Below are 70,893 nucleotides of genomic sequence, written 5' to 3' on the forward strand. Positions count from 1 at the left end.
TCTTGGTGCTCTGTCACCCCCTTGTGCCCAGCCTCAGACCTGCATGGAAAAATATGTCTAGAAAGTTCTGGGAGAATAGTGCTGGTAATTCTCCACTGTGTACCCCAGGGTCACCCTCAGCCTTTCTCCTCCTGCTCTGGGCCCTGGGAGACTGCCCTGTGTGGGCTCCATCCACGGGAGTCCCTTGCCCTCTGCCTTCTGGTTGGCTTCTCCCCGTTACAGGCACTGACAAGGAATCTGAAGGTAAGTAGAGAGGGAGAGGTTGGAGTATTTATTTTCCGGGCCCCTCCCTGCATCCCTGCAGTTCTGGCAGTGGCTGTGTTCCTCTACCTAGAGCTACAGCTTCTATGGTCTCCACTCCAAACTTTAGCTTTCTGCCTGAAGGGTAGTAATGGCTTGGTTCTGGCTCCAGCTGGTTCCCTGGCGTCGCCCCACATTTTGTGGGTTATTTCACCCTGCCAACCCCTCTAAACCTTCCCTTCATAAATGTTCTCACTTAAATTTTTTTTTTTTTTGACCGCACTATGCACGTGGCTTGTGGGGATCTTAGTTCCCTGACCAGGAACTGAACCTGGGCCCTCGGCAGTGAAAGCGCTGAGTCCTAACCACTGGACCGCCAGGGAGTTTCCCCCCACTTAAACTCTTTGAATGGCTACCTGTTTCCTGCCAGGACCCTAACTGAATCACATAAACTTAGGGTGAGCCCAGGAGAGAAGGGGACCCTCGCCCACCAGTGCACTCCAGAATTTCTCTATAGGATGAGCTTGGGATGGCCAAGGGGCTGACAGGAGGGCTTGTCTTGAAGCTGATAAGATTTATATTGGGTTATTTGTGGGGAGGGGGCTAAAACCTTCGTGACACTTCCATTGGAGTGTCTCTGTCTGTCCCCTTGAAGGAGGGTGGAAGGAAAAAACTTTTATTCCTGTGTGTATTGCAGGTCCCTTGGGTCCTTGGTTAACTCTCTCACTTTCTGTTTCCCTCAAGAGCCCTGAGAGGAAGGTGGTAATATGGTTCAGAGAGGTGAAGTCATTTGTCCAAGGCCACATGGTGAATGTTTATAATAGCTACCTTAAACAAAACAGAAGTGTTTCATTACACTTCTGTGAAGCTCTGGAACAGGCAACACTAATTTCCAGTTAAAAAAAAAAAAAGGAAAAGAAAAACAGAAAGGCATGGAGTTGCCTCTGGGGGTGAAGTAGGGTGTGAGTATGCCCTGGAAAGGGGCAAAAAAACAATGTTCTCAGGTGATGGAAATGTTTATGTCTTAATCTGGGTGCTTAGTCACATGGGCGTATCTGTTTATCACAACTCGTTGTACTGCTCTCTTAAGGTCCAAGCATTTTAATTTTCAAAATAAATAAAAAAGAATTTGCAAGCCCATCTCTGAGTGCTACATCCCAGGTCGGTCCAAAGTACTTTGCCCAAGAATGAATTCTCACGACCAATTTATGAAGGACGTGATGATAATAATCAGCAAATATTTTTGAAGCACTTACCATTCGTGTATTTACTCTCTGAAAATAACGTGTATGGAACGCCTCTCTTGTAGTAAACTAACCAAACACAAAAATGACACTCCTCCTAGCGGGGAGGCAGATAATTAGAAAAAAAAAAAAAAAAAGTGGGGCTTCCCTGGTGGCGCAGTGGTTGAGAGTCCGCCTGCGGATGCAGAGGACACGGGTTAGTGCCCCGGTCCGGGAAGATCCCACGTGCTGCGGAGTGGCTGGGCCGGTGAGCCATGGCCGCTGAGCCTGCGCGTCCGGAGCCTGTGCTCCGCAACGGGAGAGGCCACAACAGTGAGAGGCCCGCGTACCGCAAAAAAAAAAAAAGTGAAATACATAGAATGTTGGATGGTGACAAGTTCTATGGGGAAAAGCAAATAAAGCAGGAGGTAGGGGATCAAGGCGATGGCGATGGCGGGGGCGGGGGCGGGGGCGGGGGCGGGTGGGTGGGTCATGTTTTATAGACTTGATGGTATGATATCCCCATGACAAAGGGACTGTGAGAGACCACGTTATCAGAAGAGGAAACTGAGGCACAGAGAGGTCACCAGCCTAAGTCTCGCCAAGAGGCAGGGCTGGAGCTGGAAACCCCAGGATTCCTTCCAGGGCTGGCGCTGACCATGGGCATGGGGAACTAACAGACCCCTCGTTCTCTCCCTTGGGGAAGGGGGCATGCAACGATCAGAAAGTTAATGACTTGGGACTGGGGTCTCCGAAAGGAGGAAATGGTTCAGGTCAATGAGGGACCCCCCCCTTCCCCCTCCCCACCCCCAGCTGAGGGCTTGATCTAGGAGCGCGGGACTGGAGGCACGGTAACCAAAGGGGTTAATGAGGTGGGGGTCTCCAGGATGGGGATGTTGAAGGACTGGGGGGTATTCCAGCGGCAGGTGAGATTTCCCCAGGGCTGGAAGACACAGCCCTCTCTCCATCTCTCCATCTCACAGCCCTCTCTCCATCTCTTTAGCGGGGTGAAGGCTCAAAGGAGTTAAGGGGGAGCGACAAAGGAGGGGTTAATGGGGGCGGGCCCGGCCGGGCCGGGGCGGGGCCTCGGCTGGCGGCTCTGGCCCGGGGGCCAGTAGAAGTCGCCGCCGGGTTCCTGCGCAGCCTTGGAGCCCGGCTCTCCCAGCCGCGGAGAGAGACGCGACCTGCCCCGTCCAGCCGTCACACGCAGGTAGCCGCCGGTCCCTCCCCTGCCCGCGCCGGTCCTGCGGCCGCCGGGGACTGCTCGTCCCCGCGTCCGTCCGCTGCCTAAGTCTCCCGCGCCGTCTCCGTCCCCGCCCCTCTCTGGGGCTGGCTCTTCCCGGCGTCTGACTTTGTCTCTGGGTGTGTCTCCATCTCTCCGTCTGTCTCTGATGTCTCTCTGGATCTGCGGTCCCTCTCCCTCTAGGTGTGTCTCTCCTTCTCCATCTCCGGATGTCTCTGTCGATTTCTTTATCTCTGCCTCTCCGTCGCTCTCCCACTCTGCCTCCATCCCTGTGTCTTGGTGAACTCTCAGTTTCTGTGGATCACTCTGCTTCCATCTCCCCGTCTCTGGGCATCTCTTTGCCCTTTCCCTTCCTGTCTCTGTCTCTCGGTATTCCTCTGTCGCTGTCTCTCTGTATCTTAGACCCGGTTCTGGCAACTTCACCCCGTCATCATCTCATTCCAAATCCTCGCAAATTCCAACTTTCACCTGGGCTGAGAAGCTGCTTGGGAGTGGGGTAGGGGGCAGTAGGGTAGCCACCTGGGGCAGGTGGACTCTGAGTGCCCCTGTGACCCTGCCTCCCCCTTAACAGTCACCCCACTGCTCTGGAGGTCGCACCCACCCCACCCTCCAATTTCAGGAATTCCTGGCTGGGGGGTAAACTTCCTCCCCCACTTCCTCCCTTCCAGGATTTGGCTGGGTCACCCGTTAACTCCTTCCTGCCTTGGCTTCATCCCCCCCTCCTTGAGCTGGACACCCCCCACCTCCAAGCACGCTGAAGGACAGCTCTGGAATTTCGGTTGTGGGACGTGTGTTGTGTACTCAGGCGGGACATGCGCTGGGGGAGTTTCTTGCGGGCACAGATGGAGTTGATGGGGGCCACATCCCCACCGCCCCCCACCAGGGCCCATCACCAGCCCCACTCTTTCTGAACTCACCAAGGGCCCCTCACAACTCTGACTCTGTGGTTGAGCTTGACTTCAGGTTTGGGGTGAGGTTGGGGAGGTTTTCCTTTCTGGTCGTGGGGCATCCAGTAGTAGAAAATGAGAGAGGCTGATGGGGGAGGGGCTCCAGAACTCTGGGAATCATAGAATCAAGAAGTCTTGCATGTGAAGTCTTTGAATGAAAGGACCCAAGTAAGTGAGAATGATCTGAGAGGGGGACCAGGAATGCTCAAACCTTCAAATTAAAGGTCCTTAGGGTATTTGAATCCTTCAATCCAAAAAGCTTGGTGTTGGAATCTTGGCAGTTTTCAGTGTTCGCACACAGCTGAGAGCTTGAAAGTGCTTGCAGAGCCAGCTAGACCAAGCCCCCTATTTTACAGATGGGGAAACTGAGGCCCCAGAGTAGAAGTCCCCACAGTGAGTCAGTTTCAGGCTAAGGTTGGGACTCCAGTTCCACTGAAGCCCCAATCCAAAGATCTGGCTTCTTTCGCTGCCACTAAGTCGGATTCCTGTGGGGCAGGAGGTCTTCATAGGCAGGAGGGAAGAATGCCAAGGTGAGTGTGAATGGCTGGAACCCAGGAAGGAGCCTTTTAGAGGCAGAGGAGAGAAAATATTTCTAAAACCACGGTGTTGGAGAAGGAGAGGGGACAAGAGTTGGTTTGGGTGGAAGGGGTGGAGTTTCAGAGAAGGAGGGAAGTGAGGGGAAGGGGAGGGGGGTAGTGCAGAGATTAACTCCCGCCTGATTCTGTCTCCTGACCCTCTCCATGAAGCCCACTGCTCCCACAGGACAGGGCCTATAATTTGGTTTGTGTCTAGACAAATAATAACTCAGCTGGTGTGAGCGAGCAGGGAGGGACCTGGCAAGGCTCCCTGGGAGGCAGCCTGGGCTCCGAATGTCCCCCCCAGGGGGGTGAGAATTTAGGGACCAGGTGAATGTGGTGACTGCCCCTCCCCCATTGAATCCTTAGTATCTTAGAATTCTGCATAATCTTAGAACTTTAGGCTGCTAGAATGTTAAAAAAAATAACGGATTAGTTAGGGAGGAAAAAGGAAGTGAGGTTTACGGTATGTAGAGTATGTTCCCATTTCTGTAAAAAAGAAAAGGGAAATACATATTAGTGTTTGTTCGGCAAAGATAGTAATCACTGAGAACTAATAATAGATTCTGAAAGTTATAGAATGTTAAAACAAATCATAGAGCGTTCTAACAATAGAACTTGAGAATCTTGGAATGTGAGACGCTGGGATATTGGCAACTTAGAAGGAGAAGGGCATGGAAAGCCACCATGATAATAATAATAGAATGGAAGAAAGGTAAAGCTCTAGAATGTTATAATAATAGAACAGTAAACCAGGAACTGGACTAACAATAGAACCTGAGGATTTGAGAACCTGGCATTCTAGAACATCAGAGGAGTAGAGTCAAGGACTCTGGTGTCCCTTTTGGATGGTGTGGGGGTGTGTGGAGGGACGGGGACCCCTTCGGTAGAACTGGGGAAACTGAGGCCCAGCGGAGCAGTCATGGTGGCGGGACTGTCCCCCAGTTTCCGCCGGCCAGCCGCCAGGACACCAGGTGGGGAGCGAGGCTTGGTGATCACATTTCGTCCCCTAATGAGCAGACCGGAGCTGGCTGGTCCCCCGGGGCTGTCAGGGGAGCAGGAACCCTCAGAGGAGGGAAGTGGGGGTTGAGAGAGGCGACCTGGAGGCTTCTAGGACAAGACTGGTGAGTGAGGGGCTGTGGGGCTCTATTACCTCTCCATCTTGTCCTTTCACCGCCCCCTACCCGCAGCCCTTTAGCCTTGCTGGACTTAGAGGTGGCTGCCAGGGCCCAGGGACTTATCTGGCTTGAGCAGCTGAGGTGCAAAGTGGGGGCAGTGGTCTGACAGTCCTTCCTGTCTCCCCACTATCGTTCTACATTCTCAGCTTATCTCTCTTCCCTGCCCCTCTGGGAGGGGCCCGCAGGGACCACGAGGGAGGCCTGTGGCACTGGGGAGCTTCTTGTGGGCACTGTGAGATTTGGGGATTGACTTCCCAGACACAAAGCCTGAGTAAGGGAGGCAACTTAGATCTCAGCCCAACAGGGTCTTGGCTCCAGGGGGCTGGGCAAGGGAGTCAGGTGATGGAGGGGCACCCAAGACGTTGAGGTCATTTGCTTTCTTGTGGTGAGAGTCCGTGGATCTTGCAGCAGATTTTTAAAAAATATTTATGTATTTGGTTGCATGGGGTGTTAGTTGCAGCAGGCGGGCTCCTTAGTTGCGGCTTGCTGGCTCCTTAGTTGTGGCACATGGGCTCCTTAGTTGCGGCATGCAAACTCTTAGTTGCGGCATGCATGTGGGATCTAGTTCCCCGACCAGGGATCGAACCTGGGCCCCCTGTGTTGGGAGCGCAGAGTCTTATCCGCTGCACCACCAGGGAAGTCCCTCAGCAGATTATTAACAGGGGCTGAGAACCCCGGAAAGACTTGAGAAGAATTACGGGAATGCAGGGGGTGAAGAGAGAAAACATTCAGGTAAGGGGAAGCTTTTTAGTTAAGAATGACAGATCTATGCAGTCTTGACACACCATGTGACTTAAGACAACTGCTTTGTGGCTCTAGGCCTCAGTTTCCCCATCTGTATCAGGCAAGGGTCAGAAATAGCCTCGTGCCCCTATATGTTGTGGCATATAGGCCTGTTGCACTGTGGAGTTCTAAGAGTCTGCCATTCCGCGCTGTCTTTCGGGGGTTTGGCGGTGGGCAGATCTCAGGTGGGGGAGAAGAGAGGGTTGAATGCCCCTCCCCCATGCCCAGCATCCCCCAAGAAACAGATGGGTTGAGGAGGAGGGATGGGAGGAGGGAGGGCTAGGCGGCCAACTGGTTCCCCCTCGAGGAAATTAGCAATGGGAAGTGTATTTCCTTTGGCTGCAGGAAATCAGTCTCATGCCTGTGTACCCACCCCAGCCTCAGCTGAACCCAGGGGTTCTTGAGAGGGTGGGGCAAAGGGAACTCCCAGCTCTCAGTGCCTCCTCCCATTATGAACTGGTTCATTCTTGTGTCAGCTCCCCAGTGCCTGTGGAACAGTAGTAATTGTTCAAATACTGTACAATTTATAGATGACATCACCTCTACCAAGGATTTTCTTTTTGTAAATTAATTTTGTTTTTTATTGAAGGATAGTTGATTTACAGTATTGTACCCATCTCTGCTGTACAGCAAACCGACTCAGTTATACACATACAGACATTCTTTTCTTTAAATATTGTTTTCCATTATGGTTTATCACAGGATATTGAATGTATCCATAGTTCCCTGTGAATAAATTCAGAGATGTTTCATCCTCCTCAGTTCTCTGGAGGAGTTTATATAGAATCGATATTTTCTTTTTTTCTTCTTCTTTTTTTTTTTTTTGGCCGAACCGCGCAGCATGCAGGATCCTAGGCACAGGGTCAAACCTGGGCCCCCTGCAGTGGAAGCGCGGAGTCTTAAGCACTGGACCGCCAGGGAAGTCCCAAGGATTTTCATATCTGGGATGTGACTAGTATAAAAGTTGTGCCCACCCCCCCCTTTCTATAGAAGGGGAAACTGAGGCTCCTGAAGAAGTAATTCCCTCAGTGTTACAGGAGGAAGGAGAGACTCAGGGCAGACAGAGGGGAGAGAGGTGTGTGGGTTTTTGTTTTGTTTTGTTTTTTAATATAAATTTATTTACTTATTTAGTTTTGGCCGCGTTGGGTCTTCGTTGCTGCGCGCGGGCTTTCTCTAGTTGCGTTGAGCGGGGGCTGCTCTTTGTTGCGGAGCTCGAGCTCTAGGCGCGCGGGCTTCAGTAGTTGTGGCTCGCGGGCTCTAGCGCTCAGGCTCAGTAGTTGTGGCGCATGGGCTTAGTTGCTCCGCTGCATGTGGGATCTTCCCGGACCAAGGCTCGAACCCATGTCCTCCACATTGGCAGGCGGATTCTTAACCATTGCGCCACCAGGGAAGCCCGAGAGAGGTGTTTTGAGTGATTTGCTCTGGGCGGGTGGTTTCAGTTCAAAGGTAGGGACCGGATTGCACTGTTCCAGCCAGGAGCAAGCCACCTCTGTCCCATCTCCACAGGATCCAGGAGTCTCTGTGAGTCTGAGGTGAGGGCAGCTCTTCCGTCATGGAGGACCCGACAGCGGGGAGGACTTACTAAGTGGGACTCAGCCCTGATCTTTCAAAGTGCAGCAGATAGATCCTACCCTTTTCACTTCTTCGCTCCACGCCTCTTTCTCTGGGTCCCTGCAGGGGCTCGCTTGAGCTTGAAGTCGGGGGTGGTGCCGCCTCAAGGTGAGCAGGAGCCTGTGTTGGAGGAGGGGCTGACCAATGCCTGTTCCCTCAGTCCAAAGACATTTCTTGAGTGCCTACTCTATGCCAGGCCTGTCCTGGGCGCTGGCGATACAGCAGTCAACACAAGGTCCCTGCCCTCCTGGAATGTCTGTTCTAGACAGACAGACAGACACAAACAAGATGCAAAGTGACGTGAGGAGAGAGCCCTGGGAATGGGTGGTCAGGACTCTGGGTACAGAGGGCTTCCCTGAGGAAGTGAAGGAGGTGAGGGAGCTAGTTGTAAGTCTGAAGGAAGAACAAAGGTTTTGTTTTGTTTTGTTTTGGCTGCGTTGGGTCTTCGTTGCTGCGCGTGGCCTTTCTCTCCTTGCGGTGCGCGGGCTTCTCATCGCGGTGGCTTCTCTTGTTGTGGAGCACGGGCTCTAGGCACGTGGGCTTCAGTAGTTGTGGCACGCTGGCTCAGTAGTTGTGGCACGCCGGCTCAGTAGTTGTGGCACACGGGCTTAGTTGCTCCGCGGCATGTGGGATCCTCCCGAACCAGGGCTCGAACCCGTGTCCCCTGCATTGGCAGGCGGGTTCCTAACCACTGCGGCACCAGGCAAGCCCAGAACAAAGGTTTTGACGCTGGAAAGAAGGTCGAGCCTTGAGGCTGCTGAGGTGGGAGAGGGGAGGTGGGCAAGAAAGTCAGCTAGGTTGCCCAGGCTGGTCAGGGAATGCCTTGTCACCTGGGATGAGGATTTGGGATTTCACCCCAAGTCCACTGGGAAGCTATTGGAGAGTTTCAAGCAGAGAAGTAACAAGAGCTGATTTATATGTTAGAGAGACCTTTCTGGCTGCCACGTGGGAAGTGAGTTGAGGGAAGTCAGAGTGGCCAGGAAAGCCGTGAGCAGGCTACTGCAAAGTCCAAGCCAGTGGTGATGGCTGAGCAGAGCGGGCAGAAGCAGGGATTTTAGAGACGTACATGGATTCAGGATTTAGTGTGGAGGTAGGGAGAGCCAAGTGGCCTTTCCCATGAGAAGATGCTCAGGTATCTGGGAGGTTCCCATGTACCTGCTGTGTACCTTTGGGCTCATTCCTTCCCCTCTCTGGGCCTTGGTTTCCTCATCTGTCCAATCGACTCAACCAGTGGTTTTCAAAGTGTGTCCTAGGGATGCTTCAGAGGTGGCCTTCTTCCCACCACCTCATTTTTTTCTAGAGCACAGAGCAGCTTCCTCTGTCGCGGTCTTAGATGGGGTTTCCAGCTGAGATGTCCCTCTCTCTCTCTTTTTTTAAAGTGGTTTCACAGCCCAAAAACTAAACTGATGCAAACCCTTGGATGGAGTGGCTTCTGAAGGTGCCTCTAATTCAGGACTTCGCTCCCCACCTCTCTGGGGGTTGACAGTGGTCCGGGGCTTGGTCCAAGATTGTCCTTTGCCCTGTCCTTAAAGGTCTCCGCAGGACCAGGAGAGTGGAGCCCAAGACTCTCACTTGGGAAATTCGGAGGGGAGTGGGGAGAGACAATGAAGGGGGCAGTCTCTGAGGGAGGGGACTGCTGGCACTGCCCGCAGGGCTCCCCCTTGCTCCCGACCTCAACCGAGTCCAGCATATCCTCCTCTTAGCCCTTCCCCGCCCCGCCTCCTGCAGCTATGCTTCCCTGGGCTGTCAGCCCAGGGCCCTCTTCTGTCCAGTTATTCTTGGGTGAAAACTGAAGTGCAGGCTGGAGAAAGCCGAGATTTCCCCTCTCCCGCTATCAGGACCTTGGACAGGTCTCTGAACCTCTCTGTGCCTCAGTTTGTCTAAAAGGGGGAATAACCCTATTCCTCATAGGATTCTTGAAATTTTAAAATTCATACCCATAAAAGTGCTTAAGACAGGGTCTGCTATGTAGTAGGACTTAATAAACTTTAGCTGTTATTATCACCACCGTCATCATTATAGTCAAAAATGGGGTGCCCTGGGTTAGGAGCAGGAGGGCTGGCTCTAGCCCGGTTCTGTCACTGCCTTGCTGTGCGTCCTTGAGAGGAGTGATGCAGCCTCTCCGGGCCCAGTCTCCCTGTCTATAACATGAGAGTTGAGACTAGTTCTCCATTTCCCACAGCATGATATGATACTTGTGCAAGTTTTACATGGTTTCTGGAAGAAAGTTTTAAAATCTGAGTTGGATCTTTATTTTTATTTTTATTTTTTTGCGGTACGCGGGCCTCTCACTGCTGTGGCCTCTCCCGTTGCGGAGCACAGGCTCTGGACGCGCAGGCTCAGCGGGCCCAGCCACTCTGCGGCATGTGGGATCTTCCCGGACCGGGGCACGAACCCGTGTCCCCTACACCGGCAGGCGGGCTCTCAACCACTGCGCCACCAGGGAAGCCCCTGGATCTTTATTTTAACATCTGTTAGGGAAAAAATATATCTGGCATCTCAAATCTGTGTTTTCAGAGATCCGTTGCTTAGAGTGGGGCTCAATTAGGCATCGTTAGGTTCCCCACCCTCTGCAGCCCACTGGAGTCAGGGCAAAAGGGGTGTGGGGAGAAGGGGGTGGTCTATGACTCCTCTCACTGCAGTCTTCTCTCCCCACAGGTGCTGCAAAGTCGGCTTTGAACTGTGAGGCGGGGCCACCTCATGTCAACTGCTCAGCTCCCACCAGGACCAAGCTGGAGCCCCGTCCTTGTCCCCTTTAAATTCCCTGTATTAGTAACCCTGCTCTGATCTAGCCCTTACTCACCTCCTTCCTGTTTCTTAAAAACCCTTCCCACATTCCCCAGACCAAGCCCTTCCTCTCTTTCATCCCTCACAAGACACCTCCTTTTCCGTAATCTTCTCCTCACTGTTTACCTTACTTATTTCCTTATTTCTTACTGGGGTCCTAGGAAATGCTAGCACCCCCATCCATCTTGCCTGGTCCTTTCAACACTCCCTAACCGTAGACTATCCTATCTCAACACTATCCCATACATTTCCACCCCACCGTTACTTCAGCATGGCCACGCTTACTTTCTACATCCTCCGCAAATCTCTCTCTCTCACCACTGCCCACTGATGCCTTCAGCTCCTCTATAAACAGCCCCCTCAGTCAATTTTGTGTGACCCCAGTACTCCGCCACTTATGCTCTGATTGGGTTCATAAAACCTCCTTGACAAAGACCTTTGTGAATCCTGCCATCCCCCAGACCTCCCTCTTGTCGTAATTCTATCCCTCCTCCAACTTTTCCCTCTCAAGCTCTATCCTTCCCCGCCCAGCCTGGCCCACGATTCGTGGTCAGCCTCATCTCTTCACTGTGGACTGCCTCCCACCATGTTCCCCTGAGCCTCCGAGGAGGGGGCTCAGGGGGCCTGATGGCCTCCCGCCACCCATGGCCCCACAGCCCCCGTGGGCCAGGGGAAGCATCTCGAAAGCCTCAGTGCCGAGGATGGGCAACCGCACGTGGGAGGGCTGCCACGTGGACTCCCTCGTGGACCACCTCTTCCCGCCCTCCCTCTACATCTTTGTCATCGGCGTGGGACTGCCCACCAACTGTCTGGCCCTGTGGGCCGCCTACCGCCAGGTGCGGCAACACAACGAGCTGGGTGTGTACTTGATGAACCTCAGCATCGCTGACCTGCTGTACATCTGCACGCTGCCGCTGTGGGTGGACTACTTCCTGCACCACGACAACTGGATCCACGGCCCCAGCTCCTGCAAGCTCTTTGGGTTCATCTTTTATACCAACATCTACATCAGCATCGCCTTCCTCTGCTGCATCTCCGTGGACCGCTACCTGGCCGTGGCCCACCCACTGCGGTTCACCCGCCTGCGGCGCGTCAAGACGGCCGTGGCCGTGAGCTCCGTGGTCTGGGCCACGGAGCTGGGAGCCAACTCGGCGCCCCTGTTCCACGATGAGCTCTTCCGCGACCGTTACAACCACACCTTCTGCTTCGAGAAGTTCCCCATGGAAAGCTGGGTGGCCTGGATGAACCTCTACCGGGTCTTCGTGGGCTTCCTGTTCCCGTGGGCCCTCATGCTGCTCTCCTACCGTGGCATCCTGCGGGCTGTGCGGGGCAGCGTGTCCACCGAGCGCCAGGAGAAGGCCAAGATCAAGAGGCTGGCTCTCAGCCTCATTGCCATCGTGCTGGTCTGCTTTGCGCCCTACCACGTGCTCCTGCTCTCCCGCAGCGCCGTCTACCTGCGCCACCCCTGGGACTGTGGCTTCGAGGAACGTGTGTTCTCGGCGTACCACAGCTCACTGGCCTTCACCAGCCTCAACTGTGTGGCTGACCCCATCCTCTACTGCCTCGTCAACGAGGGCGCCCGCAGTCACGTGGCCAAGGCCCTGCACAACCTGCTCCGCTTTCTGGCCAGTGACAAACCCCAGGAGATGGCCAACGTCTCGCTCACCCTGGAGACCCCACTCACTTCCAAGAGGAACAGCGTGGCCAAGGCCATGGCAGCCAGCTGGGTGGCCGCTCAGCCCTCCCAGAGGGACCAGGTGCAGCTGAAGGTGCTGCTGCCGGCACAGTGAACCCCGTGTCTGCAGAGCCCCCACTCCTCCATACTAACCCCACCTTCCCTTCCCTCCTGGTCCGGTGTATGCAAATTGTATGTAAATGAGGCTATGCTAATTTCCATACGCATGTAAGAAAATAGGAAAATAGTGAGGTTGATGTGTCACTGGTCAACCATCGTCCTCCACCATGACCCCCTAACAATTCAGTAGAACTGTGCCTAGCCCTGCGCTGGGTGGTGCTAGTGACCCAGCGGTGACAAATGACAGCGCTGGCCCTGCCCTCATGGCTCCCACTCCACTGGGGGAGACAGATCTGTCCCTGGATAGTGATGACCCAGAGTGGGCAGGGCTCAGACGGGGAGCCCAGGGGCTGGGGGAACCCAAGAAGGCATCAGACCCGGTCTGGGGGTCAGAAAGTGCCTCCTAGAGGAGGGGACCAGTAGATTAACTTTCCGGAAGGTAAAGACAAAAAAGTTAGGATTACTTTCAACAAGGGGGTAAAAGTCTGTGACTCACGGGGAAGGTGGAAGAAGAAACTCACCGAGTGCTGAGGGGTCACTTTTGCCTTTGGGAAGCCCCCGGTCATATAGGGGAGAGAGAGAGCAGGACAGAGCGTTTCAGAGTTTCAAGATAAACAGCATTCTCCAGGTCAGGACTGAGGAGGAGGGAGCAGAATCAAATGAAGGGCGATCAGCAAACGGGCTGGTGGAGCAGGGAGCAGGGCAGGCTTGGGAAGGGGGCTGGGGACAAGAGAAGGCTATTTATTCATTCATTCAAGGGAGATTTGTTTATACCTACTCTCTGCCCAGCCCTGTGCTGGCCGGCAGCTGGGGACAAAACGGTGACCAAGACAGCCCAGGCCCCACCCTCACGGAGCTCACAGTAAATGAATAAAGATAAACATAACATTTGGAATCGATAAGGGTAATGGGGAAAAATAAAGCTGACTGAGGGGACAGACAGTGATGTGGAGTCTGATCTAGATAAGGAGGTCGGGGAGGGCTCACGGAGAAGGGGGCATTTGAGAAACGACCTGAAGGAGGAAAGGAGTCAGATGGAAGAGCGCTGCAGGCCGAGGGAACAGCAAGCGCAAAACATGGAGTAAGAGACTGCCTGCATTTGAGGGCCAGCAAGCACACACAGCGGTGTGGCGGGAACCGGGGGCGGGAGGATGTGAGGAATGGAATTGAGACAGGCCAGGGACAGGGGCCCATATTATAGAGCTTTGTGAATCTACGTGAGGACTTTGCCTTTTATTCCAAGAGAAATGGGAGCTACAGAGGGGCTCTTAGCAGAGAAGGATTGGGATTTGGCTTAAATGTTAACAGGATTCCCTGGCTGCTGAGCAGGGAACAGAATATGCGAAGTAAGGGCAGAAGCCAGGAGCCCAGGCAGGAGATGCTGATGGCTGGACTGGGGTCGGGGGTGGGTGGTGGTGGAGTGGGGAAGGATCTGTGTCAGCTTTGGGATTTATCTTGAAGGAATTCGATGATGGAAGAAGCACAAGGGCCGGTGGGATTGTGTAACTCAAGCCCCTTGCCCACCCTGGGAAAAGGGTGACCAGGGGACCTGAACTGGAAGGACGTCTAGAAATGATCCCAGGCCCTACTCAAAGGCCGTCACCGAAGAGGCCAAGTGATTAGCCCAGGGTCACACAGCCAGTGAGTCAACGCCGGGGCCATCCTGGGCTCCCTCTCCCCTCCCTGTCTCTGCCTCTGTTCCCATGCCCCGGAGTGGCCACGGCTGCTGTCCTGGCTGATGGTGTTCCCCTCCCTCCCCTGGCCCTCAGGGGTCAACCAGGAATGGCTGTCCTTCTAGAACTAGGCTGGAGAGCAGGAGGAAACACACAGCTCTGGACAGGCCTCGCCCCTTCTGATAGCCCATCTCCCTCCCTTCCTCCCCACAGGTGTGTAACAGGCTCCAGGCTCCTGATGAGATGTGAAGATCTCCCTACACACACACACATACACACACACACACACACACACACACACACACACACACACACACACAGGCACAAATACACCATTGCCCCAGAAGTTCCCAGAAGAGGTTCCTGGAAACCCTTCTCAGAGAAAGAAAGGGGAGGGAGGAGGGGAGTGAGAAAAAAAATGAACTTAATGAGGAAAATGGTTTTGCAGGAGGAGGGATGGGTCACTGAGATGCAGGAAGTTGGGTCTTTGGTGTTGTGGGGAAGAGAAAAGAGGGAGGCCTGGGATTGGGCGGGGAGGGAGGGCTGGTAGTTTTCCCACCCTGTCTCACTGCTATAAAGCTACTGGGATGGAGATGTAGGGGAATAGAAGCTTTCTGAACACAGTCCCCTCAGGAAATCAGATGAAAGCCTGCATGCTACCCCTCCACCAAATGCTCATTCCCATTCATTCAATAAATATTTATTGAGCACCTACTATGTGCCAAACATTGTTCTAGGAGCTGAGGAAACAATAATGAATTATAAACAAAAAAGTCATGTACAAGTTTGGAAGCTTCCTAAACCCATCATGTGGAACCTCAGCGCCCCACCCCCACCCCGAGTAGGTCCTTAGGCCCCAGGCTAACACCCCCAGGGATCAGGAGAAGACTCTGGGCTGGGACTCAAGAAACCCCAACCTCAGTTCCATCTTGATTACCTCTGGAACTCTGGATAAATCCTTGTCATCCTCTGGCTCCAGTTGGTCAGTCAGTAAAATGGGGGGGGAGGTCCCTAGTGGATGATGGACCTTGAATGGTCCCAAGCTCCTTAACATCTTTAGCCCAGAAAGGGTCCTGGGGAGAAGTTGTTTTTATGGAGTCTTGGCATTCTTAGTAATTTAGAATATCGAGTTTCACACATGTCAGTATCATCATTACAGATGGAGAAATGGAAGTCCATCAGGGCCAGGAAAGTGACAAAGGACACTCAGGGAGTCCGAGAGGATGCCAAGTAAAGCCCTGGGTCCCCCAACTCTGTGTCCTAAATGTTTCCTCCTGTACACAGCTTCTCTGTTCCTTGCACTTCCCCTCTTCCTCTGCCTCTTCGAGAATCTCTCAATTACCCATCAGCACTCCACCATCCAGAAATTTCTCTCAACCTCTTCTTGACCTTGTTTATATGATTTTGCTCCCTGCTGGGTAAGGGATGACAGTCTGGGACACTTCCTTAAACTCCTTCCTGAGCCAGCTCCCTAGGGACCCTCGCCCCACAATGGAGGAAGTGGGGCTGCTTGAGAACGGTATAGTTTATTAGCCAAGATGCTGGGCTATCAACCTCTGCTGGCTGAGGAAACTTGTGCCACTCTCCTGGCCCCTCTTTGGGTCTCAGTTTGTCAGTTACTTGGGAAATGGTTGGATTAGCTGCTTCTGGAGATGAAATGCGCCCTCATGCTGGAGTTAGCAATAATAATGCTAATACCTGTATAGTAATAAGGGCTGTTTATTGGGTGATTGGCACCATTCTAAGCTCTTAACATAGTTCATTATGTTTTTATATTCAAAATTTGCATGCAAGGCTTACAACAACCCAATAAGGTAAGTGTTTTTTGTTTTTTTTTAGTAAATTTATTTATTTAGTTTTGGCTGTGCTGGGTCTTCGTTTCTGCGCAGGGGCTTTCTCTGCTTGCGGTGAGCAGGGCTACTCTTCCGTGCGGCGCCCGGGTTTCTCATTGCGGTGCCTTCTCTTGTGGAGCATGGGCCCTAGAGTGCGCGAGCTTCAGTAGTTGTGGCACACGGGCTCAGTAGTTGTGGCTCGCAGGGTCTAGAGCGCAGGCTCAGTAGTTGCGGCGCACGGGCTTAGCTGCTCCGCGGCATGTGGGATCTTCCCAGACCAGGGCTTGAACCCACATCCCCTACATTGGCAAACAGATTCTTAACCACTGCACCACCAGGAAAGTCCCGAGGTGTAAGTGTTCTTATGATTCCCATTTTGTAGATGGGAATACTGATGCCCAGAGAGGTTAAGTCACTCGTCACACAAAGCAAGTAAACAGTGGAGCTGGGTTCCCAATCCAGGTCTGTATGACTACCTGGACAGTTTTTTACGCCCAGGGAGAGCTCTAAACTGCGGGGGGGGGGGGGGGGGGGCGAAGGTGCATTTGGGACTCGTTAGCCCTAATTAGGACTAATTAAGACTCCTCCTTTGGAGATGCCACCCAGGTGTGTGACGTCACGGAGGAGGGCGGTGACGTTAGCCGAAGCGGGCGTGGGAACCCACGCAAGCTCCGCGAGCTGCCGTTTAACGGCACCACCCTCTGCCACTTACTTTCGCCGTATATTTGCATATTCATCGGAACGGACGTCGGAGCGTCAGCGTTGACGTGGTGTCGTCACGGAGCGCCCCTGCAGTTCACAATAGGGCGTACGCACGTACGTAGGCACGCACAGCGACGAGCGGGCGCGGGAGGAGGGAGAGATCGGAGGCGCCCCTCCCAGTCAGCAAGGTTGCGCATGCCCCTTGCAACCGCCAAGATGGTGGTGGGCGCGTTCCCTATGGCGAAGCTGCTATACCTGGGCATCCGGCAGGTCAGCAAGCCACTTGCCAACCGCATTAAGGAAGCCGCCCGCCGAAGCGAGTTCTTCAAGACCTATATCTGCCTCCCGCCAGCTCAGCGTGAGTCTGACCCCACGTCCCTCCAACCTTCCCATTCTCTAACCCCTTTCAGGTGGTTGCTCAGGAGGTGGACTTCTGTTCATGACCAATCACAGCCCGAACCGGCAAAGTCTTTCAGCCAGTAGGGATGGTCCCTGGGAGAGGGGCATGCGGGTAGCCCAATAGTAAGAAAGGGCATGGGGTTAAGGGCGGGGCAGGGCGCCCGCGCTTGAGTTGGGAATACTAGCCAATAGAGGAAAAGAGCGCGTGGAGACTGACGTCTAGACGGACCAATAACCTGGGGAATGGGAGTGATTTGGGCGGGGCATTCCAGGGCTGAGAGGAGCCGGGGGAGACCGGAGCTCCGGTCGTTTGACCAAATGGGCCCGTTTGCCAGACTATCCGTGGGAGGGTTCGCTCTGAAGACTACACCTCGTGCCTCAGTTTCCCTCCCGTCCTGGGAGTTGAGAGGTGCTTATGTATCATCCGTTTAGGACATTCATTGGTTTGCCCCAGTTATACTCCGGGAAATAGACCTGTGTAGAGGCGTGGCTCGGGGTCTAGGGGCGTGACCTGGGAATCCGGCTAAAGGAGTAATTTTAACTAGAGTGAACATTTGTCCATCTATTCATTAATCCACTCATACTCCGTATTTGTTCGTCCATTCATTCAGTAGACAGACCATGCTGGCTTTTTCTGGGCTGGGAGACACATTTATGACCCATCACTGTCACCCCAGAGTGGTCAGGACGGTGTGAACTCCAGAGCTCAGAAAGACCTCCTGACCCGGGGGCGTGGGGTCAGGAAGGCTGTCTAGACGAGGGCTGCCTGAGCTGAGATCTGAAGGGCATAGTAAACATTCAAACTATGAGCTACTGTCAAAAGGCGATCTATGTGCTGTGGGCCTGTGGGAGCACAAAGTATGGAAATTTAACGTAATTTGCTGGGTCAGGGAACCACCAGTAATCCATCTGTTACTTCATTTAGTTAGTGTTTACTGAGCGTCTGCTTTGTACCTGGCCTTGTGCTGGGCAGTGATGGTGAAACAGCAGGAATCAAGCTAGCCCCAGTCTCTGCCCCCAAGGAACTCACAGTCAGCTGGGGACAGACCCATCCTTCAAGGTGACGACCCAGAGTGGGCAGAGCTTGCGTGGGGGATCCCACTGGACGCCTGATCTGACATGGGGTTCAGGGAGGGCTTCCTGGCAGAGGAGACCTCTGGGCTGGGAACTGAAGGGTGAGGAGAGTCTCACCAGACAACACAGGGACAGGGATGATGTTGAGGGCGAGGGAGGAGCATGTGCAAAGGCCAGATGGTTACAGGGAGCACACTTTTTTTCCTTACAAGTTTGGATGCTTAAAATTTGCTTTCCAGGGCTTGGAATTCTTGGTCTTTTGGTGTTTGGTCGGTCCTCTGCCAGAGCTGCAGATCTTAGAACGGAGAAGTGTTGGATTACAGTTTCTGAAGTGCTTCCATATAAGCTCTCTCATTTGAGCCTCACACTCTTTTTTTGTCCCCATGTCAGGGAGGGGAAATGACTTCCCCCAGTTTATAGAAGAGAAAACTGAAGCCTGAGAGCAGAGGGGAATTGCTGAGGTCACACGTGGAGTTAGTGCCAGAGGCTGACTCAAATCCTGCGTTCGGGATTCCCAGAGCTGGTTCCTGTTTCCTGCGTCTGTCTTTCTCCCAAGCACTGTGATGTGTCTCAGCGTTGTGGTTTAGAAAGTGGCTGCTTGAGTCAGACTGACGTGGGTTCCAATCTGGCACACACACACACACACACACACACACACACGCACCCCGTCCCCTCCTCAGCCAGGTGATTTTGGGCAGGTCACTAACCCCTCTGAGCTTCAGTTTCCTCCTCTGTACAGTGAGTATTATATAATAGTGGCATTTAATGGGCACTCACTTTGTGCCAGGCAGTCTGCTGAGAACTTCACAGCATTAAGTCCCCACCAATTATTATGAGGTAGACATCGTTATTATTCCTATTTTGTGTATATGCTACATATGCATTTATGCTATAAATAATACTTACCTCATCAAGTTGTTGTGAGGAGTAATGGATGTAAAGTGATAGGTCAGTGCACGGCTGTTGATGTTATGGATACAGCTGAGAAGAAAAAGTAAAAAATTTTGTCTTCGGGGACCTTGCGTTCTTGGCGTGGGGGGAAGCCAGACAATAAAGAAAACAGTTAAAATGTAAAGTTAGATATTGGATAGCACTAATTGCTCTGGAGAAAACGTCAGGGATGCAGGAGGAGGAGTATTTGGGGGACGGTTGTGAAGTTTAGATAGGATTACCAGGGAGACCTCACTGAAAATATGAGAGGAGGGAGCACGCAGTGCGGGCATCTGGGGGAGGAGCTTTCTAGCCCAAAGTTTCCACAGGTGCGAAGACCCTGAGGTGAGTGTGCGCCTGGCCTGTTTGATGAGCATCGAGGAAGCCAGTGTGGCTGAACAGTGAGACTGAGTGGAGACTGAGGGCCGAGAAGGTGGTGGGAAGGGGGCAGATCGTGCAGGGCCTGTGGGCCACCACAGACGCTTTGGCTTTACTCTGAGTGGATGGGACTCATCTGGAGGGTCTGAGCAGAGGACGGATGGGATCTGAGTTCTATTTTAATAGGATCCTTTTAGCAATCATAGGGTGAGCGTGGATGCAGGGAAGACATGACTACAGTAGTCCAGGTGGGAGGTGAGTGGGGAGGAGGGGTCAGATCCCAGAGACAATTTTTTCCCCAACTACTTCTTTTTAAAATTTCAAACCTGGGGCCTCCCTGGTGGCGCAGTGGTTGAGAGTCCGCCTGCCGATGCAGGGGACACGGGTTCGTGCCCCGGTCTGGGAAGATCCCACATGCCGCGGAGCGGCTGGGCCCGTGGGCCATGGCCACTGAGCCTGCGCGTCCGGAGCCTGTGCTCCGCAACGGGAGAGGCCACAGCAGTGAGAGGCCCGAGTACCGCAAAAAAAAAAAAAAAAAGTTTCAAACCCTGAGAAAAGTTGAAAGAAAGAATGGTATGGTCATCAGGTATATGTCCTTCAACACCTAGTTCATCTCTTATTAGTCTTTAGCAGATCTGCTTTGTCTTCACCACCATATATGTATGCGTGTATGAATGTATACACACAATCTTTTTTTTTTCTGAACAATTTGAAAATAAGTTTTGGACAGGCTTCTAAACTCCTAAATACTTCAGTCTGTATCTTCTAAGAACAAAGACATTCTATATGACACAGAACCAATGTCACACCTGAGAAATTTAACATTGATAATAATATTGATGACAGTATTGTTTAATATACAGCTCATATCTAATATATAGCTCATATTCTGGTCCCCCAAATGTCCTTTTAGCTGTTTATTATTATTATTTTTAACCTAGGGTCAGCTCAAGGATCATGCACTGCATTTGATAATCATGCCTCTTTAGTATCCTTTAATCTACAGCAGGCTGGGCAATCTGGCTCACTGCCTGTCTTTGTAAATAAAGTTTTATTGGAACACAGCCCTGCCCATTCGTTGTACATTGTCTGTGGATGCAGAGTCGGGTTTCCATGGCCCACAAATCTAAAATACTTGCTCTGTAGCCCGTAGCAGAAAAAGGTTGCTGGCCCTCCTCTATAAAAGTTGTCCTTTCTTGTTTTTTGTGACATTGACATTGGAAAGGGTCCAAGCCAGTTGTCCCATAGTGTCCCGCAATCTGGGGTTTTCTGATTGCTTTCTCTGATTTGATTCACGTTGGGCATATTTGGCAGGAACACCACAGAACACCTAAGGACATCACCTCAGGGGGCTCCTGATGTCTATTTGGCAGGAACACCACAGAACACCTAAGGACATCACCTCAGGGGGCTCCTGATGTCTGTTTGTTCCGTCATTTGTGGCGGTACCTTGGATCCCTTGGTTAAGGTGGTGACTGCTAAAAGAACCTTTCCTTTTCCCCTTAGTAATGAATAAGCAGTAGATTTGTTTGAAAGGTAGTGGCGGCAGGATTTCCTGTGGATTGGGTGTGACAGGCCGACTGGAAGAGGGGCAGGCTGGACGGAAAGTACCAGGGGCTCAGTGGGGGACAGGTTTGGTTGGAGACGCTTTTCGACGTTGGTATGCCCTGACTTCTCATATTCACACTTTTTATTTTTAATTAATTAGTTTATTAAAAAATTTTTATTTTATTTTTGGCTGCGTTGGGTCTTTGTTGCTGTGTGTGGGCTTTCTCTAGTTGTGGCGAGCTGGGGCTACTCTTCGTTGTGGTGTGCGGGCTTCTCACTGCGGTGGCTTCTGTTGTTGCGGAGCACAGGCTCTAGGCACGTGGGCTCCAGAGCGCAGGCTCAGTAGTTGCAGTAGTTGTGGCGCACAGGCTTAGTTGCTCCGTGGCATGTGGGATCTTCCTGGACCAGGGCTCGAACCCGTGTCGCGTGCATTGGCAGGAGGATTCTTAACCACTGCGCCACCAGGGAAGTCCCTTCCGGGGCAAGTTATTTAACTTCTCTGGTTAAATTGTATCTGTAAATTATATCATTATAACTCATATTCCATGAGTTTATATATCCATAAAGCATTAGACAGTGCCTGGCTCTTAAGTGCTGCATAATTGTTTGTTGAATGTGTAGAGATTCAGGCACCATTATTATTTTGATCATCATCGTCATCTTAATACTAAACTTTCTAGTGCATTCCTTCTCTGGTGGCCTGTTGCAGCCAAGCAGTCAGTACTTCAGGCCTCTAGGTGGCGTTGGTCCCTCTTCCTCAGTTAGACCTCACAGGCTCACCACAAGCAGAAGGGTCTGGGCTCTCCCATGAACATTTCTAACTAGCTCGGGGCAATTATTATGTTTGTCTGGTCAGAAGCTGGGATTGGAGTAAAGAAAAGTGAGAAAGGCAAACAGAGAGGGCAATGTGGCTGAGTAGAGAGCCTCCTATGACGTAATGCTTCCTAAAATATTTAAAGCATCCTTTGAAATGCAGGGTTGTAACCTGCAATGAAGAAAAGCGACTCCTCCCAGAGCAAGGAGAAAGCGAGAGCAAAGAGCCAAGGAGCGGAGGGAGCGCTGAAGCCTCCTGGTGCTCTGGGGACATTGACAGATTCACATGGCCTTGGGGACAGAGGACCACCTTGTGAACAGCCAGGTCCTGGGGAAGGTACCCCTCAGGGGAAGTGTGAACTAAAAAAAAATCCCATCCTGCAAAGATACACAGCCTTACATCTAGGTAGAGATTGAAAAAGTTTTCCTCTGAGAATTGTCTGTCCCTCATGTGGGTTTGAGGCTTCAGTTATACTCTTTGGAAGGTCCTCGAAACAGTAGGCTGAGAATGAACCCGGATCTGTGTGCCCCTAAGTACCTGGCCAGGACAAACATAAACCCTCCCTGGAGGAGCCCCACCCTCTGCCTGGGCCTTGGAGAATTCCTTCAGGTAGAGTTCTGGCACATATGAGCTCATGATAAAAAAAATTATGTGCCGTACAGAGAAGCAGGCACCATGGTCGAGAGTCAGCAGACACAAAATAGGGCAGGTCAAGACCCGCAAACAAACAAACAGACAAACAAAAAAGACCCGCAAACATTGTGGATGTGGGAATGATCAGATATGGATATAAAATAGCTCTGTTTATATATGAAAAGGATAAAATAGGACAGATATAAAAACATGAATGAGTACAATCAAAAATCACCAGGAAGTTGCAAAAAGAGCTAAATAGAACTTCGAGAAGTGACAGATACAATTGAAGTTCAGAGCTCGACAGAACTAAAGAAACACCAGACTAAATATAGCTGCTAAGAGGATTGGTGAGCTGAAAGGTAGATGCCCTGTAGGGAAAAATGTGAGCTTTGTGGCATGCTCCCCTCAGCTGCCCAGGATCCTGATTGGTCCACCTGGGGAAGGAAGGGCTGGACACTTTATTTTTTTATCTATTTTTTGTTCTTTTGGCTGTGCCACTCAACATGAAGTGGCATCTTCCCCATCCAGGGATCAAACCCGTGCCCCCTGCGTTGGGAGCATGGAGTCTTAACAACGGGACCGCCAGGGAAGTCAGGGACTTTTTTTTTTTTTTTTAATTTATTCGGCTGTGTTGGGTCTTAGTTGTGGCACGCGGGCTCTTCATTGGGGTGCACGGGCTTCTCTCTAGTTGTGGTGTGCGGGCTCCAGAGTGCATGGGCTTAGTTGTACCGCGGCCTGTGGGATCTTAGTTCCCTGACCAGGAATAGAGCCCGTGTCCCCTGCATTGGAAGGCGGATTCTTTTTTTTTTTTTTTGCGGTACGCGGGCCTCTCACTGTTGTGGCCTCTCCCGTTGCGGAGCACAGGCTCCGACGCGCAGGCTCAGAGGCCATGGCTCACGGGCTTAGCCGCTGCGCGGCATGTGGGATCTTCCCGGACCGGGGCACGAACCCGTGTCCCCTGCATCGGCAGGCGGACTCTCAACCACTGCGCCACCAGGGAAGCCCTGGAAGGCGGATTCTTAACCACTGGACCACCAGGGACGTCCCCATTTTTATTTTCAGTATTTTCCAGACAGGATCCACGTGTGCATGAGCGCTTGAAAACCACTTCCCTGGAGTCTATTTATAATCTGCAGAGTACCACATCAGTTATGTTACATGACAGCGGGCTGCTGTTGGTGACCTCCAAACAGTTTTATTATGTTCTCCTATTAAGGAAACGTTCTGACAATTCTCCCCTAGTATGAATGTGTGTGTGTGTGTGTGTGTGTGTGTGATATGAATGTGTATACATAGTTATTTAGGAGTCATGAATAGTACTGACATATATTACTGTGAATATATTATGTGCATTTAAAAACATTCAAAAATTGGAAGGGATGAAATTTTTTATTTTTTGAAATTAATATTTTAATAATAAAATTTTTATTTTATATATTCATAGCCCTCCAAATGTTTTTGTTCTCACTAAAAATATTTTCTTATACAGGCATTGTTAATGCATTTGGAAACTCTCAGTGTAACCATCTTTTTTTTTTTGTGGTACGCGGGCCTCTCACTGCTGTGGCCTCTCCCGTTGCAGAGCACTGGCTCCGGACGCGCAGGCTCAGCGGCCATGGCTCACGGGCCCAGCCCCTCCGCAGCACGTGGGATCCTCCTGGACCGGGGCACGAACCCGTGTCCCCTGCATCTGCAGGGGGACTCTCAACCACTGCGCCACCAAGGAAGCCCTGTAACCATCTTTGAGAGTCGTTTTGACATTCTTTGTGCATGGCTGGCTGTCACAGCTGGCAAAGTCCTAACTGAGGTACAGACCAGATGAGAGAAGTGTGCCGTCAGCTGAATTTAATCCCCCTGCTCAGCTTTCATTCCCACCCTTCATATGCAGAGGCGTTTGTTGGAATTTTCTCGTACTGGCCTTGTTAAATCTTCCGTCTTTGGTTTCTGAGCAGGACTCTTTAAGAAGCCCTGCTGTGAGGACTTGATTTGCAACCTGAGAATGTCCCCGGGAATCAATTTGCCCAGGCTGCAATGCGCTGAATTGACAGGAGAGGGCGCCCGTGGCAGTCCTTTAGCCTTTAGGTCCAGCGCCATGAGGATGCTGGCACCTGCGGCTGAGGGGCACTAGAGGGCTTCTCTGTAGTCCACCTGGGTGTGTCTCTGGATGCCTAGTAAAGCTTAATCTCTTCTTATTTTCACTCTCTCCTTCCTTCCTCCTCTTCTTCTTTCCCTTCTCTTCTCTTTCTTCAAACCAAACATAACCGGAAGTTGATATTTTCTTCCTATGCTCCAGAGAAACACCTTGTTCACCCTTCTTTGTTCACCTGTCCTTGAGACTCCTTGGTCTACCCCAATGTTCTCGGCCTCCCAGGATGTGCTTCTGTCTCTAACTAGGGTCTTACCCCTTGTTTCTAATTTTTGGTTCCTCCTTTGTTCCTGCTGTCCTGGCTCCAGCTGACCCCACCTCAGACCCCTAAGCCTCCACATAGCTGGTGATTTCTTCAGAGCCCCCCACTCCCCCCTCTTTCCTCAGTGATCTTCCGGCTTCCAGACCCACCTCGGTCCTGCCTTTGATGAGCACACAGCCACAGCAGCTACCTTCTACTGAAGGCCTAGTGTGTGCTGAATTCTGTGCTGTGTGTGTTGCCATTTTTATCTCTTTTCTTTTTAAAACTGAATCAACTTTTAATTTTATTTTGGGGTTTTAGGAGTTTTTTCCTCTGAAGTTTTTTGGGGGGACTTACTAAATTTACAAAAGTAATATATGCTTCTTGTGAACGAAAGAACAAGACACAAATCAGTTTGTGCTCATCTGTGATTAATCGAAAACCCAGCCAATTAATCTTACCCAAATCTTAAGTCTAAGGGATGTTTATTGTTGGTGGAGGAAGGTGGCTTTGTGGTTGTTTGGTGGCTTGGTGATGTTATTAGGGACCTGAGGACTCTTTCTGTCTCTACCATCTTGGTGCTCAGGCAGTAACTCCCCTCAAGGCCTCAAAGAGGCTACTGGAGCTCCAGGCATCGTACCTTTATACTGCAGTGTCCAAAGGGAGAAAGTGTGTGTGTGTGTGTGTGTGTGTGTGTGTGTGTGTGTGTGTGCGTGTGCGCGTGCCACGCACACGTTTATATGTGGGACAGGGGTTCTAGGGAAATGAGAGAAAGCTCTTCAAGGAGAAAAATATTCTCCCAGAAGCCCCCAGGGGACTCCCCTCACTGCTAATTGGCCAGAATTTAGTTACATACCATCCCTTGCTATATGGGAGGGCAGGGTGGTGAATTAAAATAGCTTCTAGACTAATGGCAGGAGAGGATGGAGTTAATAAGACAGTACAGAATGATATAAAGTAGTATGAATAGTAATGAGCACTAAGGTTGTTGTAGTCTCTCTGTATATTAATTTATTCTCCCCACACCCTGTGAGGTAGATTGCCGTCCCTAACATACTTAAACAGATGAAGAAACTGGGCAGAGCTGTTAGGTAACCTGCCTGAGGGCACACAGGTGCTGAGTGGTAGAGCTAGGACCAGATCGTCTGGTTTTACTTTGCACTCCCCGTGCTCAACCCCATCCCCAGTCTCTGCAGTCAGCCATGCTGAATCTCCCACTAGATAGTTAATTCATGTACAAGCCTTGAATGCACCAACATCCCTGCCAGCCAGGGTTTATGATCCCCATTTTGAAATAGAGGAAGTGGGGGTGCGGAGAGGTTGAGAAGCTTCCCCAAGCTCACACAGCATGTAAGTAGCAGGGCCAGAACTTGAATCCAGGAACACCCGACTCTAGAGCGCACTAAGCTCTTAGCCTCGTTTGCTGCTTCCCTTGTGCCTCTTTTTTTTTTTTTTTATACTGGATGTTTATTTATTTATTTATTGGAGTATAGTCACTTTACAATGTTGTGTTTGTTTCTACTGTACAGCAAAGTGAATCAGCTATACGTATACATATATCCCCTCTTTTTTGGATTTCCTTCCCATTTAGGTCACCGTAGAGCATTGAGTAGAGTTCCCTGTGCTATACAGCAGGTTCTCATGAGTTGTCTCTTTTATACATAATATCAATAGTGTATATGTGTCAATTCCCATCTCCCAATTCATCCCACCCCCCGTTCCCCCTTGGTATCCATACGTTTGTTCTCTACATCTGTGTCTCTATTTCCACTTTGCAGATAAGATCATCTATACCCTTGTGCCTCTTAAATCCCCACAGATGCCTTCTGTACTAAGTTAAGTTGTACAGAGTCTCCAGATATGGGCAGGGAGTAGAAGTGGGATTATTTTCTGGGACAAGGACTTGCTTCAGTCCATTAAGCAGCTGTATAATTGACTCATTCAACAAATCTTAATTTAGTGCCTGCTGTCTGCTAGGAACTATCCTAGGAGGTATGACTAACAACACAAAAGACGCTCCTCTCATGGAGCTCACATTTGAAAGTATTAGTTACCTGTGTAGTGACTCCAGGGCACAGAGAGGTCCTTCTTCCCAGGGTGAATCTCAGTGGTCCAGCTTGGGTCACATCCCCATCCCCGAGCCAGTCACTATGGGCCGGGAATGCAGTGCTCTGATTGGTCAGTCTGAAGGATTGGGTTAATCCCTGCGAAATCCTTTGGACCCAGAGTGCGGGAGATGGGATTCCCGCACTGAGAGACAGAACCAATCATGTTTCCTCTGGTGACTGGTGGGCTGCTCATCACTGCTGTCTCTGGGCAGTCATGGAGGATGGGAGCAGGTTCACCAGAGGAGGCTCCCGCCCTGCTTGTAGCAGCGCAAGTCTGTTAACACCTGGAGCACTGTTGGGGCCAGCTTTCAACTGGCTGGAACCCATCCAGGAAAGGGCAGCCAGCACAGGGACTGGCTCGAAGCTGTGTTTACTCTGAATAGTAATTTCGTAACTGATGACAATAGTTTTTATTTATTATGCTTTCTGTGATCTCAACAAAATATATGAACCACCTTATCAGGGAGTTTATATGATCGTCCTGGTTGTATGAGTGGGGAAATAGCCCAGAGACCAGGAAGTTCCCTGAGGCAACACTGAACAAGAAATCAAACCTACTGGCTCCCAAGCTCCTCCTCTTACATTTAGTTGTTAATATTTGATTTTTTGCGTGTTATTTATTGAAGTACCGTATCTATACAGTATAATACTAAAGTTTAATAAAGATCTGTAGTTTAATGAGTATTAACAAATGCATATGCCCGTATAACCAACACTCAAGATATAAAACATTTCCATCACCCTGGGAGAAGTTCCTTCCTTTCCCGTTCTGTCATCCTGTATGACTTCTCTCACTATAGATTAGTTTTACCTGTTGTTAAACTTCGTATAAATGGAATCATGCAGTATGAACCTTATGTCTAGCTTTTGTTCACAAGATGCTTTTGAGATATTTCCTTGTTGCTGCATGTATCAGTGGTTCATTTCTTTTATTCCAATACATATATGAATATCCTACACTTTGTTTATCCATTCTCTTAATCATTTGGGTTTCCAGTTTTTTTGGTTATTACGAGTAAAACTGCTGTGAACACTCTTGTACAAGTCTTTTTTTTTTTTTTTTTTTGCGGCAAGTGGGCCTCTCACTGCCGTGGCCTCTCCCGTTGCGGAGCACAGGCTCCGGACGCGCAGGCTCAGCGGCCATGGCTCACGGGCCCAGCCGCTCCGCGGCATGTGGGATCCTCCCGGACCGGGGCACGAACCCGCGTCCCCTGCATCGGCAGGCGGACTCTCAACCGCTGCGCCACCAGGGAAGCCCTCTTGTACAAGTCTTTATGTAGACATATGCTTTTATTTCTCTTGGTTCAGTACATCGGAGTAAAATTTCTGAGTTATATGGTAAAGGTGTGTTTAATCTTACAAGAAACTAGCAACGAGTTTTACAAAGTGGTTCCAGTTACTCTGCATCCTTGCCAATATTTAATGTTTTCACGGTTAATTTTAGCTATTACAGTCGGTGTAAAATGGCAACTCATTTGCTTTTTTCCTGGGGAATGGTAATACTGAGTACTTTTTCGTGTGATAATAAATAAGCATTTGTTACCTCACACAGTTCCTGAGAATTAGGCATTTAGGAGTGGCCAAGTGAGTGGCTTTGGCTCAGAGTCTCTCAAAATGAAGGCTCACCTGGCACTGGAGGATCTGCTTCCAAGGTGACTCACTCACCTAGTTGTTGGTAGAAGAACTCAGTTCTTCACTGGCTGTTGACTCAGTTGCTTTCCACATGGACCTCTCCTTAGGGCTACCCGTGACCTAGCAGCTGGCTTCCCTCAAAGAGAGTAATCCAAAAGTGAAAGTGACCGAGACTGAAGAAGCAGTGTCTTTATAATGTAATTTTGGAATTGACATACTACCACTTCTGATCACATTGTGTTGATCGTACAGACCAACCCTGGTACACTGTGGGAAGGGACTATACAGAGGTGTAAGTACCAGGAGACAGGGGTTGTTGGGGGCCATCTTGGAGGTTGGCTACCATAATTCTACTACCTATCATGAGTTTAAATGATCGATTTTTTTCTTAAAGAATATTAAACCAATCTTATATTCTTGTATAAACCCCACTTGGTCATGGCGTAGTATCCTTTTAATATACGCTGACTTTGATTTGCTAATATTTTCCAAAAGATTTTTGTATCTGTAGTCACGAGTGATATAGTCTGTAATTTTTTTTCTCGTAATGCTTTTCCTCAGGTTTTAATATCACGGTTTGGCTGACCTCATAAAACAATTGGGAGAATGTTCCCTCATTTTCTATTTTCTATAAGATTTTGTGTAAAATTGGAATTATTTATTCCTCAAATATTTGATGTAAATGTCCAGCTTGGCTTGTAGTTTTTTTTGTGGGTTTTTTTTTTTTTTTTTTTTTGGCGTTATGCAGGCCTCTCACTGTTGTGGCCTCTCCCGTTGGGGAGCACAGGCTCCGGACGCGCAGGCTCAGCGGCCATGGCTCACGGGCCCAGCCGCTCCGCGGCATGTGGGATCCTCCCGGACCGGGTCACGAACCCACGTCCCCTGCATCGGCAGGCGGACTCTCAACCACTGCGCCACCAGGGAAGCCCGGCTGGTAGTTTTTTTAAGGGAAGATTTTTAATAACTGATACAATCTCTGTAGTAGTTATAGGACTCTTCAGATTTTCTGTTCCTTCTTGTGTCAGTTTCCATAAATTATGTTTTTCAAGATATATGTCACTTCATATAAGTTGTTGAATTTATTGGGATACAGTTGTGCATCGTGTTCCTTTGGTATCCTTGTAATATCTGTAGCATCTCTAGTGATGTCTCCTCTGTCATTCCTGATAGTGACAATTTATGTTTGCTTTTTTCTTTATTCTTGAATACTAATCCTGCTAGTGGTTTATCAAAGTATGTTTCAAAGAATCACCTTTTAGCTGTGTTATTTTCCTTTTATTTTTCTGTTTCCTATTTCATTGATTTCCACTCTTATCCTTATTATTTTTTTCTATTTACCTTGTGTTTAACTTGCTCTTTTTTTAGTTAGATAGAATCTTAGATTATTGCTTTTTCAGTCTTTCTTCTTTTCTTAATATAAGCACTTAAATATAAATTTCCCTCTAGCACTACTTTAGTTGTGTTCCATAAAATTTGACACATTGTGTCTTTTCTTAAAAATTATTTATTTATTTATTTTTAGCTGTGTTGGGCCTTCGTTGCTGTGTGCGGGCTTTCTCTAGTTGTTGTGAGCGGGGCTACTCTTTGTTGTAGTGCGCGGGCTTCTCATGGCAGTGGCTTCTCGTTGTGGAGCATGGGCTCTAGGTACACGGGCTTCAGTAGTTGTGGCACGCGGGCTCAGTAGTTGTGGCGCACGGGCTTAGTCGCTCCGCGGCATGTGGGATCTTCCTGGACCAGGGCTAAAACCCACGTCTCCTGCATTGGCAGGCAGATTCTTACCACTGTGCCACCAGGGAAGTCCCACATTATGTCTTTATTGTCATTCAGTTCTGTATATTTTTTAGTTTCTCTTGTGATGTCTTCTTTGACCCCTGGGTTATTTAGAAGTGAGTTGTTTAGTTTCCAAATATTGGGGCCTTTTTAGATTTCTCACTGTTATGATTTCCAATTTAGTTCCATCATGGTCAGTAATAATGAGTGTGGTAGAAAAATTCAGGTGGTACGAGAGGAAATACGATGAAAAGTACATACCTTCTTATCCCTATCAGCCTGCCTGTCTTCCTTCTTTTCTTTGTTCATTAAGAAAGGTTTATCAAATGCCTACTACTTGCCAAGCGCTGGGGATACAGCTGTTTAAAAAGAGACCCATGTCTCTGCTGCCCTTTAGAGTTGAGTTCTCCTGATAAGAGACAGATAGTAAATAAGAAAGTAAATGGACTTCCCTGGTGGCGCAGTGGTTAAGAATCCGCCTGCCAATGCAGGGGACACGGGTTCGAGCCCTGGTCCAGGAAGATCCCACATGCCTCGGAGCAACTAAGCCCATGCGCCACAACTGCTGAGCCTGTGCTCTAGAGCCCACAAGCAACAACTACTGAGCCCGCGAGCCACAACTGCTGAAGCTCGCACGCCTAGAGCCCATGCTCCGCAACAAGGGAAGCCACTGCAATGAGAAGCCCGCACACTGCAACGAAGAGTAGCCCCTGCTCACCGCAACTAGAGAAAGTCCACACACAGCAACGAAGACCCAACACAGCCCAAAATAAATAAATAAATTTATTTAAAAAAAGAAAAAAGAAAGTAAATATGTTACATGTTAAGTGGTACTAAGGGAAAAAGGAAGCAGGAAAGAAGCATTAGGTGTAATGGGAGAAGGTATTCGCTCTATTAGAGTGGGTTTAGGAAGCCTTCTCTGAGGAGGTGATTACAGAGACTTGAGTAAAATGAGGAAGTATGGATGTTTGGAGAGTAGTGTTTCAGGCATAAGGTACAGTAAGTGCAAAGGCCCTGAGGCTAGAGCATGCCTGCTGGGTTCCAGGAACAGTGAGGAGGCCTGTGTGGCTGGGGCAGAGGGTGATGGGAAGAGTAGAAGGTCAGAGGTTAGAAAGGAAACCACCACAGGTCACTCCCCAGATACCCTCCAGAGGTGTTCTGTGCATACAAGAACATGCATATGTGTAACTCACAGAAAAGGTTGTGTGCTGTTCACCTCACTTTGTGCCCTATTGTTTTCCTCTTTAACTACATAACCTTGAAAATTCATCCCACATTCTTTTTCATAGCACTTGGTACTTAGTGTGATCGTACCAGGCCCCTGTTGGTGGACGTTTAGGTTATTTCTGGGTTATGCTCTCCCAAAGAATGCTGCCTTCAGTATTCCAGTCTATGTGGCACTTGGCAGGCAGCCTTCATGCTGTTGTACGTGAATCCACCCCAACTCCCCGTACTCCTGCAAGGAGAGTTTTAAGGGAATCCTTTCCAGAGCTCTAGCTTCACCTGACTTGCCTGAGGAATCTGCTGGGTTTCCTCCCTCCCTCCCTCCGTCCTCCTTTCTTTCCTTCCTTCCTTCCTTCCCTCCCTCCCTTTCCGATGGTTCTGCTCCCAAGAAAAGAAATTATGGGAGAAGTATGAAAAGAAAGGCAAATCGCCTCTCCCTTCTTGGTGATGCATTGCCCCAGGTATAAAAACAACCAGCAGGGCTTCCCTGGTGGCGCAGTGGTTGAGAGTCCGCCTGCTGATGCAGGGGACACGTGTTCGTGTCCTGGTCCGGGAAGATCCCACATGTCGCGGAGTGGCTGGGCCTGTGAGCCATGGCCACTGAGCCTGGGCGTCCGGAGCCTGTGCTCCACAACAGGAGAGGCCACAGCAGTGAGAGGCCCGCATACCGCAAAAAAATAAATAAATAAAAATTAAGGTTTGATTAAATATATTATCTTTAAAAAAAAAATCAAGGACAGCGAGGAATTAATTTGCTGTATTATTTTTCAAAGAAAGTTGATTTCTGCTTATAAAAGTAACACCTGTTCAGTGCAGAAGACCTATCTTGCCTCTTTTCTGTGATGTTGGCGTGCTGTTGTATATACACATTCATGGGTGTACACTTCTAGGAATTTCCCCCTCAGTGCTCCTTGAAACTCCTGTCTCTCAATATTTGTCAAGAAGGGGTGATGGGGCTTCCCTGGTGGCGCAGTGGTTGGGAGTCTGCCTGCCGATGCAGGGGACATGGGTTCGTGTCCCGGTCTGGGAAGATTCCACATGCCGTGGAGCGGCTGGGCCCGTGAGCCATGGCCGCTGAGCCTGCGTGTCCGGAGCCTGTGCTCTGCAACGGGAGAGGCCACAACAGTGAGAGGCCCGCGTACCGAAAACAAAAACAAAAACAAAAACAAAAACATTACAAGGGCAGTAACCGTTCTACCAAAAAGAGCTGACTCAAAACTTGGCAGGGAAAGGAGAAGGGAGATGCATGCAAGGCTGAGAATTCCAAAAAAGTTGAAATGATGAGGGGAGAGATCTCCCAAAAGACCCTGGAGTACACGGGAGGTCTGCACTACCACAGCAGTGTTTTCCCTTGGAGAGGATGGGGGAGGAGTCCTCACTTGGCTGCAAACTCTGGAGACTCAGTGCTGGGGCTCGGGATCAGGGCTCCCCAGAGAGCATCACGGGGAGGCATCGCACCACTCCCCCAGGCACCCGAAGCAGTCCCGGGACTGCGTGGCGTTGGCGCCGCGTGTGTCCTTCAGCCATTCCCGGAAGAGGTCTTCATCTTTCTTTAGCACCAGAAACTAGCCAAGAACCACGTGGGCCTTGTCAAAGCCCCTTTCCTCCAGCTTCTTGCCCAGGACTTTGCCAGCGCCGGCTAGGCTTCCCACTGGCTTTTTCCCCATGGGCTCTGCCACGAAATCTCAGTGCTTTTGGGAAGTTGTCATCTTTTAAATATTCTTTTTTTTTTTAATTTTATTTTATTTGGCCATACCACAAAGCATACGGGCTCTTAGTTCCCTGACCAAGGATCGAACCCGTGTGCCCTGCCTTGGGAGCGTGGAGTCTTAACCACTGGACCACCAGGGAAGTCCTGGGAAGTTGTCATCTTGTTCAGGCTTAATCCACAGCTCCAGTCCCCGTAACAGCTTCTTCCGCCACCCGACTCTCCCACCGATACCTCAACCCACTCCGGATCCATCTTATTTTCTTTCCTAGTTGTCCAGTTGTCCCAACAGCACTGATTGAATAAAGCGTCTTTTTATCACCAAGCTGATACGATTTTATACCTCAGACTTTTCATTTTTGGTCTCATTCTTTCAACATGTCTCCTATGAGTATCTTCTCTATACCTGTGCTGAGTGCTGGGGACACAGGGCTGAAACAAACCCTGTCCCTGCCTTGTTTTATTCATCCCCGTCTCATCCATGCATCCAGGACTCCCCAGAATCTTCTCTGCGCTGGGTCCTGTGCTGAGCAGCGGTGGGGACACAGCCCTGCCCTCATGGGTCTCACAATTCAGAGGGGAGACAGGCCCTTCTCCAGACGATCCAGAGAGGCCAGTGGGTCAGTGCTGGGCTGGGAAAGCCTGGAGGGGAGCTTAGCCAGTCTGTGGGTTTGGGGAGGGCTTTTGGGAGAAGGGGATATAGCAGAGCTCAAGGAGAAGTGAGCCAAAGTGGAAAGACAGAGGCACAGGTAACAGCATGTGCAAGGGTCAAGGTGTGAACGAGGGGAATCAGAAGAGGCTGGTGGGGCTGAAATGTAGACGGTGGGGCTGAAAGTGGCAAGAAGAGAGACTGGATGGCCATCCAAGGACAGACCACACAGGGCCATGTTAATACATTTGGACTTGATTCTGAAGGCAGCAGGGACAATATGTCATGATGACAAAAGAAATCAAGAACAGGGCTTCCCTGGTGGCGCAGTGGTTGAGAGTCCGCCTGCCGATGCAGGGGACACAGGTTCGTGTCCCGGTCCGGGAAGATCCCACGTGCCGCGGAGCGGCTGGGCCCGTGAGCCACGGCTGCTGAGCCTGCGCGTCCGGAGCCTGTGCTCCGCAACGGGAGAGGCCACAACAGTGAGAGGCCTGCGTACCGCAAAAAATAAATAAATAATAAAAATTAAGGTTTGATTAAATATATTATCTTTAAAAAAAAAAAAGGACAGCGAGGAATTAATTTGCTGTATTATTTTTCAAAGAAAGTTGATTTCTGCTTATAAAAGTAACACCTGTTCAGTGCAGGAGACCTATCTAGCCTCTTTTCTGTGATGTTGGCGTCCTGTTGTATATACACATTCATGGGTACACACTTCTTCCAGGAATTTCTCCCTCAGTGCTCCTTGAAACTCCTGTCTCTCAATATTTGTCAAGAAGGGGTGATGACCTCACTCTGAACTCCTCCCTCAACTCTTTACAAGTGACAGAATTCTAAGCTAATGGTCAGATGCATAAAAGCTCCGGAAGTATATAGCTTCAGCCTCAGCTAGATTCAGGAACTCAGACAATTCCTGGAAGGCACAGTCCGATCCCTGGGCCCTGTGTTTCTCTGTGCTGTCTTTCTTTCTCAGGTAGTCTCACCCTTTGGGGATCAGATGGCCTCAGTAGCTCCAGGTTCACAGCCCACTCACTAAGCAACACCAGAAGAAGGAAAGGGCCTCGTTCCTGAAATTCCAGGAAAAATCCCAGGGCTAAATGCCAGCATCTAAACATGAGGGTAGGATCGGTTTTACCTGAACAACATGAGGGAACATTGAGGGGAGGGCCCTCCTCAAAGGAGAGTCAGGGGAGGTTTCCAGAAAAAGAGAAGTGGTTGCTGGGCAGATACCCACTTCACCAGGGCTTTAGAGGGAGAGAGAGGAGGGGTCTCTGTGTTCCTGAAGAGAGGAGAGGGGGCCTGGGAGCCACGGGGATGTCCTTGGCCTAGATCTTTCCCTTCTCCCTGGATTACCAAGGTCACAGCTGAGCAGAGCCCCTTTCTGTACCTCAGTGGAAGGTGTGACTTCACTCTCATCAACTCCACCTAGGGCTGCTGGGGTTGGCTCTTGACCTCTGTGCATTGGCCACCAGCCCCAGGCAAGAGGGTCAGGCGTGTTTCCCGCATGGCGCCCGCCCGCCCCCTGGGCTGTTCCTGGAGTCCCCCTGGTTCACCCTCTGCAGCTTCCTGTCAGGTTGGGGAGGAGTTCTGGATATCCTCAGCTTATCCCCGCTCTCAGAGGGACTGGTGCATGCCATCCTAGTCTGTCCTAGTTCAGCTGCCTGCACCCTGTCCCCCCACCCCCCCGACACACCCACCCATGGGTGCCTAGGTCTCCTTCTTGCTGGCTCTGTCAGTTGCCTCTCAGCCATCTGCTTCCGGCCTCTGGGCCTGCCCTGGCTTGCTCCCCTCCAGGCCACCCCTCCCTCTTCCCTCTGTTCTTGTGGCTTCTGGCTTCTTCCTACCTGAATGCCATCTTAGTGGGGCTTGAGGGAAGAGCAGAGTATTTCATCTAAACAGGTTTGACCACATATCCTGGGTCCAGGATTATTTGTTGAATTTTTGGAAAAAAATTTTAATTATCTGTCTCATTTTTGGTTTTGTTTTTAAGTTCACATGGTTTCAGGTTCACAAGAGTATGTAGGAGAAATTCTCCCTCTACTTCTGTTCCCCAGGCACCCTGTTCTCCACAGAGGCAACCACTGTTATCTTGAGTATTTTCCAGAAAAAACAAAAAACAACTATGCATTTCCAAGCAGATGCTGATATGCAACGCGCCCCGCCCCCCCCCACCCCCCCCCCCCCGCCCTTTTTTTTTCCATGAATACAGCAAACAGTATACACTGTGCTGGTCCTCACTGCTTTTCACTGACCATGTTACATGTTATCCTGGAGAGAATTATCTATCAGCACATGAAAAACTTGTAATTTATGAGACCGTAGATAGTCCTGTAGGGTCTTTCCTGGCGTTTTTATTGTTGTCATAAACGATGCTGCAGGACTAACGTGGCAGGCACGCCTTTCACACCTGCGTGACTGAAATCCCTCATCCATCCCCAGAAGCAGAATTGCTGACTCAGGGGTGTGCAGAAGATTTCCACTGGCAGCCACGAATGTTCGCGAGGGTCCGTTTCCTCCCAGTCTTGCCACCTGGAGGCTATTTCTTTTTTTTACCTTTTTACTTTGAGCTCAGTGTAGATTTACAGAAAAGTTGTAAAAATGGTACAGAGCTTCTGTAGACCTTTCCCTCAGCTTCCTTCCATGATAGCATCTTATGTAAACACAGTACAGGGAGCAAACCCAGGGAATGAACGTGAGTGCAGTGCTGGTAACATAACCACGCACGTCATTCGCATTTCACCAGTTCTTCCACCAAAGTCCCTATTCTGTCCCAGGATCTCATCCTGTATCCTGAATTAGTTGTCATGTCTTTGTAGTCCCCTTTAACCTATGATAGTTTCTCGGTCTGTCTTTGTCTTTCATGACCTTGACCCTTTTTTTTTTAAAATAAATTTCTTTATTTATTTTTGGCTGCGTTGGGACTTCATTGCTGCGTGCGGGCTTTCTTTAGCTGCGGTGAGTGGGGACTACTCTTTGTTGCGGTGCGCGGGCTTCTCTTGCTGCAGAGCACGGGCTCTAGCCACGCGGGCTTCAGTAGTTGTGGCGCACGGGCTTAGTTGCTCCGCAGCATGTGGGATCTTCCCAGACCAGGGCTTGAACCCGTGTCCCCTGCATTGGCCCGCGGACTCCTAACCACTGCGCCACCAGGGAAGCCTGACCTTGACCCTTTTGAAGAAAACTGGTTAATTTTGTAGGCTGTCCTTTGGTCTGAGTTTGTCTGATGCTTTCTCATGATTGGAAAGAAGTTCCACATTGTTGGCAAACATACCGCAGAACCAATGTTGTGTGCTTCTCCGTGCACCACATCAGGGGGTTCATGATATCAGCCTGTCTGATTTGTGGTCATATTGACCTTGGTCACGTGGTCGAGGTGGTGTCTGCTAAGTTTGTCCAATATAAACTTAGTATCTTTCCCTTTGCAGTTCATCTAATTTTGAAATGTATACAAATACCAAATCATTAGGTTGTACACCTGAAACTAATGTAATGCTGTATGTTAATTATACCTCAATAAAACATAAAATGAAATAAATCTCTTGGGGAAGACATTTTGAGACTATACAGATAGGCTGTTGCTCCTCAAACTTCTGCCCACTGATTTTATTTTATTAACGTCTTTATTGGAGTATAATTGCTTTACAATGGTGTGTTAGTTTCTGCTTTATATGCCCACTAATTTTAGCATCATCTGTGGATCTTATCTGCAACAGTTATTATTGTGGTATTTGTCCAGTGTTGATTTTCTCTTTCCCTCTTTCCTTCTCCATGTATTAATTGGAAATCTACTGTAGGAAGAACCGTCCCTTCTTCTTGGGGGCTGTTTTTACCAGTCATTCTGCAGTGAGGGAAAAGGGGGTTCACGGAGGATGTGGAGATTGATTCCAGGCCTGGCGTGTCTCCAATCCTGTGGTCTTGGCATTCGCAGGAGGAAAGAGGACCTGCTGGGCATTGCTAACGGTGACCTCCTCTCCCAGGCCTGGAGGAGCACACCCCACTGTATTTTCTGTCAGCTCCCCTGTACCACACCAGGTGACAGCTTTTCAATTTTGAGATTCAGCAGCCCCAGCCCAGGGCTAATTATAACAATGACAATGGATGCCCTGTGTGGAAACCTTCTTGATGGATGTCACACACCCTATGAGTAAGGATTATTATTAAACCTTTTTATAAAGGAGGAAACTGAGGCTTGTACAGGGAGTGTCGCTGGGCCTCCAGCCTTGGAACCCCTGAATCCCAGCACTAACTCTTTTTTAAAATAAATTTATTTATTTATTTTTGGCTGCATTGTGTCTTTGTTGCTTTGCGCGGGCTTTCTCTAGTTGTGGTGAGCAGGGGCTACTCTTTGTTGCGGCTTCTCATTGCGGTGGCTCCTCTTATTGCAGAACATGGGCTCTAGGCACACAGGCTCCAGTAGTTGTGGCTCATGAGCTCTAGATCGCAGGCTCAGTAGTTGTGGCGCATGGGCCTAGCTGCTCCGTGGCATGTGGGATCTTCCTGGACCAGGGCTCAAACCCCTGTCTCCTGCATTGGCAGGTGGATTCTTAACTACAGTGCCACCAGGGAAGCCCCTCCTCCTTCATTTCTGATTTTATTTGATTCCTCTCTCTTTTTTTGTTGTTGGTGAGTCTAGCTAAAGGTTTATCAATTTTGTTTATATTTTCAAAGAACCAGCTCTTGGTTTCATTGACCTTTTATATTGTCTTTTTAGTTTCTATTTGATTTATTTCTACTCTGATCTTTGTTATTTCCTTCCTTCTACTAACTTTGGGCTTCATTTGTCCTTTTTCTGGAAGTTAGATTGTTTATTTGAGATTTTTTTTGTTTCTTGAGGTAGGTGTTTATCATGATGAACTTCCCTCTTAGAACTGCTTTTGCCGCATCCCATGAGGTTTGGTATGTTGTTATTTCATTTTCATTCATCTCATACTATTTTTAAAAATTTCTCTTCTGATCTCTTCATTGACCCATTGGCTGTGCAATACATGGTGTTTAATGTCCACGTATTTGTGAATTTTCCAGTTTTCTTATAATTGATTTCTAGCTTCATATCAGTGGGGTCAGAAAAGATGCTTGACATGATTTCAGTCTTCTTAAATTTGTTAAGGCTTGTTTTGTGGCCTAACTTATAATCTATACCAGAGAACATTCCATGTGCACTTGAGAAGAATGTCTATTCTGTGGCTTTTGGGTGGAATATTTGGCTTGGACAAGTCTTCTAAATGTATTTGTGTTTTAAAAATTACATTAATTACTAACATTGTCAAAGGAGTATGAGTACTTAGTTTAAAGTCAAATATATCTATGATTTATGATAAGAAGAAGAAAACTGAACCTTTTCCACTTCAATTCCTATTCGCCACAGGTAAACAGTTTAAATGTTTTAGCTGTTTTTTGGTATTTACCACCATATTTCTAAAGATTGTTTCCCCATTTTTAAATTTTATTTTATTTTTTTGGCCACGCTGCATGGCATGCAGGATCTTAGTTCCCTGACCAGGGCTCAAACCCACGCCGCCTGCAGTGGAAGCGTGGAGTCTTAACCACTGGACCACCAGGGAAGTCCCTGTTTCCCCATTTTTTATTACCTGTTGACTTCTTATTATGGAAGGTAAGGTTTTAGTGCTTTTATTCTCCCCCTCCCATGTTTTAAAACACTCCCCTCTCCATAGCTGACGCATTTAGCAGTTCAGTATTTAGCATCTCTGTCACAGCCCTTTCATCATCCCAGGCTACCTAAGTAGTAGGTATATAATAGGTAGTGTAGTTAGGATGACTCACTGCTCACATTTGAATGATGGCCCATGTTAGGAACACGTTCCCTTTATTTTACAAGGAAGCAGCCATTGTGTGCATGAAGGTGTGTTTCCAGTATTGGGGGAGAGGCCCTTGGTCCTGTCTCATGTCCTTAAACTCCCGAGGCGCCTGGCCTCTCTCCCCCGCACAACCCCCGCCGGCCCTTGTCCTTGTCTTAGGAGCACAGTTTCCTGAGGAAACAGATACATTCCAGCCAAATGCCTTCCCATGTGCAGGAAAACACTTTCACAATATACACAGACCTCAGAAATATGGCCAGTTCTGTTCCGAGGCCACCACATAAAGCAAACCCCACAGTAAAGTGAACATCACAATAAGGCAGATGATGAATGTTTGAGTGCGGTGATGCGTAAAGCCAGGTGAGAGGGAGCCACGCCAGGGGTTCACGGCTCCCTCCCAGGGACTTCCACAGATCAGCCCTGTCACTGAGTACCTGTTCTCTGCCCCATCCAGGGCTGGGGACACTGCAGCGACCAGCTCAGCCCAGATCCTGCCTTCATGGGGCTCATAGTCCAGTTGGGGGGATAGACTTGTCACCACACAGCGATGGCCCAGAGTGGTCAGAGCTAGGGTGGGGGGCATCCCTGGTGGCGCAGTGGTTGAGGGTCCGCCTGCCGATGCAGGGGACACGGGTTCGTGCTCCAGTCCGGGAAGATCCCACATGCCGCGGAGCGGCTGGGCCCGTGAACCATGGCCGCTGAGCCTGCGCGTCCGGAGCCTGTGCTCCGCTACAGGAGAGGCCGCAACAGTGAGAGGCCCGCGTACCGCAAAAAAAAAAAAAGAAGAAAAAAAAAAAGCTAGGGCGGGGTTGCCCAGGAGCCTGGGGCTCAGGGAGGAAAGGATATCTGAGTTGGGATACTCTGTGGTATGGAGGATGGATCAAAGGGAATGAGACTGGAGATACAGAGACCAGTGAGGAGGCTGAAAACTATTCTATGTAGCCCTAGGGCATAGAGCTCAGACCACTGGGTAGGACACATTTCCAGGAATAAAACTCTGCACAGGAGTCAGGAAGAGGATGCTAACATTTAACATTTATTAAATTGAGCAATTTCTCTTTTAGTCTTTCATTGCCATTCTCCCAGTCCTGCCAGTTGGGTATCCCCAGTTGACTGATGGGGAAACTGAGGTACAGCTTGCATATCCAGGAAGTGACAGAGCCAAGATTTGAGTCCAGGTCTGTATGACTCCACAGGCCGTGCTGCCGTTTGTTAAGCCTGGCCCTGAGTGAAAAGTTTTTGCATGAACTCATTTAGTCTTTTCAGCAGTACTATCCTGTAGGAGGGAGGGTCCTTATTTTGAAGATGAATGAAGGCTTAGAGAAGAATACTCCCTTGCCCGCCGCCAAATGGCCCAACTTGGACTCAGTGTCTCCTCAAGTGCACAGGCAGAAGTGAAGGTAGCAGAGCCACGCACCTACGGTCAATTAATTGAAGACAAAGGAGGCAAGAATATACAATGGAGAGCAAAACAGTCTCTTCAACAAGTGGTGCTGGGAAAACTGGACAGCCACATGTAGAACAGTCAGATTAGAACATTTCCTCACACCATATACAAAAATAAATTCAAAATGGTTTCAAGACCTAAGTGTAACACCTGAAACCATAAAACTCCTAGAAGAAACACTCTTTGATATAAATCATAACAACATTTTCTTGGACCAGTCTCCTAAGGCAAAAGAAATAAAAGCAAAAGTAGGACTTCCCTGGTGGTGCAGTGGTTAAGAATCCACCTGCCAATGCAGGGGACACGGGTTCAATCCCTGGCCCAGGAAGATCCCACGAGCTGTGGAGCAACTAAGCCCATGTGCCATAACTACTGAGCCTGTGCTCTAGAGCCCATGAACCACAACTGCTGAGCCTGCATGCCACAACTACTGAAGCCTACACTCCTAGAGCCCGTGCTCTGCAACAAGAGAGGCCACCGCAATAAGAAGCCCACGCACCGCAACGAAGAGTAACCCCCGCTCGCCACAACTAGAGAAAGCCCACGCACGGCAATGAAGAGCCAACGCAGCCATAAATAAATAAATAAATAAAACAAAGAAATTTTTAAAAAATAAACTAAAGGCAAAAGTAAATAAATGGGGTCTAATTAAACTTAAAAGCTTTTGCTCAGCAAAAGAAAACACTGACAAAACCAAAAGACAACCTATGGAATGGGAGAAGGTATTTGCAAACAATGCAACCGACAAGGGGTTAATATCCAAAATATATAAATGGCTCATACAACTCAATATTTTTTTAAAAAAAGCCCGATCCAATCAAAAAATGGGCAGAAGGCTTGAATATACATTTTTCCAAAGAAGGCATACAAATGGTTAACAGGCACATGAAAAGATGCTCAGCATCAGTAATTATTAGAGAAATGCAAATCAGAACCACAATGAAGTATCACCTGTCAGAATGGCTATCATTTTTTTATATATAAATTTATTTTATTTATTTATGTTTGGCTGCATTGGTCTTTCGTTGCTGTGCACGGGCTTTCTCTAGTTGCTACAAGCAAGGGCTGCTCATCATTGCAGTGCACGTGCTCCTCATTGCCGTGGCTTCTCTTGTTGCAAAGCACAAGCTCTAGGCGCGCGGGCTTCCGTAGTTGTAGCACACGGGCTCAGTAGTTGTGGCTCGTGGGCTCTAGAGCGCAGGCTCAGTAGTTGTGGTGCACAGGCTTAGTTGCTCCACAGCACGTGAGATCTTCACAGACCAGGGATCTAACCCATGTCCCCTGCATTGGCAGGCGGGTTCTTAACCACTGCGCCACCAGGGAAGTCCCCAGAATGGCTATCATTAAAAAATCTATAAATAACAAGTATTGGAGATGATGTGGAGAAAAGGGAACACTTTTACACTGTTGTGGGAATAAAACAGTATGAAAGTTCCTTAAAAAATTAAAAATAGAGCTATAAATGATCCAGCAATTCTACTCCTAGGCACATATCTGGAGAAAACGAAAACACTAATTTGGAAAGATACATGCACTCCAGTGTTCATAGCAGCACTATTTACAATAGCCAAGACAAGTGGAAGCAACCCAAGTGCCCATCAACAGACGGTTGTGATTCTTCTGGGAAGAAGAGGGACCTCAGTCCTTGTCTTCTTTGAAGAAGGAATTCAGCAAAGAGACCGAGATTGTGAAACAGATAAAGCATTTAATACAAGCAAAGTACGTGTGGAAGAACACACGGGCGAACTTGGAGTGAGCTGCGTGCCAACAGGAAGGATTTAAGTTGCTTAATTATTGGGGCAGTCTTCCGGGTTGCCTCTGACCAATCATCTCGCCTGTGTCCATATTTGGTCTGACTCAGCATCCTTCCCGGTGTGCATGCGCATCTCTCAGTGAAGGTGGATTCCAGTGTGAAGGTTTCTGGGAGGCTGGCAGGACAAATCCTGAGCTGGTGCCTCCTCCCTCCCATTTTCCCTCCCCTAGACTGAGGACCTTCTCTGTGCCTGTGTCAGGCCGGGAAATCCCCTTCACCACAAGCATGAGAAGAATGTAGTGGCTTTGGCGTTTACCCAGGCAAGGCCCAATACTCATCATGGTATCTTATCTCAAAGGATCAGCAGGAGATGCTTGGAGCTGTTCAGCCTGGGGCCTCATCTATCTCCTACCTCAGCTGGATTAAAAAGATGTGAGATATATATGTATGTGTGTGTATATATATGTATAATGGAATATTACCTGGCCATGAAAAATAATGAAGTAGTGCCATTTGCAGCTCCATGGATGAACCTAGAGAATATTATGCTTACTGAAATAAGTCAGAAAGATAAATACAATAGATATCACCTATATGCAGAATCTAAAAAGTAATACAAACGAATGTATATGCAAAGCAGAAACAGACACACAGATATAGAAAACAAACTGTGGTTACCAAAGGGGAGAGGGAAGTGGGAAGGGACAAATTAGGGGTATGGAATTAACAGATACAAACTATATATAAAATAGGTAAGCAACAAGGATGTACTGTATAGCACAGGGAATTATACACATTATCATGTAATAAACTATAATGGAGTATAATCTATCACTGTGCTGTCCACCTGAAACTAACACAAAATTGTAATTGACATACTTCAAAAAAAAGTAGAAGTGAAGGTAGCAGTGTGCCACGTGGTATGAGGTTAGAAGTTTCAGCAGGGTGGCTAAGGGCAGATAAACAGGTTCGGTGAGTCCTGCCTTTTCCTTGGCTAAAGCAACCTGTTAAATTCTCTCCCCCTTGGAAGGAGCAGCATTCTCGACTCCTCAGAGATAGAGTAAACCTCAAACTTCAGTTAAGATATAAACTTCGAAACAGACGACGTTTTGACAAAATGTGGGTGCTTATCGTGACTAAATACGGTAAATTTGAGGAAACCTGAAGGAAAGATGAGCCGTTCATCCACTCGTTAAACATGCCCCGAGTGCCTTCTCCATGCCAGGTGCTGGGCTGGGCATTTCTGGGAACCTGCCCTTAAGGAGCTACAGTCTAGCCTCCAGGCAATGATGAAAGAGTTCCCTTGAAGCAGGGAGAGGCCAGAGGCCTCAAGGATATTAAAAACAGTGAAACCAGCCTTTTTGGTGAAAGGTCAAACAAGGCTGGGTGAAACATATTTCTATGTCCATTTTAGAAGCAAGGAGTTCTGCCTCCATATTCTTTTTTAAAAATTCAACCTAGAATAAACAGCAGCATGATGAAGGAAGCCCAGGGAGCTTTGGGAACCTAGAGGACGTGTCTGACGCAGCCTAGGTATCAGAGAGGGCTTCCTGGAGGAAGGGACACTCCAGGTGAGACCTAAAAGATGAATTGGGGCACAGTGGGAAAAGAGGAGTGGGGGAATGGTATCCCAGGCAGAGGTGAATTTAGGTGTGAGATGGAAGGGAGAGCAGAACTGGCCTGGGCCCAGCCCTTGCAGAGCGCATGATCCAGTGGGGTAGACAGATCTGTCACCAGTGACACCCAAGATTGATCAGGGTTGGGATGTCGGAGCCCAGGGAGCCGAGGATGCCCAGAGTAGTCATCTGACCTAGTCCTGAAGAAGGAAATCCCTGAGATGCACCTTGAAGAACAACTAGGAGTTAGCAGGCATTTAGTAGAGGAAATCAACAAAGTCAAAAGATGGTTCTTTGAAAAGATTAATACTACTCAAGGGGAAAAACACAAATTTCCATTAAAAGGGATGAAAAAACGACACATTAATTCATTAATTCATCCTAATTCTAGGATAACAAGAGGATATTATGATCAATTTCGGCCAAAAAATTTGGCAATGTAGAGGAAATGGACCATTTCCTTGAAAAACACAATTAACAATATTGACACAAGAAAAAATAGAGAATCTGGATAGCCCTATATCTGTTAGAGACATTGAATCTATAATTTAAAACCTTCCCATAAAGAAAACCACAGGCTCAGACGGCTTCACTGGTAAATTCTTCCAAACATTTAAGAAAGAAATAATGTCATTACCCAAATTCTTCTAAATAATAGAGGAAGTGGAACACTTCCTTATTCATTTTATGAGTCCAGTAGAATACTGATACAACAACCTAACAAAGTCATTACAAGAAAGGAAAATTTTAGGCCAAGATCTCTTCTGAACATGGATTCAGATATCCTAAACAAAAATATTAGCAACTAGAATCCAGCATTACATAAGAAAGATAATAAATTATGACCCAGTGGGATTTATTCCAAGACTACAAGGTTGGTCTAGCATTTGAAAAGCAATCAGATATGTGTGGGTCTAGTTTTGGACAGTCTGTTCTTTCCCAGTCTTCTATTTGTCCATCCTCGTACCAATACGATCTTAATTACTTTGTCTTGAAATCTGATAGTGTAAATCTTCAAACTTTGTTCTTCTTTAAACTTTTCTATTCTTAGGACCTCTGCATTTCCTGTAAATTTTAGGATCAACTTGTTCCCAACAACAGAAAAACTCGTTAAGATGTTTATTGCGATTGTCTGGGTGATGCAATGCCCTGTGATTCAGCAGTTTCACTCCTGGGAAAGCTTTCTACTCTAGGCTCCCTAAATGGCCCTCAGTGGGGTATGGATGAATGAACTGGTCCATCTATACAGTGGATGAACTGAACCACATGGCAACACAGTGGATCTCACAGACATACTGCTGAACAAAAGAAGTCAGACCAGAAAGAGAACGAATGATCTATGACGAAGAAGACAGAATAGGATTTAAAGAGAACATATCATCTATCATAAGAGGTCAGAATAGTGACATTAGGGGTACTGACTGGAAGAGGGCTTGAAAGTGGGAGCCATTTGGAGTGTGGGAATGTTCTAGATCTTGATCTATGTGATGCCTACATATTAAAAAATTATCCAGCTCTACAATTAACATTTGTATACTTTGTATACGTTATATTTCACTAAAAAGGAAAAAAAAGAATGGATTTAGGGAGGTCACTGGAAAGAAAGTTATTTACATAACTCAATTGTATTTCTATATACCAGCCCCAACCAAATTGAAAATGAAATTTAAAATACCATGACAGGGAATTCCCTGGCGGTCCAGTGGTTAGGACTCTGCACTTTGCAGGGGGCACGGGTTCGATCCCTGGTGGGGGAACTAAGATCCTGCAAACCGGTGGCACAGCCAAAAAAAAAAAAAAAAAAAAAAATACCATGAAGAATAACGGCAAAAAATATCATTACCTAGTAATAAGTAAAACCAAAGAGGTGTAAGACTTGCAGAGAAAATGAGAGGCTACGTGGGGAGAGATACCACATTCGTGGATTGAAAGACTCAATGCTGGGAAGATGTCACTGTCCTGAAAATGATGTGTAGACTCAGTGGAATTCCAACCAAAACTTAGGACAGTGGCTTTCAACCTTTTGACCATGTTCCAGTCACACACATATTCATACAGTCACATACAAAACGAGACCAAAAGTTTTGTGAAACGGTACTTTCCTTGAGTGCTTAAGATTGGCGTTGATGTTTAATTTTCTTTTTGTTGTTGTTGTATCTGTGAGCTTGGCTTGTTGTTGTTTTTATAAATTTATTTATTTACTTATTTATTTTTGGCTGCGTTGGGTCTTCGTTGTTGCGTGCGGGCTTTCTCTAGTTGTGGTGAGCAGGGGCTACTCTTTGTTGCGGTGCGCGGGCTTCTCATTGCGGTGGCTTCTCTTGTTGCGGAGCACGGGCTCTAGACACGGGAGCTTCAGTAGTTGTGGCTCACGGGCTCAGTAGTTGTGGCACACAGGCTTAGTTGCTCCGCGGCATGTGGGATCTTCCTGGATCAGGGCTCGAGCCCTGCATTGGCAGGCGGATTCTTAACCACTGAGCCACCAGGGAAGTCCCTGTTGTTGTTTTTTAAATTCCACATATAAGTGAGATCATATGGTATTTGTCTTTCTCTGACTTACTTCACTTAGCGTAATGCCCTCAAAGTCCATCGAATATTTTCTGTTATGTTGCAGGAAGGGGGACCCCTTCCAGGGCCTGAGAGTGGGCTCTTGTCTAACATTTGGAAATGAATTGTCCGAGGAGACACATGTGCTGACAAAGCAAAAGGCTTTATTGGGGAGGGGTGCCTGGGCGGAGAGCGGCAGGGTAAGGGAACCCGGGAGAGCTGCTCCGCCACATGGCTCGCAGTCTCAGGTTATATGGTGATGGGGTTAGTTTCCGGGTTGTCTCTGGCTAATCACTCTGACTCAGGGTCCTTCCTGGTGGCACGCATCTCTCAGCCAAGATGGATTTCAGTGAGGAGGATTCTGGGAGGTTGGTGGGACATATTGTGTCCTCCCTCTTCCTTTTGACCCCTCCTGGGTTAGTTGTAGAAGACATACTGTGGGCTGGCGTGTCCTCCCTCCTTTCAGCCCCTCCTGAATTCTCCCAGTTAGTTTTCGGTGGCAGCACCTCATTCTTTTTTTTTTTTTTTTTTTGCGGCAAGCGGGCCTCTCACTGCCGTGGCCTCTCCCGTTGCGGAGCACAGGCTCCGGACGCGCAGGCTCAGCGGCCATGGCTCACGGGCCCAGCCGCTCCGCGGCATGTGGGATCCTCCCGGACCGGGGCACGAACCCGCGTCCCCTGCATCGGCAGGCGGACTCTCAACCACCGCGCCACCAGGGAAGCCCGGCACCTCATTCTTTATCAGAACCTCCTGTTGCGAGACAACTCGTGCAAGTGGTTATCATCGTGCCTGGCCGGGGCTGGCGGTTTCAGTCAGCGGTTCCCTAACGATTATATTCTTGATTATATTTTTAATGCTGGTTTGTGCCACCACATTGATCTCATTAGATAGGGACTCACGGGACAGGATCTGCAGTTTGAGAACTGTCATGCGAGGGAAGATCACGTCATCCTAGAAAATCACCGTCCAGCTGAGAGCAAACCGTCATGTGCTCTGTGGGGTAAGGGTAGAGAAGCTGTCTGCCCTTGATCCTGAGGACGCATCAAGGCGCCCAGGTGCTTCCTCCAGGCGGCCCCGCCCTAACACAGCCCAGCACAGGGGCTCCTTTCTAGTTTAGTCACACATCCCACTGAACAGCGTTTCCACGACTGTCACCTTGTATGTGCCATTTATTTTCGTTTTTCTGACTTGGCTGATGCGCAGAGGACAAGGGGCCGTATTACAGCCACCGAACAGCCTGTATGTTAAATCCTGATCATGGGAAAGGATGGTCTGGCCTAGGGAGATGTGGAGGGTGGAGAGGGGAAGAGGGGCTGCTCGTTTCCTCCCTGACCGTGTTGGGAGCTGAGGGAGATGGTGAAAAGAGTGTAAATACAAGAATAAGAAATATACTAACCACTTGTAGGAATGGGGAGCGCAGGGTCCAGGGAAAGACAGGCTGCATGGGGAAGAAGTGCTCATCTTTTATGGTGGGGCCGGGGGACCAACAGGAAATAGCTGTATAAATACAAGCAAATTTCCAATTGGAAAACTCAGAAATAGAGATGAGCAACGTATGCTTATTAATCAGATGTCAAGGAGAGGACGCTAGGAGGCAAAGAGGCCTATTAGGGCAAGATTTAGAGGTATGTTTGAGGGATCAGGACCAGGTGGCATGCGGGATCTTAGCTCCCCGACCAGGGATTGAACCCACGCCCTCAGCAGTGAAAGTGCAGAGTCCTAACCACTGGACCGCCAGGGAATTCCTGGCTTTTAATTTTATAGTTTGCGTACTTGATTTTCATGCAGTGCGTTACTTTTGTTAGTGAAAAGAATGGTAGTTTTGGGGGGTTTTGCTGTCTTTTAACCAGCTCCTGATTACTCCATAGAGAACAGTTGCAGCGGGTGAGGCCGGGGCTGGCAGATGGGGAGGAAGCTGGCGCGGGGACCCATTGACGCAGTCAACGAGATGTACTGGGCATCATCTGTGTGCCTGGCCTGGTTCTGGACAGTGCTAGGGACACAGTCATGACTGTGACAGCCCCGGTCCCACCCTCGTGGGGCTCACAGCCCAGTGCGGAGACGGAGTACAAACAACTGACTGGATCATTCCCAGTTGTGATAGGCGCTTTGAAAGGAATACACAGACTGATGGGAGGGATGGAGGGTCCCTGAACAGGGAGGTCAAGAAGGGGACATTGGTCAGAGCTGAGACAGAGCCTGGACCAGAACAGTGGAAGGGAGTGTGGTGTTAAGAGGCAGCAGGGCTGGTGTATGGTCATCATCTCCCCTTTACAGAGGAGCCTCAAAATGAACTGTCATTACCCACACAGTAGGTGGCAGAGCCCCACATGGACCTCAGGATGACCTGATGCTGGGACCTCAGTGTGGGAGGGTTCTTCGCAGCCTGGATCCCAGGAAACCCACAGCACCAGGGCCTACGTAACAATTAGTAGTAATGGTGACCGCAGTAGCTGGCATACTGAGAGGGCCCTGGGTACACTCCTCGGATCTTACCGCCGGCTCCAGGCAGAGCTTCTCAAACATTTTTCTACTTTAAAAAAATTTTTTTTTCATGAAAACAAACAAAAAATTTTTTTTAAGTTTACTCCTTTAAAAAATTGAAAAGTTATATACCCTCTAGTGCATTTTCAAGTTGACAGCTAAAACTTCTGTTCATAAGTTCAAGTACCTGCAAAGGATATATTGGATTGGCCAAAAAGTTCTGTTAACATCTTATGGAAGGACTTCCCTGGTGGCTCAGTGGTTAAGAATCCGCCTGCCAGTGCAGAGGACACGGGTTCGAGCCCTGGTCCAGGAAGATCCCACATGCCGCGGAGCAACTAAGCCCGTGCGCCACAACTACTGAGCCTGCGCTCTAGAGCCCGCGAGCTACAACTACTGAGCCCGCGTGCCACAACTACTGAAGCCCGTGCACCTAGAGCCCGTGCTCCGCAACAAGAGAAGCCACCGCAGTGAGAAGCCCGCGCACCACAACTTAGAGTAGCCCCCGCTTGCCGCAACTAGAGAAAGCCCGCGCACAGCAATGAAGACCCAACGCAGCCAAAAATTAATTACTTAAAAACAAAAAACATCTTATGGAAAAACCCAAACGAACTTTTTGGCCAGCCCAGTAATTTCTGGTGTGTTAAGAATACTGAAATTTTTAAGCACCTGGAGCATCCTTTCTTTGAAGTATCTAATGCGATCCACATACTCTTGTGATGTGGTGCCTGCCGATGTCCAGTTTATAAGAAAAAAAACGAGCAAGCTCTTCCTTTACAGTCGGAAATTTTACATTGTTCCTTTTCGTCCTTGAACTTATATTTACAGTTCCGTTTCCCACCGAATTCTATCTAATAAATGATGTGTCCGCAATCAAGATATGTACAGAAATTCAATTTTTAATTTGTTTAATTTCCTGAGACCATAAGATTCTAAACGTTAAAATATTTTCTCCTGGATTGAATTACCTTTAAGATTATTGGTCCACGATTAATTTAAAACATTTTATATTTTATGCATTTTCATGGATAATTATTAAACGTTAAAAGTAAAATGATATGTAGGAAATGAATCTCCAAATGAGCTAGAAAACAGGGCCTCCCCAATAATCCCATGTGTCCTTGGATGAATGTTAACTATTACAGGAGTGAGTCAGGGGTCAGCATCAATTCGGCCTTGGTTTCTAAGACTCAAATGCTGAGAATCTTCCTTCACAAAGGAACAGCTGGGCAAGCAAGTTTTTGTTCCAGCAGCATCAGTCACCTCTGAGCTTCTTCCGAGGTATGTGCCCAAAACCTCACCGGGAAGAGCTCACAGCTCTTATCAGCTCCATCTCCAGGGCCGGTGAAGATCTCGGATGGGAGGCACCAGACTCGCGAAGAGGGTTGGTCACCCTGTGCTCACAGTCGCCTAGCATCGATTCCTACATTTCTGCTGCCCTTTCTTTGGATCCAGCAGGTCCCTCTCCGTTGCAGCCCTGATTTTGCATTTGGGGAAGATCTGGGAAGAAAGGGGGTCTGCCTTCTTGGCAGTGGGTGGGGCGACGGTGCCAGGGGCTGTGGCTCGAGAGGCAAGCAGAAGGAGCTAAGCTTCCAGCAGTTGACCCTTTCTTTACACCTTCCCGGGAGTTTGCAGACTGGCAGCTCCTAGTGACCTTCCAGGGGCTTGGTCCCCAGTCTCAGGACCTCCCCTCTGCGGCAGAGTTTCTCATTCCTGGCTCCTTGCCATAATTTTCTGGGAGACTTAAAAAGATGCTCTGAAGTTCACCCCAGGTGGGGTGACTGGCATTCCTGGGACCAGGCCAGGTGCAGGGGTTTATTTAAAGTGCCCCCTGGGGCTTCCCTGGTGGCGCAGTGGTTGAGAGTCCGCCTGCTGATGCAGGGGACACGGGTTCGTGCCCCGGTCCGGGAGGATCCCACATACCGCGGAGCGGCTGGGCCCGTGAGCCATGGCCGCTGAGCCTGCGCGTCCGGAGCCTGTGCTCCACAACGGGAGAGGCCACAGCAGTGAGAGGCCCGTGTACCGCAAAAAAAAAAATAATAATAAATAAATTAAATAAAATAAAGTGCCCCCTGGTGATTTTGGCTGCTGTGTCCCCATTTCTCCCACCTGGACACCAAGTCGTGGAGGGGCGGGGTTGGCAGGGGGCTCCCAGTACATGACCTGACCCCTCTCTTCCCCCGCAGTGTACCACTGGGTGGAGATGCGGACCAAGATGCGCATCATGGGCTTCCGGGGCACGGTCATCAAGCCGCTGAACGAGGAGGCGGCCGCCGAGCTGGGCGCCGAGCTGCTGGGCGAGGCCACCGTCTTCATCGTGGGCGGCGGCTGCCTGGTGCTGGAGTACTGGCGCCACCAGGCGCACCAGCGTCACAAGGAAGAGGAGCAGAGCGCCGCCTGGGACGCGCTGCGGGACGAGGTGGGCCGCGTGGCGCTGGCGCTGGAGGCCCTGCAGGCGCAGGTGCAGGCGGCGCCGCCGCCGGGCGCCCTGGAGGAGCTGCAGGCGCAGATGCAAGAGGTGCGCGCCCAGCTCTGCGCCCCAGACCCGCCGCCCGCGCCCCAGGCAGCATCCACGTCCCAGGAAGTGTCCTCATCCGAGGAAAAGGAGCCTGCCGAAGCCTGAACTTAGACGTTGCCCTGTGTGTCCTGACGTGGCCTTCTGCCTGCGTTACCCCTACCTGTGCTGGCCCAGTGGAAACCACCGGGATGTGGATGGAACTTGGATTAGGTCACCCCATACTGACCCGTGGTACCTTCCCCTGCGACCAGCCCCCAGCAGGTGAAGCGTTCCAACGTAGCCCCCTCCAACCTCTAGCTCATTTGGTACAGTCCACAGTGCTGTCTCTCCAGCCAGTCACTCCAAACCACAAAGACCTATGGGGTCCCAGCCAGCAGGACAACATGCTCACTTCTCCGGCAGAAGAAAAAATGGAACCGGACTTGAGCCAGATCAATCTATCAGCCCTCCATTTACTTGATCAGTGTTAACTTTTCCCTGGGACTCTTACATCGGAATACCTCCGTCCCTTTGTCAGTTGGTACAGGCTGTCGTAAGGAAGCGCAGTGTCTTTCAGTGAGCTTCTGCCTCTCTTACCTTCTAAGGTGGGCTTTCTCTGCGCATCACTCCTCTTATGAGGGAAATAAAAGGGATCTCGGCTTGCAGTTGATCCATCAAATATTACACCTTTCACCTTAACCTGATCCGTGGTACCTTCCCCTGAGACACTCAAATGGAATATTCCAGCAGAACCCCTCTCATCGTTCAGTCTATGGCACAACCCACTGGAAGGGCTGTGCAGGGTCTTCTGGTAATGCCCTACCAACCCTGCTTCTGGTGGAAAATTGGATCCTGTCTGTGGCTAGTCCGACCTGTCTTTCAGCCTCAGCCCCCTGTCAACCTGTCCTCAGAGTCCCTGGGCCTTTCCTGACGTGTCCTTTCCTACCTTCCCCACTGTTTCTTCAGTGGCCTCTCTCAGGGCACTGCCGGCCATGATCACAGCCCCCAGGTTCCGTCAAATCTATAGATCTGTGTGCTATTGCCTTCCTTCCCTGCAGCTCTGGACTGGTCCAGCTGTCCCCCTCCGGCCTCCATAACCCCCTCTATCCCACCGGGCTAGGCCATCAGTTGGTCTTACCTTTGTTATTTAGTTTCCAGGGCTGCCATAACAAATGACCACAAACTCGGTGGCTTAAAACAACAGGAGTTTATTCTTTCACAGTTCTGGAGGCCAGAGATCTGAAATCAAGGTGTTCTCAGGGTCACGCTCCCTCCACAGGCTCTAGGGGAGGATCCTTCCTTACCTCTTCAGCTTCTCTTGGCCTCAGGCATTCCTTGGCTTGGGGCCCCCTATCTCCAGTCTCTGCCTCCATCTTCACCTGGCCTCCTTTTGCTCTCTGTCTCTTGGAAAGACTCCTGTCGTTGGATTCAGGGCTTACCCTAAATCTAGGATGATTTCACTTCGAAATCTTTAACTGAATTACATCTACAAAGACCCTTTTTCCACAGAAGCTCCCATAACTTTCCCTGGGTTAGGATGTGGACACATCTTTTGGTGGGCCACCATTCAACCCACTACACCTTCCCACCCCAGAAGTACGCTGGGACTCCCGCCAACCCCGTGGGGCATTCAGGGAACCACAAGGGTGAGAGGAACAGTCCAGGAACCACCATTCATTACCTGGAGTCTCTTCCAGGACTCACCTCTGAAGCGGGAGGGGTCTGGGCCCCACCAGTCTGCATTCTGTCTTTCAGACTGTAGATGTTTTCCAGTTAAAAGAACCCTGGAGAGAGGAAGTCATCTGAAGGACGTGTCAGAGGATCATGATCTGATCTCCAGAATGAGTACAAGCCTCATTAAAATTAGGAGAGAAGCCGGGAGAGTTCTGATGGGGGTGAGTGGTAGAGCATCATCCAAGATGGGGAAATTGAGGCCCGGCGGAAGCAAAGGGACTTGCCCGAGGCCAGCAAGCCAATGAGGTGATGAAGCAGTAAGAGCAGAGGCAGGGAGGGAGATGGAGAAGGGATGCAGGGTGCTTGAGGGTACTGGTACAGGGCAAGGAGGAAGATGAGAGGGAGGTGGATTGCTGGGAGAGGGGCAGAGATCTCTACACAGAGGCCAAAGGCACCCCAGGGGCAGCATTGAGAGTGGGGGGGCACGGTTCTCTGTCAGAACAGCCCCAGATTACACCCAAGATCTTAGCATTTAATGAATGAGGTTAGATCCATTCCACCTGGGCCCGTTTCCCAGCAGCTCTAGGTGAAGTGGGAGGGGCCAGCTTTCTCTCCCTCCCTCCCTCCCTCACCTCGCTTCCCCAGCGGAGTGAAAATACTCTGGACACAAGACGTCCCCAGAGAGAAAACCGAGAAACCAGGGTTCTGAAACAGCATCTTAATTCCTTCTAGAAGAGCCCCCTCTGATGTAGAGGGAGCTGAGGGAGGTGGACCCCAGGTAGGGGTGTCTTTAAAATTGGAAGTGACTTGAGTGGGTTAAATGACGAGGGGAAGAAGGCAAGAGACAGCTACCACTGGATGATGGGGTGATTGATGGAGCCAGGTGAGATGGAGCCAGGCTTAGAGCCTGTTGCCATGGTTACCCCAGGGAAGTCCACTCTGGCACTGACACATCTCTGGAGCACGGGTTGCTGGAGGCCAGGGACTGTTTTAGTGCCCTCCCCACATCATGTCAATGTCAGTGACCCATCTTGTCAATAAGGTGTGGTCATTATCAAAATAGGTGGAGTTCATTGAGCTCTGGTTAGGTGCGGGGCACTGTTCTAAGTGCTTTACATAGTCCCCATAACATTTTCTTTGTTGCCTTGATGAGGAAACCGAGGCACAGTGAGGGAAAATCACCTACCCAAGGTCACACAGGCAGGGAAGAAGCAGAGGTGGGGTGTGAAGACGGGCAGTCTGAGTCAGAACCCGTAACCCCTGCGCCATCCTGACCCTGACATAGTGCTGCGCTCACATCTCCGAGACTCAAAACTCAGCCCTGACGTGTACTTACGTGTGGCGATACCTCGTGGGATGCATCCGCTTCACCCACTGGGTAGGGGTGGGATCAGCATGTGTGGAAGTGGGAAGAGTCCCCTCTCAAAATGCACAAGGCCAGAGGACGCTTCATCGCTCTGGTTTCCTGCTAGCTAAAGTTTTGTATACATTTGTGACTTGGGGAGAGGGGTTAGAATAAATTTGTAATCCAAATTGGTTGTCTTCAAGTTGATGCATTTTTTCCCCATATTTAAAAAAAGCCCCGTTAACCTGAGAAAAAATATCCTTCGTTTATTCTTTCATTCAAGAAACTGTCACCGACGGGACTTCCCTGGTGGCGCAGTGGTTAGGACTCCACGCTCCCAATGCAGGGGGCCCGGGTTTGATCCCTGGTTGGGGAACTAGATCCCTCATGCATGCCACAGCTATAGAGCTGACGAGCCTCAACTAAGGAGCCCACCTGCTGCAACTAAGACCCGGCGCAACCAAATAGATAAATATTAAAAAAAAAGACAAAAAACTGTCCGAGGTGCCCACCATGTTCCGTGCAGTGCTGGGGTCCCAGCCGTGACCGAGACAGCCCCAACCCTGCCCTCATGGGGGCTCACAGTCCAGTGGGGGGACGGATGCACATACAGACATTTCTTTTCCAATGTTACCTGCCCTGTGGTTATTTGGGAAGAAGGGACCAGGCTGAATCCCAACTCCTCCCCTCCTGAGGGACTCAGTGCTTTAGGGCATTAAAAAACAGAAACTCTTATTTAAACACGGGCTCTCAAAAGCCTCGTAGGATGTCCCAAGGGCTCTGCTTCTCCTATCCCCTGTCAGGCCCCATTGTACCCTGTGCTGGTTTCCCTGTTGGGAAGGCCCTTGCCTGGGGAGAGCCACCCCAGGAGAAGATGGATTTCGTAAAGCCCCCGTCTGATCCATTGGCCCATATGGTCATCTCTGAGCTGGCCACTGGTGCCGTGACTGCAGGCCGGGGTCCCCCAGCCCCAGTAGACAGAGGGAGAGGAGAAGCATGTCCAGAGGAGAATCCACCCGCTCGCTAGACAAATGTTGACTGAGCACCTGCTGTGTGCCTGGCCCCATTCTAGTAGCTGGGAGTCAGCCAGGAACGAGGCAAGGTCACCGCCGCCACGAGCCGACATCTAGTGCAGGGAAGCAGACAATAAAGAAGAATGATCCAGCGTCGGGGTGATGAGGGCTGAGAAGGAAGAGTTCGGGAGTAATAGGGATGGCTGATTTCGATCAGGTGCTCAGGGAGGAGGTGACATGAGAGGAGCTGCCAGAAGAGTGTTGTTAGTATCTACAGAGGCCCTGAGGCAGGTGTGGGGATCAGCCTTTCCCTGGAACAGCGGGAGGATCTGCTATCAGAATTGAGCCCGGGTTAGCGGACCAAGGCCCTGGCGCTGCCTGTCTTTGGGAACAAAGATTTATTGGGACATAGCCACACCCATGTGTTTATGTATATTTTTTATGGTTGCTTTCGCACGGCAATGACAGATTTGAGTCATTTGCGATAAATACCACATGGCCTTCAAAGATGCAAATATATACTGTCAAGGCCTTTCCGTAAAGAGTTTACGAGTTTACGGGCCGTAGAACAGAGTAAGCAAGGGGAGGAGGATGGGCGAGGGGCTCAGGAGCACAAAGGCTGGCCCCCTTTTGCCTCAGTTGGCACAGCTCTGGAGGGTCTTACCAGCTCCGATGCCCCATCGGGTGTCCTCTTGGGCCTCCCTGTCCGCTCCCGCTTCCGTCACTCCCCACCCACAGGAGCTGCTCCCTGGAGACGCCGCGATAACCCTGCTGTTCAAAGATCTCAGAGTCTCCCCCTCAGTCTACAGCAGCAAGGCACAATGAGACGTATAGTTTATATAGTCCACCATATTCATGTTTATATAATAATTCACAATTCACCCTATATACGTAGGATAAACGCGGTGTAATTCATGCATTATGTGACATAATGGAGTATAATGCCACATATAATGGAATATAAAAATATTTTTTGTGTAATATGTCACATGACATTATATATTCCATGTTGTGTGTGTTGTGTGTGTATATATTTACCATGGGAAGGAAAAGTTCGCTAAATAACTACCTTTAATGTGTGCGGTGCCGTTTGATATTTCCTGTTGTGTTGCATTTCATGAAGAAAAACTACAGCTGTATATAGATATGTATCATATATACCTAACATGTATCATAACCATATAAAATCTATTGTATTATATAACACAGGATAATATATATTATATATCATATATTGCATATCTTGTTAGAACAAAAGTTTCGCTAAACAATAATCGCCCTTACCGTGTGCAACGCACTCTGTTACTTTCTATTCACTTTTATTCTCTTTCATAAAGAAAAGCATACACATATGTATGGATTATACAAACCTACGTAAAGCGGGCTGCCTTGGGCTACGGTGAAGACTTTGGCGTTTCCTGTGGGGTAAGCAGGAGCCACGGGAGGTGCTCTGAGCAGAAGAGGGATGTGAGCTGGCTTAGTCGTAACAGGATCCCCAGACGCACTATTGTGGGCAAAGGTGGAAGCCGCCAGCCCAGCGAAGAGGCAGCTGTGATTGTCCAAGCGGGAGGCGATGGTGGCTGGACCAGGCGGAGACAGAGGAGGTAGACAGAAGTGGGATTCTGGGCATATTAATATATCAGAGATGGAGCAGACGGGATTCACTGAGTGATGGGAGGTGGGGAGTCATTGATGGCTTCAAGGTTTTTGCTCTGTGTATGGACAAGGGACATACTGGTGCTGAGATGGTGAGGCTGCAGCAGAAGCAGTGTGAGGAGATATGGCTAGCCTTGCCCTTCCCTTGCCCCTGGTCGCCTCAGATTTGGGAGCCCTCTGGCAGGCTTGGTTATTTGTTCTGAACTGCAGCCGGCGGGGGCTGGAAAGACAGTCCTGGTCTCTCCTCGCGCTGTGAAACTGACATTCTTTATCTCGCAGGCGCCTCCATCAGGGCATGCTACTGGAGTCCATTTGGGACGTCCTGGACGAAGGAGGCAACTGGAGGTGGTGGGCTCGGGCTTGGGACTCCAGTCTTAGGGCTCCCCTCACCCCTGGAACGGCAGCACCCAGACCAGGCTTCCCAGAGACGCCTCCACCAAGTAAGGGCTGATATGGACCTGGGGGCGGGGGTACCGCGGGGTCCGTCACGTCCAAGATGCCTGCCTCACTCGGAGGCCACATCCTTGTGCCTTGACACTTATTATATTTTGATAGTCCCTTCCTAGAGTTCAGCCATTCCAGGGAAACCAAAGTCCCCTCCCTGAAAGGAATCCTGTCTCTGGTTTGGGGGCAATGTTGGCAGAACCCTTTTGGGAGTGATCTGGCCATGCCACCTTTGTGGGCATGGACGCTGTCCCCCTCTTCCCTCTGTGAACGATCTGCACACACCTCTCTGGCCAGCATGAGCGTTTCCTCAGGGAGATGCCAAGTGCTAAAGAACCGCATAAGTTACAAACATTTATAGTTAATATAAAAATGCCCCCTAAAAGCTCTGCGAAGTGTCAGAGGAGCTGTCAACACTTGCCGTTATCAAACTTAAAAATTCTTCAACCCAAACAGTGCACAGTAGAATTTCATTATTCTTTTAATTTGCATTTTCTTGTTTTACCTGTAGGCTGAGCATCTTTTTGGCCATTTATTGGACGTTTGCTCTGCTTTTGAAAAATGCCTGTTTTCATTGTCTGAAATTAATGTTCGTTTCTGGTGTGTTTTGTCCTACTGAAGTTTTTTTCATTTCTAAGTAACTGAATCTATGAGTCTTTTTTCTTTCAGGCACTTGTTTTTTCTGTCTTTATTTGAGAAGGGCTTCTCAACCCCAAGAATTTATATCTCCACCTCTCCCTTCTTCTAATATTTGTACCGACGTTCTCTTTGTGCTTGTCATTCACTGAGCTTGTGTTGCATTGTGTTTTGGTTCCTAATGAGTATAACGTTGGGATCTGCGTTCTTCAGTTTCTAAATGTATGGCTGGCTGACATCTCGAAGTGCATGGAACGGCCCATCCTTTCCCTCCTCACCTGAGACTGGACAGCCGCGTTCGCTGTGTTCCCCGGACACAAGTACCTTTTTCTCAGTCCTGTTCTGTCAACCGTTTGTCTGTCCTGCATCAACACCAGGTCTTTTGAATGCCAAGAGCTTGAAAATATTTTTGGTCTCTTCAAGGCAACCTGCCAGTCTCGTTGTTATTTTCAGACTTATCTGAGTTATTCCTGTGCCTTTGCTCCTTGATATGCATTTTTGAAGGTTAATGGACTCTACTTTTTGAGCAGTTTTAGGCTTAGAGAAAAATGGAGCAGAAAGTACAGAGAATTCCCACATATCCCCTCCCCCCATAGGCGCACGTAGTTGCCCCTATTACTAACATCTTGCGTTAGTGTGTACATTTGTTACAATTGAGAAGCAAATATATATATATTTTTAAAATCTTTATTGGGGTATAATTGCTTTACATTGTGTTAGTTTCTGCTTTATAACAAAGTGAATCAGTTATACAGAGAAGCAAATATTGATATATTACTAAAGTCAGTAGTTTACATTAAGGTTCACTCTTGGTGTTGTATATTCCGTGGGTTTGGACAAATGTATAATGACATGTATCCACCATTATAATGTCATACAGAATGGCTTTGCTGCCCTAAAAATCCCCTGTGCTCCACCTGTTCATTGCTCCCTCCCCAACCCTGAGTCCCTGGCAACACTGATCTCTTTACTCTCTCCATAGTTTGGCATGGTATGAACCCTCTGCACCTCTGTCTGTCACTTACTGACACTCCTGCATTTGCTGAGTCAGTGAATCCATGAGTGTCGAAAGATACCTGGCCAAATCCCAGCCAGATAGCCTCCAGGCCCTCCCATCCTATAGTGTGAACTGAATGGTGGCCCCCTAAAGAGCCTAGGTCCCAATCCCTGGAACCTGTGAATGTGACCTTATCTGATAAAAATTTTTGCAGATGTGATTGAGTTAAAGATATTGAGGGGCTTCCCAGGTGGCGCAGTGGTTGAGAGTCCGCCTGCCGATGCAGGGGACACGGGTTCGTGCCCGGTCCGGGAAGATCCCACATGCCGCGGAGCAGCTAGGCCCGTGAGCCATGGCCGCTGAGCCTGCGCGTCCGGAGCCTGTGCTCCGCAACGGGAGAGGCCACAACAGTGAGAGGCCCACATACCGCAAAAAGAAAAAAAAAAGAAAAGCAGATGGGCTATGAATCTCTAGGGAGAAGGTATTTAGGATAGCTGTCACTTTTTGGGTAACAGAAGATCCGCCTGCAAAATATCCCTCTCAAGAAACTTTTGAAATATTTAGAATCTTATTTTTACTTATTTTGAGGCATTGGCTAAAAGGCATTAAGTTACAACCCAATTTTCAGCCAGTAAATGAGTATCTGCGAGCTAACCAACAAGCTTTGTGACTTAGTCTGTTTTCTTCACTGCTGTACTACTCAGATATTTTGGGCAGCCGTATCTACAAGTCTGCTGAAAACTTAGCCTCACCTAGCTGAGTATTCTCCTATACATGTCACAAAGTATGTATTATATAAACCCTTTCTACTTAAATTCAGCATCTCTCTAATGTAGAATAAAAATTTGATTATAGGGAATTCCCTGGTGGCCCAGCGGTTAGGACTCCATGCTTCCACTGCAGGGGGCACGGGTTCGAGCCCTGGTCGGGCAACTAAGATCCTGCAAGCTGCGGGGCGTGGCCAATAAAAATAAATAAATAAAATTAAGAGGCTCTTACTGAACCAGTTAAAAAACTTAATTATCATAATTTTCATAAGGTTGACAATGCACCTTTTTGTATTTATCCAGTATCATACAGAAGAAAGTTTTTGGTTTGATCTTCCATGAACAGTTGTCGTGGTCTTTGAGCTGAAAATATATAAAGTCGATATATTCAACATAAAGTTTTAAAAAACAGTCGGGGTTTTACTATTTATTAACACTGGGCTATTTTAATATTTACTTATTTGGCTGCGCCGAGTCTTATTTGTGGCACGCGGGATCTTTAGGTTGCGGCATTCATGCGGGATCTAGTTCCCTGACCAGGGATCGAACCCGGGCACCCCGCATTGGGAGCGTGAAGTCTTAACCACTGGACCACCAGGGAAGTCCCAACACTGGGCTGTTTTATAATTAGCATCTGCAGGGCTGATCTCAAAGCATGGTGTGGGGGCTTCCCTGGTGGCGCAGTGGTTGAGAGTCCGCCTGCCGATGCAGGGGACATGGGTTCGTGCCCCAGTCCGGGAGGATCCCACATGCCGCGGAGCGGCTAGGCCCGTGAGCCATGGCCGCTGAGCCTGCGTGTCCGGAGCCTGTGCTCCGCAACGGGAGAGGCCACAACAGTGAGAGGCCCGCAAACCCAAAAAAAGAAAAAAAAAAAAAGCATGGTGTGGCAGTAGTAACATGAACATTGCGCTATGAGGCAAGAGAAAACAGTCCTGGCCCTTTTCCTGTGTGGCCCAGAGAAAGTTATTCTCTGAACCCCAGTTTCCTCGTTTACTTAAACAGAGATGCAAAGACTTGATGAACAGGTGATAGGTCACGAGGACATTGAACAAGCACGACTCAGAGTATGATGAGAACAAACAAAAAAGGAAGAGATTGTCCCCTCAGGCTTTGGGAGGGAGCGCAGCCCGGCTGACACCTGATTTTGGCTCAGTTATGCTGATGTTGAACTTCTGTCCCTCAGAACTGTAAGAGAATAAATTTCTGTAGTTTTAAGCCATCCAGTTCATAGTAATGTGCCATAGTAGCCACAGGAAACTAATCTGCTCCCACCATCTGATGGCTCATCCCGAGTAGCTCTGGCCTTTCAGTTAAAGAAAGGACAAGCCTAGGAGTTCCCTGGTGGTCTAGTGGTTAGGATCCGGTGCTTTCACTGCTGTGGCCTGGGTTCAATCCCTGGTCAGGGAACTGGGGTCCTGCATACCGAGCGGTGTGGCCGAAAGAAAGAAAGAAAGAAAGAAGGAAAGAGCAAGCCTACTCCACTTTGCTGGAGGTGTGGAAGGCCTGGATTTTCCAGAGACTTCTCATGGCTTTCCCCTGTGTTGCCTGGGAGAGAAAATTATTCCTCAACTCTGGACATGGGTATTTTGACAGCACGTTTAGTAGTCTATATCAAAAGACTAGTCAGACCTTTGTTTACTAGCTCACATTTTTTTAAATGTTTTCTTTCATATATATTTTTTTAAATTTTTGCTTCTGGCTGCGTTGGGTCTTCGTTGCTGCACACAGGCTTTCTCTAGTTGCGGCGAGCGGGGGCTGCTCTTCGTTGCGGTGCGCGGGCTTCTCATTGCAGTGGCTTCTCTTGTTGCGGAGCACGGGCTCTAGGCGCACGGGCTTCAGTAGTTGTGGCACACGGGCTCAGTAGTTGTGGCTCGCAGACTCTAGAGCGCAGGCTCAGTAGTTGTGGCGCACGCACTTAGTTGCTCCGTGGCATGTGGGATCTTCCCGGACCAGAGCTTGAACCCATGTCCCCTGCGTTGGCAAGTGGATTCTTAACCACTGCGCCACCAGGGAAGTCCCAACTAGCCCACACTTTATTGAGCAGTTTATTTTTTCCAGATTGTAGAAGCTGTGTTTCTATCCTTGGGTCAATTTTCTCATTGCATGTTACCCTTTTCGTCTGATTTTTTTTTTTTTTTAGTTGGAATAAAACAAACACACAGTAACGTGTGCACTGGTATAGGGAGGGCTCAATGAATGCTTATAAATGGGGATCCATTGGGAACCAGCACCCAGATGGAGACAGAGGACATTCCAGGACCCCAGAAGTCCCCCTCCTGCTACTTCCCAGGCAGCACCCCCTCCCCCTCCCAGCTGTAACCACTGTGCTGAAATCTGTCACCGTAGATTAGATTTGCCTGTTCCTGAACTTCATATCCATGGACTCGTAGGGAATGTTCTTCTCTGGATCTGGCTTCTTCAACGTAATATCTGGGAGATGCGTCTGTGTTCCAATCGTTTGTCCTTTTTTGGTGCCATGTAGTATTCCATTGTCAACTAGAACACACTTTGTTTACCAGCCAACTGACTGATGGGCACGCAAGTTGTCTCCAGGCTCCTGCTTGTTCTGAGTGAGGCCACTAGGGCCACTTTGGCACCAGGCTTTGGTGGGCATCACGCTCGTTTCCCTGGGGAATATCTAGGAGGGGGATCGCTGGGTCATAGGACGAGCCTATCTTTACCCTTAGGAGAAAATGCCAATTAAAAAAAAAAAAAAGTGGGACTTCCCTGGTGGCACGGTGGTTAAGACTCTGTGCTCCCAATGCAGGGGGGGCCCAGATTCAATCCCTGGTCAGGGAACTAGATCCCACACACATGACGCAACTAAGAGTTCACATGCCACAACTAAGGAGCCCACGTGCCACAACTAAGACCCGGCACAAACAAATAAATAAAATAAAATAAAATATTTAAATAAGTGACTGTAGGGGAGTTCCCTGGTAGTCCAGTCGTCAAGACTCGGTGCTTTCACTGCTGTGGCACTGGGCTCAATCCCTGGTTGGGGAACTAAGATCCCACAACCCATGCAGTGCAGCCAAAAAAAAAAAAAAGAGTGACTTTACCATAATAAATTCTCCTGCTCTTCACAATGTTCCATATCGACAGTCTTTTTTTTCTCTCTCTTTCTTTTTAATTTTAACCATCCTGGTAAGTATGTAGTGGTATCTGATTGTGGTTTTAATTTGTCTTTCTCTGATGAGTTATGACGTTGAGCATCTTTATTTGTGCTTGTTGGCCATTCTCATCATCTTCTTTGGAGAAGATAATAATTGCATCTGTTAATACAATTATCCAATAATAATTAGATCTGTTCAAGTCTTTTGTCCATCGTATTAGTTTCCTGTGACTGCTGTAACAAATTACCCCAAACTTGGTGGCTTAAAACAATACATATTTATTCTCTTACAGTTCCTGAGGCCAGAAAACTGAAATCAGTATCCCTGGGCTGAAATCAAGAAGTTGGCAGGGCTGTGCTGCCTCCAGAGGTTTGAGGGGAGAATCTGTTCCCTGCCTCTTCCAGCTTCTGGTGGCTCCAGGCTTTCCTTGGCTTGTGGCTGCATCAATCCAGTCTCTCCCTCCATCTTCCCGTGGCCTTCTCCTGTATATGCCTGTATCTTTTCCTCTTCTCTCTCATATAAGGACACTTGTCACTGGATTTAGGGCCCAGCGGGGTAATCCAGGATGATCTCATCTCAATATCCTTAACATTAATCACATCTGCAAAGACCCTTTTGCCAAATAAGGCAACATTCACCTGTTCTAGGGATTTGGGTGTGTTCATCCCTTCAACCTATTACAGTGATCAGATCTCCCCCTGCCGCCCTTTCATCAGGACACTTTGGGTTGCATTTCGGGCCCACCTAGATACTCCAGGAACATTCCGCATCTCAAGATCCTTAACTCCATCACATCTGTAAAGTCCTTTTTGCCACATAAAGTAAGATTCACGAGATCCGGGGATTGGGAACCACCATTTAATATACCGCATCCACTTTTTCTAGGCTATTCCGTCGTCCTTCTCTAGTGATTTGACGGTGCACTTCACAGAATTTGCATACTACCCCTTCTTTTGAGATGGGGATACTCTTGGTAAACCTCTCGTTAGAGCCTTGGGGTGAGAAGGCTGGCATGGAGGGTGTGGTCTGTGCTTCCCAGATGATCCCTAGTGGGCTCAGCATCTTTTCAGCTGTTTATTGGACCTTTGAATTCTGTGAGAGATGCCTGCTTTGGGGAATTCCCTGGTGGTCCAGTGCTCAGGACTCCGTGCTCTCACTGCTGAGGGCCTGGGTTCGATCCCTGGTCAGGGAACTAAAATCCCATAAACCGGGTTTCCCTGGTGGTGCAGTGGTTAAGAATCCACCTGCCGGTGCAGGGGACACGGGTTCGAGCCCTGGTCCAGGAAGATCCCACATGCCGCGGAGCAACTAAGCCTGTGTGCCACAACTACTGAGTCTTCACTCTAGAGCCCGTGAGCCACAACTACTGAGCCCGCGTGCCACAACTACTGAAACCTGCACGCCTAGAGCCTGTGCTCTGCAACAAGGGAAGCTACCGCAATGAGAAGCCCGTGCGCCACAACAAAGAGCAGCCCCCGCTCGCCACAACTAGAGAAAGCCTGTGTGCAGCGATGAAGACCAAATGCAGCTAAAAATAAATTAAAAAAAAAATCCCATAAGCCGCATGGCATGGCCAAAAAAAAAAATGAAATGCCTACTTTGCTTATCCTTAATGCTTTTTTGTGAGGTCTTCTGTACTTTTACAAAAGTTTTTTTAAATTTATTTTATTTATTTTATTTTTGGCTGCGTCGGGTCTTAGTTGTGGCATGTGGGATCTTTAGTGGCGATGCGCGGGCTTCTCTCTAGTTGTGGCGCGTGGGTTCTATAGTTTGCGGCACGCATCCTCTCTAGTTGAGGCGCGCAGGCCCAGTAGTTGGGGCGCGTGGGCTTAGTTGCCCCGCCGCGTGTGGGACCTTAGTTCCCCGACCAAGGATCAAACCCGCATCCCCAACATTGGAAGGTGGACTCCCAACCACTGGACCACCAGGGAAAGTCCCCAAGGTTTTCAATTTAATAAGCCAGATTTCCATCTTTTACTTTATGGCTTTTACTTTTCCTCCCTTGTCTGGGAAGACCGTCTTTGCCTCAAGTTATAAGCATCCCCACCCTAAGAGTGCAGGATGATGATAACCGTCATTTTACAGAGGAGGAAACTGAAGCACAGAGGAAACTAATCTCTTTTAGTTCACATTTCTTAGGCTCCAGGCACTGTGGGAAGGATTTTACGAGAGTCATATCTTTGAATCCTTGAATCTCCTTGTGCTGGGGTTCCTCCAGACCACCCTCAGACCCGATGATTTGCTAAGTAGGACTCAGAAAAGCTGATATATAATTTATTGCAGTGGAAGGATACAGATTACATTCAACAAAGGAAAAGATACATGGGGTGAAGTCCAGGTGCAGAGGGAACAGCTTGTGCAAAGGCCCAGAGATGTGAGTGAGAAGGAATGTGCAAAAAAAAAAAAAAAAAAGATTTCATGGCTTAGTCCTGGAGCTTAGTGGGCAGGACGAGGGGCTGGTGACCAGATCATACAGGGCCTGGGGCCATGGAAAGGAAGGTATGGCTCCAGGCCTTTCTTGACTTGGGAGCTGAGGGCGCTGGATGGCCTGGAGTTCAAGGAGTCAGTATCAAAAGGAATCCCATTCCGATCACTTTGTTTCCCAATCATATTTTCTACAGAGTTCAAGAGACAGCAGGCTCACTATAGAAACCGCAGCAAACACTGAGAAACAAAAAATGAAATGAAAAAAATCATCTGTAATTCCACTACCCAGAGATGATCATTGTTAACTTTTACCTCTGTTTCATGATCCTAAATGCACACGCGTGTGTATAGAGAAAAAAGTGAGGCATTGTATATATATTGGTAGATACACACATACGTACAAAGTGGGAATCATTCTATAAAATGCTCCAGATCTGTATTTTAAGTGACCAATAAAGAGTCTTGGAGGAGAAGGTGTCAGACCCCCTTCGCCAGGTGAGGGTGGATTTATGAGCCCTTCTCATTTATGAGCAGCAGTTTCCGAGGGAAGGGTGTTCTCGTAAAGGGCACAGCATGTGCAAAGACCCGGTGGCCACAGGGAATGGTCGGAATGGCTGGAGCAGGGCAGGGGTGGGGCAAGATGAGCTGGCGATGGCAGATTTGTGTAGGACCTCAGGACCCCTGAGAGCCCTGAGCAGCTGTGTGAGTTTTTCCTGTGTGTTTGCTTTGTTCGTTTTGTTTACTGAAGCGCATGCAGGACAGCAGTGTGGGCAGGAGTGGTGAAGGATCCAGGGAGGAGCTAAGGCTCCCAGGGACTGGACACCACCCAGAGATGGTCAGAAAGGCACCAGGACCAGCACCAAGATGGGCAGATGTAAGAGCTGCAGCCCAGCCACGGAGGGGACAGAGGAGACATGCCCACCTCCACCTTCTCCTTTCCCCCCCGCCTTTTTTTTTTTAATTTATTTTATTTATTTATTTTTGGCTATGCTGGATCTTTGTTGCTGCGAGCAGTCTTTCTCTCGTTGCGGCAAGCGGGGGCTACTCTTCGTTGCGGTGCGCGGGTTTCTCATTGCAGTGGCTTCTCTTTTTGTGGAGCATGGGCTCTAGGTGCGTGGGCTTCAGTAGTTGTGGCTCGCGGGCTTCAGTAGTTGTGGCTCGCGGGCTCTAGAGCACAGGCTTAGTAGTTGTAGCACACAGGCTTAGTTGCTCCGCGGCATGTGGGGTCTTCCTGGACCAGGGCTCGAACCCGTGTTCCCTGCATTGGCAGGCGGATTCTTAACCACTGTGCCACCAGGGAAGTCCACCTGTCCCCTCCTCTCTTGAGGGCACTGCCCAAAGTCGTGCCCACCAGAAACAGAGGATAGGCACTCAGCTTCCTGGGAGCAGAGAAGGGCAGGCAAGAGTAGAGAGGGGGTCTGGGAGCAGAGGGAAGTATCACAGCCCCAGCGTTCCCCAGCTTTCCAGGGGAGCATGAGACCAGGACACCCAACACCAACCGATCACGTGCAGTTACCTCGTGTGATCTTGCAGTTTGGGAGCTAAGGTCCTGGGCTTGGTGAGTCACACTCAAAGCATTGGGCTGGTTCCAAGGCTCCTCTCTCCTTCCCAAGTATGACTCAGCAACAAGCCCCGGGACGGCAGGTGGATGGGCTTCCCTGCAACGTGGAATACTGCACGTGACTGCGAGTTAGCGCACGATTCCCACAGGGCGGGTGGGACGCATGCTCCTGGGAGAAGTTCACTTTTGGATCCATAGAGGTTCCAGTTCCTAGAAAGGAGATGGCTCTTGTTCTTTCCTGTTCTGTAACATCTGTTCCTAAAATGTAATCAGCCAGTAGGAAAAGAAGAAAGTCCCACATTTCTAACCAGTTAATAGTACGATTTGCTTTTCATCAAAACCAGATGAGCGTGTGTGCCCATCAATACCAGGCTTGTTCCATCAAGGACGTCTTCGCATGACTCATCACCAGTCTTCATTTTATTCTGTAAAATACAGAGAAGAGAAAACTAAACACCCGGGTCACCACCAGCCCAGCTTCAGAGACAGGGCTTCCCCTGATCTTGGAAGTGTCTGTGGGACCCTTGAGGGGGGCAGCAGGCCTCAGTGCGGTGCAGTGGCCCTCCAGTGATTTCCACCTGGTTGTGACTTCCAACAACCAGGAGCTGAGCCTCTTTTCCGCCCCCATGCCTGCCTACATTTGGAGTCGGCCACTCTTGTGAGACACACCCAGGAGATTTCCCATCACGCACATGTGGGCATCTGGGACCTGGAGCGGGGGAGGGGCTCAGAGGAGGGCAGAACACAGGAGGGGCTGCCCCCCGATGTCACTTCTGGAACTGTGGGAAGGGACTTTGCAAGCCCCAGCCCCCCTCTGTGTGGATGAGAAGTTCTTGTGCATACCTTAACCTGGTGACAGGGAGACTGGGCCCAGAGAGGGCAGGACCCTTGTTTGAGGTCACACAGTGGGAAGCTGGAACGCAGCTAAGTTAATGACACAGACGCCCTGTCCAGTAGCAGACAAGCCCCTCCGCGGAGGGCAGAGCTCCCGGGAAGGAAGGAGAGAGAAAAGGGTCTCTGTGACCCCCAGAGCAGAAAGGGAAGCTGCCGGCGGGGCCAGGACCTACCTAGAGTTTTCTGGGGTGTATGTCCTGCAGTCTTCAGCCTCTAACTTTTCCAGGTTCATGGGGATGACCATGAACTTCCCCAGGTTGGCAGCACCTCTGCGTGAGGCGGTGGAAAGGGTAGAAGTCTGTGTAGCAGCTCCACTTCCGGTGCTTGGGGTCCAGCGTCACACTGCCACAGAGCCGCCACGGCTCCTTTCTCACCACCAGCTCTTCACCTGGGGCCACACACGGCTCAGCGGGAGGGCCTGGGCGGAGGGCCTCTGCCTGCGCCCTGCTTCCATCCCTTATCCCCCTCGCATCCGTTCATTTTGTTCTTTTTCAACTTGCAGGATGTTAGTTCCACGACCAGGGATAGAACCCGGGACCTTGGCAGTGAAAGCGTGGAGTCCTAACCACCAGACCGCCAAGGAATCCCCTTTTCCCTTGTTTTTTTGTTTTTTTTTTCTTAAATAACTTTATTAAGATAGAATTCACATGTCATACAATTCACCCATTTAAAGCATACAATTCAGTGGGTTTTAGGATATTTGCAGAGTTGTGCAGTCAGCACCACGATCAATTTTAGAACGTGTCCATCCCCCTAAGAGGAAACCCCGTGTCCATTAGCGCTTGCTCCCCATTTCCTCCGACCTCCCCACACCCCTCAGCCCTGGGCAGCCACCAGTCTACTTACTGTCTCTATAGATTTGCCTATTCCGGACATTGACCTCCCCATTTTCCATCTCCACCAGCAGTGTATAAGAGTTCTCATTTCCCCACATCCTTGCCAACCCGTGTTATCTGACTCTCTGATTATCCCATTCCCTAGTGAGCGGGAAGTCGTATCTCCTTGTGGTTCTGATTTGCATTTCCCTGCATCCATTCATCCTTTACCCAGCACTGATGTCCAACGTCCCATCCGCCTCTGTCCCCAGAGCAGTCGTGACCCCTCTCCTCTGGCTGCCTCCTTCTCATCTGCCTTCTGCCTGGCCCAGGGGCGTGGGTTCTGTGCTGAGCTCTCCAGCCCTCAGTGGGCTCCTGCCCTTGTGTGCAGGGTTACCAACCGCTCACCTTGGGCGCCCCGGTCACAACCAAAGAAGTACACTTACCTGGTTCTAGGGCTGCAACTAATGTCACTGGAGTTGCTTAGGCAAGTAGCGCCCGGTCAGCCTTTAAGCCCCGTTCTCCCCCTCAGGCAGTTAACTTCACCCCTCCGAGCCACACTTTTCCCATCTCTAAAATGGGATTGTCTGCTTCATGGGGGTGTCACCCAGAGTGAAAGTGGCTGTCAGGTAGTGGGGTTGAAATAAGGGGTAATAGAAATGCTTCGCCAGCTGGGCCTGTGGTAGGATGGGACTCTTTATTCATTTATTTATTTTTGGCCGCACCGCGTGGCCTGCGAGATCTTAATTCCCCAACCAGGGATCGAACCCCGACCCTCAGCAGTGAAAGCACTGAGTCCTAACCTCCAGGGACCTCCAGGGAATTGCTGGGACCGGACTCTCGACTTTGGCTCTTGTCTCGGCCGATCACTCCCCTTCTCCCTCCCAGCCCAGCAGATGCCCCATTTCTCCTCCCTCCCGGGAAGCACTCCCTACCCCACCTGCACCCATATTCAGCGCAAGGGGCTGGCATGGGAGATCCACACAGACGACCCCAGAACCCGGGGGTGGGAAGTGGGTCAGAATTCCACACTCAGGTTGGCATTTCAGCTGATGCGGAGCACGGAGGTGGAAGTTGAGCCCCTCGCGGCTGCCCAGCCACTCCAGAGGGGTCAGACTTCCCTGTTCCCCGCACCCGTGGTCACCTTTAGAGAGATGGGGCCAACCGTGCAGGAATGGGAACAGCACGAGGAAGAGAGCTGCAGGGGAGAGAGACGTGAGGGTCGGGGAGCTGGGCGGGAGGAGGATGGTGGTGGGGACAGGCCTGTACCTGAGAAGATAAGGAGTCCGGATCCCCCGCTGACACTGGTCCTGGGCCCTGGCCTGCGTCTGGAGGCCCCTGGTTGGCACATGTTATGGGGGAGACAGCTTCTGTCTTCTGCCCTCTGTCCTGCAAAGTCAATCACCAATGAGCTCCAGATGCAAGTAACTCCCTTGGTAATAAAGAATATATGTAAGCGTTACCACAATTCCTAACACAACCCTTCAGAGTCATTCATAAATTCCTAAAGGATGGGTGTATCTTTGTTATGCTAATGGAATGACTCAG

The 70,893-nt window shown here is 49.4% G+C and overlaps 2 protein-coding genes and 1 pseudogene across 2 annotated transcripts; 2 read left to right on the forward strand and 1 right to left on the reverse strand.

Moving 5' to 3' along the window:
* Positions 1-10,797: 10,797 nt before the first annotated feature.
* Positions 10,798-12,507, forward strand: GPR4 (G protein-coupled receptor 4). The gene has a single exon (XM_065899230.1). The coding sequence runs from the start codon at positions 11,232-11,234 to the stop codon at positions 12,375-12,377; it is 1,146 nt and encodes a 381-aa protein (XP_065755302.1). The 5' UTR covers positions 10,798-11,231; the 3' UTR covers positions 12,378-12,507.
* Positions 12,508-16,805: 4,298 nt separating this feature from the next.
* Positions 16,806-52,126, forward strand: LOC136140207 (optic atrophy 3 protein). The gene is made up of 2 exons (XM_065898289.1): positions 16,806-16,947; positions 51,690-52,126. Exons 1-2 carry the CDS (start codon positions 16,806-16,808, stop codon positions 52,124-52,126), a joined length of 579 nt encoding a protein of 192 aa, XP_065754361.1.
* On the reverse strand, positions 32,929-33,198 carry LOC136140811 (barrier-to-autointegration factor pseudogene; annotated as a pseudogene).
* Positions 52,127-70,893: the final 18,767 nt, after the last annotated feature.

This window comes from Phocoena phocoena, chromosome 20, assembly GCF_963924675.1.
Source record: "Phocoena phocoena chromosome 20, mPhoPho1.1, whole genome shotgun sequence".
NCBI lineage: Eukaryota > Metazoa > Chordata > Mammalia > Artiodactyla > Phocoenidae > Phocoena > Phocoena phocoena.

Coding starts and splice junctions, on each gene's coding strand:
- GPR4 (XM_065899230.1), top strand. CDS start 11,232: ATGGCCCCACAGCCCCCGTGGGCCAGGGGAAGCATCTCGAAAGCCTCA.
- LOC136140207 (XM_065898289.1), top strand. CDS start 16,806: ATGGTGGTGGGCGCGTTCCCTATGGCGAAGCTGCTATACCTGGGCATC. Junction 16,948..51,689: donor CTGCCTCCCGCCAGCTCAGC/GTGAGTCTGACC, acceptor CTTCCCCCGCAG/TGTACCACTGGGTGGAGATG.